At 39.9% G+C, this 71,325-nt stretch overlaps 6 protein-coding genes across 11 annotated transcripts; 4 read left to right on the top strand and 2 right to left on the bottom strand.

Annotated features, from left to right (window-relative positions):
• Positions 1–10,414: 10,414 nt before the first annotated feature.
• Positions 10,415–11,617, bottom strand: LOC131018268 (uncharacterized). The gene has a single exon (XM_057946990.1). The coding sequence runs from the start codon at positions 11,615–11,617 to the stop codon at positions 10,415–10,417; it is 1,203 nt and encodes a 400-aa protein (XP_057802973.1).
• Positions 11,618–27,818: 16,201 nt separating this feature from the next.
• LOC131018267 (uncharacterized) lies at positions 27,819–28,910 on the bottom strand. Its single transcript, XM_057946989.1, has one exon. It carries the CDS (start codon positions 28,908–28,910, stop codon positions 27,819–27,821), a length of 1,092 nt encoding a protein of 363 aa, XP_057802972.1.
• Positions 28,911–40,473: 11,563 nt separating this feature from the next.
• Positions 40,474–41,082, top strand: LOC131018265 (probable disease resistance protein RF9). The gene has a single exon (XM_057946988.1). It carries the CDS (start codon positions 40,474–40,476, stop codon positions 41,080–41,082), a length of 609 nt encoding a protein of 202 aa, XP_057802971.1.
• Positions 41,083–45,443: 4,361 nt separating this feature from the next.
• Positions 45,444–49,336, top strand: LOC131017402 (disease resistance RPP8-like protein 3). Of its 5 annotated transcripts, none has more exons than XM_057946143.1 (4): positions 45,444–45,590; positions 46,077–46,181; positions 46,373–47,170; positions 47,399–49,336. In XM_057946143.1, the coding sequence occupies exons 3-4, from the start codon at positions 46,426–46,428 to the stop codon at positions 49,123–49,125; spliced, it is 2,472 nt and encodes an 823-aa protein (XP_057802126.1). In that variant the 5' UTR covers positions 45,444–45,590; positions 46,077–46,181; positions 46,373–46,425; the 3' UTR covers positions 49,126–49,336. The 5 variants fall into 5 exon arrangements, with proteins under 5 accessions (XP_057802126.1, XP_057802128.1, XP_057802129.1 ...); XM_057946145.1 differs by having other exon boundaries at positions 46,348–47,170; XM_057946144.1 differs by having other exon boundaries at positions 45,455–45,590; positions 46,036–46,181.
• Positions 49,337–50,195: 859 nt separating this feature from the next.
• On the top strand, positions 50,196–53,196 carry LOC131018264 (2-oxoglutarate-dependent dioxygenase DAO-like). The gene is made up of 3 exons (XM_057946987.1): positions 50,196–50,382; positions 51,447–51,763; positions 52,954–53,196. Exons 1-3 carry the CDS (start codon positions 50,196–50,198, stop codon positions 53,194–53,196), a joined length of 747 nt encoding a protein of 248 aa, XP_057802970.1.
• Positions 53,197–59,629: 6,433 nt separating this feature from the next.
• LOC131017401 (disease resistance RPP8-like protein 3) lies at positions 59,630–63,380 on the top strand. 2 transcript variants are annotated; one of them, XM_057946142.1, is made up of 3 exons: positions 59,630–59,884; positions 60,647–61,424; positions 61,505–63,380. In XM_057946142.1, the coding sequence occupies exons 2-3, from the start codon at positions 60,665–60,667 to the stop codon at positions 63,229–63,231; spliced, it is 2,487 nt and encodes an 828-aa protein (XP_057802125.1). In that variant the 5' UTR covers positions 59,630–59,884; positions 60,647–60,664; the 3' UTR covers positions 63,232–63,380. The 2 variants fall into 2 exon arrangements, with proteins under 2 accessions (XP_057802125.1, XP_057802123.1); XM_057946140.1 differs by having other exon boundaries at positions 59,633–59,884; positions 60,643–61,424.
• The last annotated feature ends 7,945 nt before the right edge of the window (positions 63,381–71,325 follow it).

Raw genomic sequence — 71,325 nt, 5'->3', positions numbered from 1 at the left:
TATATATGAAAGTAAACCCACCTGATAGGAATTCTCTGTGGTACAGTAGCTCCTCGACAGATTTTTAATCTCACCCTTGACCTTATTACGAGAATATAAATGAGATATTTGCTCGAGCAAAATCCTCAAATAATGAGAATGCGTGATTAACTATGCATGAATCTCTTATGCATGAATTATAATTCTGAGATAATAATCGGAGAAGTTCTACTATTAAACCTTGCTATCGAATCAAATAAATAAACCATCTAGGTTTCATCTCATGAGGTCAAGTAATTAACTATAATTAATCCTCTCATCTTAAGGTGTTCTAATCCACTTGGTAATTAATTAGATCTCGCTCTTTTAATCGATTAGAAGAGAAATAACTACTTCGGCTTATTCGCTATATAACCTCATAAAATTAATCAGGCTTAATAAATAGGAACAAAAGTAATATTATAAGTTCAAATAATTAAAAGGCTCAACATAAGGCAGCCTAATAATTAATTAAGTAGAAGTGGGCATGAATAACTAAAGTGAAAGGTCCAATTGAAATAATTCATTGGCTTAAATAATTAAATAAATTTTGGCCCAAACGAATAAATAATTGATTAGCTGGGCTCAAATAAATGAATCAAGCAAGGCCCAGCTAAAAAAAATTACAACGACCCAAAGAATTTAAATCAAACTCAAAGAATTAAAACAAAGCCCAAAGAAATAAAATGGGTGAGACCCAAATCTGTTAATAATTCCCAGCCCAATAGAAATAATCATCCAGCCCTATTCTACTAAGGCTGCGTTTACTTTGATGCATAAATTTATTCATGGAAAAGGATGGATAACAAAAATTTATGCCTTAAAATGTGTCCTTTCCTTTCCAACATTTGACACAAAAGAGATGTTTACCATTTTTTCTTCTTTATTTTCACTTCAAGGATGAATAATATTATCCACTTAAAAATGGATGGATAATATTATCCATCCTTGTGTTCGCTATTTTATTTACACGCCGCAAGTGTACGGGTGCAATTGTATATAGTGGCAAACAAGGTCGAATTCACAGAGACTAATGGTTATCAATGCCTACTCTTAATTATTTTACTCTATCTGGATGAACGATGATTAAAGTTTTGATTTTGGAAAACAAATTTAAATTAAAAATAAAGAAACACTAAAAAGAAAACAAGCTGTGAAAAATGCGAAGTAACAGAAGAAAGAGAGTTTCCCAAGGCAAAGGTTTCAACAGATTCTCCTAACCAACACGTTTGATTCAATTAATGAGATAATTCCTAAGGCAATCTCAAAGTTAATTCATACCCACTCCCGTGGCATACAAATCGTTGATTACATGCAAGGCTACCGTCCCCGGATCACACTTCTAACACGTAACTCCTAAAAGTTCCTAGGATTAAAGCCTTCACAATTATTAATTCCCTTTAGAATTAAAATAAATGTGTTCTATGTTCTTAGTTCAGGTTATAATTATCATCTCCCGATCTCAAATTAAAACCTATGATAATGCTAAATTGGTGATCAAGCAATAAAGCAAGCAATTATAACAAGAACATAGAAAGGAATATAAATCTCAATTAATTAAATCAACAGTCAGAAATTCGAATCATGTTTACTCCCTAAACCCTGGGAAAAGGGATTTAGCCACACATAGACATATGACTAACAATCACAATCTCAATAAAACTAATAAACATAAAACTATGAAAAACCGTAGAGAAGTCGAGATTCTTCAGTCTTGCTCTTGCTCCGTGTCTCACAGCTCTCAGGAAAAGTCAGAATATGATAAAAGATGTCTGGGATAATCTAAAAGATGGTATTTATATGCCCTAGGTCGTCTAGCTCGAAAATACTCCAAAAATCGCGTTTTAGGTGAAAAAGCGGAAAAGTTGGGCTGACTCGGCGCCTCGCGCGGGCTGGTCGCGCGGCCGCATGGCTGGGCCGCGCGAGCTCGCGCGGTCTCCTCGCGCGGCCGCGCGCCTGGCCCGCGCGGTCTTCCAGCGGGTTCTGCATCCTCGCGCGGCCGTGGCATGCGGCCGCATGCCCGGACCGCGCGACTTCCCGGCGCCCATCCTCGCGCACGGCCGCGTGTCCTCCGACACACGGACTTCCCGGCGCCCGTTCTTGCTCATCCGATGCCCGATTCTTGCCCCATTCATGCCTATGGACTCGTCACTTCGCGTATTCCACTACGCTTCATCCAAAACTCCACAAAATGGGTCCAAAACCTGTAAAAACAACACGAGCACGGACGAGTAGTCTATTCCACACAAATTTAACAATTCAAACCAAAGACTCTCAAGAACTCAATGAAAACGCCCAAAAAACTATGAATAAACGCGACAAAGAAGATGAAAAATGCATGTAGAACAACCCCCCAAACTTAAACCATTGTCCGTCCTCGGACAAAAACAAAGATGAACCACAGATGAATCGACAAGAGCGCAGAGAAAAGTGGATAACCTTGTGGCTTCAGATTTATCAACAAAAACAATAGCATGCATTTGTGTCTCCTATCATCAAGAAATGACACTCATGACAAACTTCAAATTATGGTCTCAACGATTCGCAATCCTCACCAAAAAGATAAAGAAAATACGAACTCTCAACTCTCAAGTGTATCAATCAGAAAGGACGTGTATACGCTCAGTTCAAGCTAAACATGTACTCATCCATAAGCTTGTCAATCGTCTCACCTCTCCACCACTAAATGTGTGCTCCTATAACCAAGATCAAAAAGGTCTTTATTGAAGGTTGTAATGTAGGCTCTTTGGTAAGGTAGGATATGTTTGGCTAAGTGACTCAAAGATGCAAATCAAAGTAACATCATCACCAACCTTATATCATTCTTGCTCAATTCTATCCTCCACCTTTCACAAAACCAAAATTTTCAATATATAATTCACCACAACACAACAAATATCTCCCATGACAATATGACCTTCTAATGTATCCTATGTACCCATTTTTTCAATTTTCTCACTATTTTTTTTTCTTTTTTTTTTTTTTTTAGGACTTGTAGGATACTAGGATTTTTTCAATCAAAGACAAAGTTCATAAACCATGATCACACACCTCCACAAACCAACATTCCCATAGCAACAAACTCCAAGTTCCCACCCACGGCTAAACCAAATAAAATGGATAATAAAAGCTCAAAGGGGCGAAACTAGGATCATATAGAGTAAAAGGACAAGTATGGGATATATGGGCTAGCAAAGATGGCCTTCTATCATCTCACAGTTATTAAGCACACTATGTGACCTCGAGGGAGAAACCAAGACAAGTTCTAGCGAGAAACAAGCATGCTTGAACAATCACTCAAGAAACAGAAATAAGACTGTGGAAAATAGTGACAGTCAAGGCTCAAATCTCACAGCTTACAACATTGATTGCGAACACATAGAGACCATGCTTATCATTTATCAATCATGCTCAATCTCAACGATGTCAACACAAACACATGCAGTTTTACCATTTCAAAACAGAAATCATCATAGGCCAGTCATCCAACTAATCCATGCACATCTCATCTTTTCACCAAGGCATCAACACAGAGCGACAAACAAAAACAAGACTAACAACTTTTCAACAAAGCAACGACTCTAACCAAAGCAAACAAGACTCAAAACGACTAACACAAACTAAAAAGAAACAAAGCAATAAAGATAGAGTGCCCACACAGCCACATCCCCCCAAACTTATTCTCCACAAGGAAGAATAAGTTTGAAAAGGAAGTGTAGGGCACGGAGTCGAACTCACCGGGGCTCAAGGGGCCGGCGGGTCCTGAGGATCTTGCGGCGGTCCTGGGAAGGCTCACTGCCAATCATTCATCGACCTCATATACGCCGCATGTTGGCGCATATACTCCTCATGTTGCCGTAGGCGGGCAGCGCGCTCGGCTTCAAATTGGGCATCAAAGTAGCCCTGTTGCTGCCTCTGGAATGCAGCAAATTGATTGTCCACGTGGCCGTACATGTTGGTTTGCAGGTTTTGGAAACCTGCATCCATGTGGCCGTACATGTGTTGCTGCATCGTGGCAAAGCCGGCATCCATGTGGCCGTATAGCCGCTGCTCCATGGCAGGAAAATCGTATCCAACGGGCGGCGGCGGAGGTGCATGATGGTGGGGAAAGTAGGATGAAGTCCCCGCCTCAGACTCTTGGGGCACGTCGCCCCCTGCTTCATAAGCTGCTTCCTCCTCTGCAGCTTCATCTCTTGCCGCTGCCCGTCCTGCCTGTGTTGCCGGTGGGCGCTGGCGTATGAGGTTGAGGTGCTCCGGGGTGTTCAGCAGCCAGTTCGAATGATCTGCCACATCCAGCACAGTGGTCAAGTGCGGGTTGGGCAATGGAAAGTATAGCTTTGGCTTCAAGACCCAGTATAAGTTCCGGCCACCCGTGATGTGTCCCGCTGCTTTTAGCACTTTCAAATCCACCAAGATTTCTTCAGAAACCGCGGTCTCCGTGATCTCAAGTTCCAAGTCGAGAGCAAGGGCGGTGACAAATCCTCCAATGCCAATGAAGGCGGTCGGGGAAGTGAGCTGACTGTGAAATTGATCTAGCAACTGAGGGGCTAAATCAATCTTGTCACCTGTGAGCATACAGTTCAAATGTAGCAATTCGTCAGAACGTAGGTTGCCCACATTTTCCCGAGCGAAGTAATTGTAGGCCATCACCCGCTGTAGGTATCTGAATACCGGGTTTCTCAATGCTTTGGCCTTTGCACGGCCAGTGACGAAGTGCTTGGAGTCCTCAACAGTTAAATCAGCCATGGCGGCCCATAACGTCTGCGGTTGAAAACCGGCAACACCATATATCCTGCTCCGCGGACTTTCAAGAATGTTATTGAAATTGTTACAGGTCAGCTCATAGTCCGTGTTGAGCAAGCGGAATTGGCACTACGTGGGAATGGTCCGATCATATTTGATCTTCAAAGTTGACAGAAACTCGATCGTGAGAATCCGATAAGTGCGCCAGTTCCCTGTGAAAACCTGTCGGAGTCCCGCGCGATCGACCATAGCCCAAACATCATCCTGGATGCCCAACTTCTCCACAGTGGTTGGACAGATGTACTTCGTGGGCTTGACCGGGATGTGAATGAGCTTCTCCCAGTTCTTAAGTGAGGCATCATCTGGGAGTTCCACACCGAAGTGAGCCGGTGAGAACTCCGAAACCGACGGCGCCGCACGGCTGCTTCTGGATGACGACCCAGTAACCTTTCCCTTTCCCTTGGCGGCCCGGGTTACTTTCCCCTTGGGTGGCATGCTGAGAATACTGCAAAACTCAAACATGCTGCATTAGAAACGGTCCCCCAAACTTAAATTACACACACAAGAAGAATAAAATCAAGGCACATCAAGCCACCACCCAACACACCAAATCAATTCAAAGGCCAAACTCATGTGTTTCTTATGCATAAAATATGTAGCATGTGATTAAGAACATAAGCTAGAACAATATAGAGCATAGGACTAAGGCCAAAGAACATCATCCCCCAAATCATAGCATAGGAACCAAATCCACACCAAGAGCTCAAATTGACCAACAATTAAGTTTACCCATGATAAATAAGACATTCCTAAGCATGAATTCGTCCAAATATAAGCATAGAATCAAGAGAAATCAAGAGAAAACGAGAAATCCCCAATTAAAGCCCTAGTTTGGAACTAAGAAAATAAATCATGGATTTAAACAAAACAATCGGTCAAAAGCTAGTAAATCATGCCAAGAATTGAAAAACATAAGTAATTGGGGCAAGAAAAACATACCTTGGATGGATTGGATGGAAGAAAGTAAGAGAAAAATATGAATTGGGGTGTTAGTGTGTGAAAATTAGGTGTTGTGTGTGTAAAATTCGTGAAAAGAGGGAGATAAAGGGTTAAAAACCGGTTCTGGGCGGGTTTTAGCGCGGGTCGCTGTCGGATCCGGGTCGCGCGGGCGCGTCGCGCGGCCGCATGGCTGGACCGCGCGAGCTCGCGCGGCCGCGCCCCCGGACCGCGTGATCTCCCCAGAGTTCCTGTCCTCCTCGCGCGGGCTTGTCGCGCGGCCGCGCCCCCGGACCGCGCGAGCTCGCGCGGCCACCTCGCGCGGCCGCGCCCCTGGACCGCATGACACTTCCAGAAAGTCTGCCTTCCTCGCGCGGGCTGCTCGCGCGGCCGCATGCCTGGGCCGCGCGGTCTGGGCGTCCAACTCCTCGAAAAACATGTTTTTTTTTTTTTTTTTATAAACCTGCAAAAACGCAGCAAGCAACACAAACGAACAAAAACGAAAAGAAACTAACGTACTAAAACAAAAGAAAAACTCACAAACTTTGGGTTGCCTCCCAATAAGCGCTATTTTAACGTCGATAGCTCGACGCTTCATGACTCAACAATAACGAAGATCAATGACGTCCACCGTGTGGACTTGATCCGGGCTATAGTAAGCCTTCACTCGCTGCCCATTCACTCGAAACGGCTCATCTCCTTCTTTGCTCAACTCGATCGTTCCATTAGGAAAAACTTGGGAGATGGTGAACGGTCCCGACCACTTCGACTTCAATTTTCCCGGAAACAGACGAAGACGGGAATTGAATAGAAGGACTTGATCTCCTGCGGCAAACTCTCGCTTGAGGATCATCTTGTCATGAAACCTCTTCGTCCTCTCCTTATAAATGCTAGAGTTTTCAAATGCTTGATCACGAAACTCTTCCAAAGCACTCAAGTGAAGCATCCTCTCTTTTCCAGCCGAATGAAAGTCCAAATTCAACTTCTTCACCGCCCAAAAAGCTTTGTGGGCAAATTCCACCGGCAAGTGACACGACTTTCCAAACACCAATTGATATGGAGACATACCTAAAGGAGTTTTGTATGCCGTGCAATACGCCCAAAGAGCGTCATCTAGCAATATCGCCCAATCTTTGCGACCTCCATTCACAGTCTTTTCCAGAACTTGCTTAATCTCACGGTTGGCTAGCTCGGTTTGTCCATTCGCTTGAGGATGATACGCCGTAGTGACACGATGCTTTACTCCGTTCCTCTTCAATAAGCTCTCCAACCATCGATTGCAGAAATGTGATCCCCCATCACTTACTAAAGCTCGCGGCGCTCCATATCTTGACAAGATGTATTTCTGCAGAAATTTCATCACCACCTTTGAATCATTCTTGGCGGTGGGAATGGCCTCGACCCATCTCGACACATACTCAACGGCCAAAAGGATGTATTGGTTCCCATAGGATGAAGGGAATGGACCCATAAAGTCGATCCCCCACACGTCGAATAACTCAACCTCCACCACGCTAGTCAAAGGCATCTCATGCCTCTTAGAAATACCACCCATACGTTGGCAACGATCACAACGAGACACGAAAGCGTGGGCATCCTTAAAGATGGAGGGCCAATAGAAACCACTTTGTAGGACTTTGAAGGCGGTTCTATTGGCTCCAAAATGGCCTCCACTCGGTGATGAATGGCATTGAGTGAGGATCGGTCCCCACTCCTCTTCTGGCACACAACGGCGAATCACCATGTCAGCGCATCGTCGGTAGAGAAAAGGTTTCTCCCACATGTAGAACTTCACATCATGATAGAATTTCTTCTTCTTATAAGTGCTCAAATCCTTGGGTGGAGGATATTTGGCTGCCAGGAAATTCACATAGTCGGCATACCATGGCCTAGGCGAGCTCACTTGCAGAATCTGCTCATCCGGGAATGTCTCCTTGATTGGAACTTGAAGTTCCTCTCCTTCCACCGGATTCTCTAGGCGAGAGAGATGATCGGCAACCACATTCTCACAACCACGACGATCCCGAATCTCTATATCGAACTCTTGCAGCAGCAGGATCCACCGAATGAGTCGTGGCTTGGCATCCTTCTTATCAAAGAGGAAGCGGATGGCTGCGTGATCGGTGTATACAATTGATTTCGTCCCGATCAAGTATGCACGGAACTTATCAAAAGCGTACACAATTGCAAGCATCTCCTTCTCGGTGACTGTGTAGTTCGCCTGAGCTTTATCCAAAGTTCGGCTGGCATAATAAATGACACGAAAAATTTTGTCCCTCTTCTGACCCAACGCAGCTCCAATGGCAATATCACTAGCATCACACATCAACTCGAATGGCTGCGTCCAATCCGGAACAATCAAAACAGGAGCTGTGACCAAGGCTTTCTTCAAAGTCTCAAACGCAGCTGTGCAAGCATCATCAAAACAGAACTTGACATCTTTCTCCAACAGCTGACTCAACGGCTTAGCAACCTTTGAGAAGTCCTTGATGAAGCGGCGGTAGAATCCGGCATGACCCAAAAAACTGCGCACTGCTCTATCATTGGTTGGTGGCGGGAGCTTCTCTATGGTAACAATCTTGGCTCGATCAACCTCCAAACCTGCAGCTGAAACTTTGTGGCCAAGAACAATGCCTTCTCGCACCATAAAATGACACTTCTCCCAATTAAGCACCAAGTTAGTTTCCTCACAACGAGCAAGCACAACAGATAAATTCTCTAGACAATGATCAAAAGAACTACCAAACACAGAGAAATCATCCATGAAAACTTCCATCACACTCTCAATCAGATCATGGAAAATAGCCATCATGCATCTTTGGAACGTAGCAGGAGCATTACACAAACCAAAAGACATGCGACGATAAGCAAAAATCCCATATGGGCAAGTAAAAGCAGTCTTGTCTTGGTCTTCCGGGGCAATCATAATTTGATTGTACCCAGAATAACCATCAAGAAAACAGTAAAACTCATACCCAGCCAATCTATCAAGCATCTGATCAATAAAGGGGAGGGGAAAGTGGTCTTTCCTAGTAGCAGCATTCAACATGCGATAATCAATGCAGACTCTCCAACCATTAACCACACGTGTAGCAATCATCTCATCAGACTCACCCTTCACAACAGTCATCCCCCCTTTCTTAGACACCACTTGGGTAGGACTTACCCACTCACTATCAGATATAGCATATATAATCCCAGCATCAAGCAGTTTCAACACTTCTTTCCTAACGACTTCTTGCATAATAGGATTCAAGCGCCTTTGAGGTTGCGCTCTAGGCCTAGCATCATCATCAAGCAAAATCCTATGCATGCAGACACTTGGGCTAATCCCTTTCAAATCAGAGATCGACCAACCAATAGCAGATTTATGCTTTCTCAACACACGCAACAAAGAATCCAATTCACAAGAATTAAGATGAGCTGATACAATTACCGGATACGTCTCACCATCACCTAGGAAGGCGTATCTCAAGTGATCCGGCAACGGCTTCAACTCAAGCTTTGGGGCAGTCCCCTTTTCCTCCTCCATCTTTTTCTTATCCTCCTCGGTGCGCAGCTCCAAAAATCGTCCTCTCCTAGGTGCAATCTCTGCAACACTCTCCAATGCACTACAACACTCAAATAACTCATTAGAAAACAAATGCATATCAAGAGGAAAATCAAAATCAGTAGAGAAAAAGAAATGAGAGATGCAAGCCTCAAGAGGGTCACCGAGACCCTTCCATGAAGATGGTGTGTCGCAGGAATCAACTAGGCTCAGCAACTTGCACTCCTCCATGTCAATGTCTTCCTTCTCATCATAGAACTTCAAGGCTCGATATATGGAGAACGTGTGGCTCTCATCATTCACTCTCAAAGTGAGCTCCCCATTAGCCACGTCTATCAAGGCTCTTCCTGTGGCCAAGAACGGTCTCCCTAGGATCAACGGGATGGTCTTGTCCTTCTCAAAATCCAGCACCACAAAGTCAGCTGGGAATATGAACTCATTGACCTTCACCAACACGTCTTCCACTATCCCCCGTGGATACGTCACCGACCTATCTGCCATCTGCAACGCGATCGACGTCAGCTTCATCTCTCCAATAGCCAACCGCTGGAAAATAGATAAGGGCATGAGATTAATGCTTGCCCCCAAATCGCAAAGCGCCTTCCCAAACTGCTGGCCTCCAATGATGCAGGAAATGGTGAAGCTGCCTGGATCTTTAAGCTTGGCTGGGAACTTCTTCTGCAAGATCGCACTACACTCCTCATTGAGGTTCACCGTCTCGAACTCTCCCAACCGCTTCTTTCTCGAGATGATGTCCTTCAAGAATTTTGCATATTGTGGCATCTCCTGCAACGCCTCCACCAATGGAAGATTGATGTGCAACTTCTTGAAGATCTCCAAAAACTTGGAGAACTGCTGTTTCACCTTCTCTTTCTGATGTCGGTGAGGGAACGACAAAGTCACTATTGCTGGCGAAGTAGTCTTCTGCTTTTCATTCTTCTTTTTGCCAGAAACCTCAACGGTGACCTCCTCAGCTTCTTTCTCATCAACCGACGACACGATCTCGTCCTCAGGCATCTTGGGTCCCTCATAAGTAGTCCCACTCCTCAAATTGATTGCCTTGCAATGCTCCTTGGGATTAACAGTTGTATTGCTCGGAAACTGACCCTATTGGTGTAGATTTGTAAACGCATTGGCCAGTTGACCCAATTGGGTCTCGAACATCTTCATCTGGGTTCCCACAGCTGCAGCATTGGACTCCAACTTTTCCATCCTCTCGTCGGACTTGGCCACGAACTTCATTAGCAACTCCTCAAGATTTGGCTTCTTCTCTTCGTTTATCACTCCGTTGGTAACCGAGAAGCCTGGTGGAGGTTGAATTGCATTGTTGGGATTCCCATATGACAAATTCGGGTGTGAGCGGCCTCCTTGCTGATATTGTTGTCCTCTATTGTAGCCACTCTGCTGTCCACGCTGGAAATTCCCGAAGTTCCTCCCATGAATGAAGTGGGCGTCTTCTATGCCTGTCGGATCCTCCACAGCTGGTTCAGGATTTCTCATAGACATTGCTGAAATTTGTGAACTCAGCTCTGCCAGCTGAGTCGAGATCATCACCAGGGGATCTGAGCTAGATGCTGCAGCAACTTTCTTCAGCTGCACCCTCTCGGACGGCCATTGGTAGCTGGTAGCTGCCATACTTTCTATGATCTCCATCGCGTCCGCGCTTCCCTTCTTGAGTATGGAGCCTCCAGCTGCTGTGTCCATGAACATCCTCGTGCGCTCTCCGCAAGCATTGTAGAACATGACGACTAGAGTCCCTTCATCAAAGCCATGGGACGGGCACTTCCTCAATTTCTCTTGATATCGTTCCCATGTTTCTGCTAATGATTCACCTTCAAATTGCTGAAACTGAACGATGTCCATCTTCAGCTTCAAAGTGAGACCAGGAGGGTGAAACTTTCGCAGAAACAGGTGTGCCAACTCTTCCCATGCTGGATTGGCACCCAATTGCAGAGTATGGTACCATGACTTGGCCTTGTCCCGCAGTGAAAAGGGAAATAGACGAAGGCGAATAATGTCATCTGCTACGCCATTCATCTTTATAGTGCTGCATAACTCCAGAAACTGTCTCAGATGCACATTCGGATCCTCTATGGCACTACCTCCATATTGGTTCTGTTGTACCATGGTAATCAGCCCAGTCCTTAGCTCGAAATTATTTGCATTGACTCTGGGCGGCTCTTGGTACTGGTACAGTGGAGTAAATGCCTCATCAATAGGCGGCTGTTTCTGCTCAGCAGCATTTTTCTGAGCATCCAACACCGCCTGCAACTGCTCTCTCAAAGCACGGACTTCTTCCGCAGTAGCCATGTGATTCAACTTGGCTTTGGTCGTCTGGCTGTTGTTATGGCGGCACGTAGCTTCAATTTCCAGGTCAAAATCTAATAAAGGTAGACTTTTAGATCTTGTGTTCATAAACCACCTAAACAATCCACCAGTTTCAGATTAGAACCACAAGAAAGAAATAAATAACGTAAATAAATAACAGAAATAAAAATCCAGAGTAGTATCAAACAATTAACAGAATAGTACTGATAAAAATCAGTCCCCGGCAACGGCGCCAAAAACTTGTTCGCTATTTTATTTACACGCCGCAAGTGTACGAGTGCAATTGTTTATAGTGGCAAACAAGGTCGAATCCACAGAGACTAATGGTTATCAATGCCTACTCTTAATTATTTTACTCTATCTGGATGAACGATGATTAAAGTTTTGATTTTGGAAGACAAATTTAAATTAAAAATAAAGAAACACTAAAAAGAAAACAAGCTGTGAAAAATGTGAAGTAACAGAAGAAAGAGAGTTTCCCAAGGCAAAGGTTTCAACAGATTCTCCTAACCAACACGTTTGATTCAATTAATGAGATAATTCCTAAGGCAATCTCAAAGTTAATTCATACCCACTCCCGTGGCATACAAATCGTTGATTACATGCAAGGCTACCGTCCCCGGATCACACTTCTAACACGTAACTCCTAAAAGTTCCTAGGATTAAAGCCTTCACAATTATTAATTCCCTTTAGAATTAAAATAAATGTGTTCTATGTTCTTAGTTCAGGTTATAATTATCATCTCCCGATCTCAAATTAAAACCTATGATAATGCTAAATTGGTGATCAAGCAATAAAGCAAGCAATTATAACAAGAACATAGAAAGGAATATAAATCTCAATTAATTAAATCAACAGTCAGAAATTCGAATCATGTTTACTCCCTAAACCCTGGGAAAAGGGATTTAGCCACACATAGACATATGACTAACAATCACAATCTCAATAAAACTAATAAACATAAAACTATGAAAAACCGTAGAGAAGTCGAGATTCTTCAGTCTTGCTCTTGCTCCGTGTCTCACAGCTCTCAGGAAAAGTCAGAATATGATAAAAGATGTCTGGGATAATCTAAAAGATGGTATTTATATGCCCTAGGTCGTCTAGCTCGAAAATACTCCAAAAATCGCGTTTTAGGTGAAAAAGCGGAAAAGTTGGGCTGACTCGGCGCCTCGCGCGGGCTGGTCGCGCGGCCGCATGGCTGGGCCGCGCGAGCTCGCGCGGTCTCCTCGCGCGGCCGCGCGCCTGGCCCGCGCGGTCTTCCAGCGGGTTCTGCATCCTCGCGCGGCCGTGGCATGCGGCCGCATGCCTGGACCGCGCGACTTCCCGGCGCCCATCCTCGCGCACGGCCGCGTGTCCTCCGACACACGGACTTCCCGGCGCCCGTTCTTGCTCATCCGATGCCCGATTCTTGCCCCATTCATGCCTATGGACTCGTCACTTCGCGTATTCCACTACGCTTCATCCAAAACTCCACAAAATGGGTCCAAAACCTGTAAAAACAACACGAGCACGGACGAGTAGTCTATTCCACACAAATTTAACAATTCAAACCAAAGACTCTCAAGAACTCAATGAAAACGCCCAAAAAACTATGAATAAACGCGACAAAGAAGATGAAAAATGCATGTAGAACAACCCCCCAAACTTAAACCATTGTCCGTCCTCGGACAAAAACAAAGATGAACCACAGATGAATCGACAAGAGCGCAGAGAAAAGTGGATAACCTTGTGGCTTCAGATTTATCAACAAAAACAATAGCATGCATTTGTGTCTCCTATCATCAAGAAATGACACTCATGACAAACTTCAAATTATGGTCTCAACGATTCGCAATCCTCACCAAAAAAATAAAGAAAATACGAACTCTCAACTCTCAAGTGTATCAATCAGAAAGGACGTGTATACGCTCAGTTCAAGCTAAACATGTACTCATCCATAAGCTTGTCAATCGTCTCACCTCTCCACCACTAAATGTGTGCTCCTATAACCAAGATCAAAAAGGTCTTTATTGAAGGTTGTAATGTAGGCTCTTTGGTAAGGTAGGATATGTTTGGCTAAGTGACTCAAAGATGCAAATCAAAGTAACATCATCACCAACCTTATATCATTCTTGCTCAATTCTATCCTCCACCTTTCACAAAACCAAAATTTTCAATATATAATTCACCACAACACAACAAATATCTCCCATGACAATATGACCTTCTAATGTATCCTATGTACCCATTTTTTCAATTTTCTCACTATTTTTTTTTTTTTTTTTTTTTTAGGACTTGTAGGATACTAGGATTTTTTCAATCAAAGACAAAGTTCATAAACCATGATCACACACCTCCACAAACCAACATTCCCATAGCAACAAACTCCAAGTTCCCACCCACGGCTAAACCAAATAAAATGGATAATAAAAGCTCAAAGGGGCGAAACTAGGATCATATAGAGTAAAAGGACAAGTATGGGATATATGGGCTAGCAAAGATGGCCTTCTATCATCTCACAGTTATTAAGCACACTATGTGACCTCGAGGGAGAAACCAAGACAAGTTCTAGCGAGAAACAAGCATGCTTGAACAATCACTCAAGAAACAGAAATAAGACTGTGGAAAATAGTGACAGTCAAGGCTCAAATCTCACAGCTTACAACATTGATTCCAATGGCGATTGCCACTCTATGGCATTGCACCCCATGTCATATTACCCACCATAGGAAGGTGTTGGTTGGAAGGCTTCTTGGATGAATGGTTGCCTACAATTTCTTTTTGCTTCTAAAACTCGCAACTTAAGTTGCATCATCGCCAATTGTAGTTCGAGTTGCTCAACCAACTCATTCCTTCCATCATCCATTTAATATTTTTGGTGTTGTGTAATAATTTTCTTTTTCATCACCCTACCAACCAACAAAAACAACGAGTCAAAACAAACATCTTAAGATAGAAAACAAAAATAAATCAAGTAAAATGTCTAAAGTAGTTAAACACAATGATTCAAAATATCACAAGTAATCAAACTAAACTAATCCCCGGCAACGGCGCCAAAAACTTGTTCGCTAATATTTTCACCACGCCGCAAGTATACGGTGTAGTTGCAATATAAGGGAAGCAAGGTCGTATCCCACAAGGATTAGTAGTTCAATCTAGTGATTATCCTAATTCATTATGCTAGAGCTATTTAGACTAAACAAGGAGGTGAGTGGTTTGATTAACTAACAAATTCAAAGACAAAATAAGAACAATCAAACAAAGTGGATTAATTAAGTGATGAAGGTGGTTTAGGGATTAGGCATCGATGGATTAGCAATGGACTTCAAATTAGCTCAATATTAGTCTTGATATTCCTATTTATCTAGAGTGATCTCCCCACTAGTTCTAGCCCCCTCCCGGACGACTAAAACGGTAGATTACGGGTCATAGTTGCCGTCCCCGGTCAACTTCTAACCTATAACTCCCAAAAGCACAAAGGATCGGTAAACTCTCACCCAACTCTCAACCTCCCGGTTTATTGAGTCAATATGTTTCAAGCTCCTAATCTATTATGATTATCCTCTCCCGATTCAAATCACAAATGAGAAATGCATAGAAAGTGGCCAACAATCCATACAAGAAAGAATACTAGGGCTTGCAAAGATAATGACAAGGAAGTAATCAAGACATATATTAAGCATAATAATCAATCTATTACATCATCCATGAGCCTAATCCCCAAACTAATGGGGGATTTTATCCAAACATGTTCACAAACAACAAACCAAAATCAAAGAAATACATAAATGAAAGAGAGAGTAAGAAGTGACAAATCCTATTAATGAGCTTTCTCCAATCTTCTCTCCTCTTCAATGCATTCAATCTTGGTAAAAAGATATGGTAATGGAGGCTAGGGTTTGGTGTGGAGGAATTGGGGAAGATGGAAAATGGGTGTGTTTGAGGTTGGGGAAGATGAATAATGTGAGGAAAAGGGGGAGAAAGGGGTTTAAGGGGTGAAAAACCCGACTGGGGCCCACTTGGGGAGGCTCCGCCCTTTTCCCGCGGTCCTGGCCCGCGCCCGCGGCCGGCAAACGTGGGGGAGAGTCAGGGGACCCGCGGTCCCGCCCCGCGGCCGCGGGTGGTGACCGCGGGTGTCTACTGGAGTCGGGGCAGCTGACCCGCGGTCCCACCCCGCGGCCGCGGGTGGTGACCGCGGGGTACTGGGCGTATTGCGCAGGCCGCTCGTTTTGCTCCGTTCTCCCTCGTCCGGACTCGGATTTGATCGCCGTTTGCGCTCACGGATTCCTCTCGAGACGTACTTCAATCTTATATCTTCAAAATCCTCCAATTAATCATTGATGGTTCCTGAAATTACTCCAAAACTACACCAAGATATCAAATCTTCATAAAACTAAATATTCGGGCACAAACAAGCATTCACAAGCAAAACATGAAGGGAAATGACAACAAAACATGTGGAATTGAGGTACGAAAACCATGTTTGTCAAACACATAGAGACCATGCTTATCATTTATCAATCATGCTCAATCTCAACGATGTCAACACAAACACATGCAGTTTTACCATTTCAAAACAGAAATCATCATAGGCCAGTCATCCAACTAATCCATGCACATCTCATCTTTTCACCAAGGCATCAACACAGAGCGACAAACAAAAACAAGACTAACAACTTTTCAACAAAGCAACGACTCTAACCAAAGCAAACAAGACTCAAAACGACTAACACAAACTAAAATGAAACAAAGCAATAAAGATAGAGTGCCCACACAGCCACATCCCCCCAAACTTATTCTCCACAAGGAAGAATAAGTTTGAAAAGGAAGTGTAGGGCACGGAGTCGAACTCACCGGGGCTCAAGGGGCCGGCGGGTCCTGAGGATCTTGCGGCGGTCCTGGGAAGGCTCGCTGCCAATCATTCATCGACCTCATATACGCCGCATGTTGGCGCATATACTCCTCATGTTGCCGTAGGCGGGCAGCGCGCTCGGCTTCAAATTGGGCATCAAAGTAGCCCTGTTGCTGCCTCTGGAATGCAGCAAATTGATTGTCCACGTGGCCGTACATGTTGGTTTGCAGGTTTTGGAAACCTGCATCCATGTGGCCGTACATGTGTTGCTGCATCGTGGCAAAGCCGGCATCCATGTGGCCGTATAGCCGCTGCTCCATGGCAGGAAAATCGTATCCAACGGGCGGCGGCGGAGGTGCATGATGGTGGGGAAAGTAGGATGAAGTCCCCGCCTCAGACTCTTGGGGCACGTCGCCCCCTGCTTCATAAGTTGCTTCCTCCTCTGCAGCTTCATCTCTTGCCGCTGCCCGTCCTGCCTGTGTTGCCGGTGGGCGCTGGCGTATGAGGTTGAGGTGCTCCGGGGTGTTCAGCAGCCAGTTCGAATGATCTGCCACATCCAGCACAGTGGTCAAGTGCGGGTTGGGCAATGGAAAGTATAGCTTTGGCTTCAAGACCCAGTATAAGTTCCGGCCACCCGTGATGTGTCCCGCTGCTTTTAGCACTTTCAAATCCACCAAGATTTCTTCAGAAACCGCGGTCTCCGTGATCTCAAGTTCCAAGTCGAGAGCAAGGGCGGTGACAAATCCTCCAATGCCAATGGAGGCGGTCGGGGAAGTGACCTGACTGTGAAATTGATCTAGCAACTGAGGGGCTAAATCAATCTTGTCACCTGTGAGCATACAGTTCAAATGTAGCAATTCGTCAGAACGTAGGTTGCCCACATTTTCCCGAGCGAAGTAATTGTAGGCCATCACCCGCTGTAGGTATCTGAATACCGAGTTTCTCAATGCTTTGGCCTTTGCACGGCCAGTGACGAAGTGCTTGGAGTCCTCAAGAGTTAAATCAGCCATGGCGGCCCATAACGTCTGCGATTGAAAACCGGCAACACCATATATCCCGCTCCGCGGACTTTCAAGAATGTTATTGAAATTGTTACAGGTCAGCTCATAGTCCGTGTTGAGCAAGCGGAATTGGCACTACGTGGGAATGGTCCGATCATATTTGATCTTCAAAGTTGACAGAAACTCGATCGTGAGAATCCGATAAGTGCGCCAGTTCCCTGTGAAAACCTGTCGGAGTCCCGCGCGATCGACCATAGCCCAAACATCATCCTGGATGCCCAACTTCTCCACAGTGGTTGGACAGATGTACTTCGTGGGCTTGACCGGGATGTGAATGAGCTTCTCCCAGTTCTTAAGTGAGGCATCATCTGGGAGTTCCACACCGAAGTGAGCCGGTGAGAACTCCGAAACCGACGGCGCCGCACGGCTGCTTCTGGATGACGACCCAGTAACCTTTCCCTTTCCCTTGGCGGCCCGGGTTACTTTCCCCTTGGGTGGCATGCTGAGAATACTGCAAAACTCAAACATGCTGCATTAGAAACGGTCCCCCAAACTTAAATTACACACACAAGAAGAATAAAATCAAGGCACATCAAGCCACCACCCAACACACCAAATCAATTCAAAGGCCAAACTCATGTGTTTCTTATGCATAAAATATGTAGCATGTGATTAAGAACATAAGCTAGAACAATATAGAGCATAGGAGTAAGGCCAAAGAACATCATCCCCCAAATCATAGCATAGGAACCAAATCCACACCAAGAGCTCAAATTGACCAACAATTAAGTTTACCCATGATAAATAAGACATTCCTAAGCATGAATTCGTCCAAATATAAGCATAGAATCAAGAGAAATCAAGAGAAAACGAGAAATCCCCAATTAAAGCCCTAGTTTGGAACTAAGAAAATAAATCATGGATTTAAACAAAACAATCGGTCAAAAGCTAGTAAATCATGCCAAGAATTGAAAAACATAAGTAATTGGGGCAAGAAAAACATACCTTGGATGGATTGGATGGAAGAAAGTAAGAGAAAAATATGAATTGGGGTGTTAGTGTGTGAAAATTAGGTGTTGTGTGTGTAAAATTCGTGAAAAGAGGGAGATAAAGGGTTAAAAACCGGTTCTGGGCGGGTTTTAGCGCGGGTCGCTGTCGGATCCGGGTCGCGCGGGCGCGTCGCGCGGCCGCATGGCTGGACCGCGCGAGCTCGCACGGCCGCGCCCCCGGACCGCGTGATCTCCCCAGAGTTCCTGTCCTCCTCGCGCGGGCTTGTCGCGCGGCCGCGCCCCCGGACCGCGCGAGCTCGCGCGGCCACCTCGCGCGGCCGCGCCCCTGGACCGCATGACACTTCCAGAAAGTCTGCCTTCCTCGCGCGGGCTGCTCGCGCGGCCGCATGCCTGGGCCGCGCGGTCTGGGCGCCCAACTCCTCGAAAAACATGTTTTTTTTTTTATATAAACCTGCAAAAACGCAGCAAGCAACACAAACGAACAAAAACGAAAAGAAACTAACGTACTAAAACAAAAGAAAAACTCACAAACTTTGGGTTGCCTCCCAATAAGCGCTATTTTAACGTCGATAGCTCGACGCTTCATGACTCAACAATAACGAAGATCAATGACGTCCACCGTGTGGACTTGATCCGGGCTATAGTAAGCCTTCACTCGCTGCCCATTCACTCGAAACGGCTCATCTCCTTCTTTGCTCAACTCGATCGTTCCATTAGGAAAAACTTGGGAGATGGTGAACGGTCCCGACCACTTCGACTTCAATTTTCCCGGAAACAGACGAAGACGGGAATTGAATAGAAGGACTTGATCTCCTGCGGCAAACTCTCGCTTGAGGATCATCTTGTCATGAAACCTCTTCGTCCTCTCCTTATAAATGCTAGAGTTTTCAAATGCTTGATCACGAAACTCTTCCAAAGCACTCAAGTGAAGCATCCTCTCTTTTCCAGCCGAATGAAAGTCCAAATTCAACTTCTTCACCGCCCAAAAAGCTTTGTGGGCAAATTCCACCGGCAAGTGACACGACTTTCCAAACACCAATTGATATGGAGACATACCTAAAGGAGTTTTGTATGCCGTGCAATACGCCCAAAGAGCGTCATCTAGCAATATCGCCCAATCTTTGCGACCTCCATTCACAGTCTTTTCCAGAACTTGCTTAATCTCACGGTTGGCTAGCTCGGTTTGTCCATTCGCTTGAGGATGATACGCCGTAGTGACACGATGCTTTACTCCGTTCCTCTTCAATAAGCTCTCCAACCATCGATTGCAGAAATGTGATCCCCCATCACTTACTAAAGCTCGCGGCGCTCCATATCTTGACAAGATGTATTTCTGCAGAAATTTCATCACCACCTTTGAATCATTCTTGGCGGTGGGAATGGCCTCGACCCATCTCGACACATACTCAACGGCCAAAAGGATGTATTGGTTCCCATAGGATGAAGGGAACGGACCCATAAAGTCGATCCCCCACACGTCGAATAACTCAACCTCCACCACGCTAGTCAAAGGCATCTCATGCCTCTTAGAAATACCACCCATACGTTGGCAACGATCACAACGAGACACGAAAGCGTGGGCATCCTTAAAGATGGAGGGCCAATAGAAACCACTTTGTAGGACTTTGAAGGCGGTTCTATTGGCTCCAAAATGGCCTCCACTCGGTGATGAATGGCATTGAGTGAGGATCGGTCCCCACTCCTCTTCTGGCACACAACGGCGAATCACCATGTCAGCGCATCGTCGGTAGAGAAAAGGTTTCTCCCACATGTAGAACTTCACATCATGATAGAATTTCTTCTTCTTATAAGTGCTCAAATCCTTGGGTGGAGGATATTTGGCTGCCAGGAAATTCACATAGTCGGCATACCATGGCCTAGGCGAGCTCACTTGCAGAATCTGCTCATCCGGGAATGTCTCCTTGATTGGAACTTGAAGTTCCTCTCCTTCCACCGGATTCTCTAGGCGAGAGAGATGATCGGCAACCACATTCTCACAACCACGACGATCCCAAATCTCTATATCGAACTCTTGCAGCAGCAGGATCCACCGAATGAGTCGTGGCTTGGCATCCTTCTTATCAAAGAGGAAGCGGATGGCTGCGTGATCGGTGTATACAATTGATTTCGTCCCGATCAAGTATGCACGGAACTTATCAAAAGCGTACACAATTGCAAGCATCTCCTTCTCGGTGACTGTGTAGTTCGCCTGAGCTTTATCCAAAGTTCGGCTGGCATAATAAATGACACGAAAAATTTTGTCCCTCTTCTGACCCAACGCAGCTCCAATGGCAATATCACTAGCATCACACATCAACTCGAATGGCTGCGTCCAATCCGGAACAATCAAAACAGGAGCTGTGACCAAGGCTTTCTTCAAAGTCTCAAACGCAGCTGTGCAAGCATCATCAAAACAGAACTTGACATCTTTCTCCAACAGCTGACTCAACGGCTTAGCAACCTTTGAGAAGTCCTTGATGAAGCGGCGGTAGAATCCGGCATGACCCAAAAAACTGCGCACTGCTCTATCATTGGTTGGTGGCGGGAGCTTCTCTATGGCAACAATCTTGGCTCGATCAACCTCCAAACCTGCAGCTGAAACTTTGTGGCCAAGAACAATGCCTTCTCGCACCATAAAATGACACTTCTCCCAATTAAGCACCAAGTTAGTTTTCTCACAACGAGCAAGCACAACAGATAAATTCTCTAGACAATGATCAAAAGAACTACCAAACACAGAGAAATCATCCATGAAAACTTCCATCACACTCTCAATCAGATCATGGAAAATAGCCATCATGCATCTTTGGAACGTAGCAGGAGCATTACACAAACCAAAAGACATGCGACGATAAGCAAAAATCCCATATGGACAAGTAAAAACAGTCTTGTCTTGGTCTTCCGGGGCAATCATAATTTGATTGTACCCAGAATAACCATCAAGAAAACAGTAAAACTCATACCCAGCCAATCTATCAAGCATCTGATCAATAAAGGGGAGGGGAAAGTGGTCTTTCCTAGTAGCAGCATTCAACATGCGATAATCAATGCAGACTCTCCAACCATTAACCACACGTGTAGCAATCATCTCATCAGACTCACCCTTCACAACAGTCATCCCCCCTTTCTTAGACACCACTTGGGTAGGACTTACCCACTCACTATCAGATATAGCATATATAATCCCAGCATCAAGCAGTTTCAACACTTCTTTCCTAACGACTTCTTGCATAATAGGATTCAAGCGCCTTTGAGGTTGCGCTCTAGGCCTAGCATCATCATCAAGCAAAATCCTATGGATGCAGACACTTGGGCTAATCCCTTTCAAATCAGAGATCGACCAACCAATAGCAGATTTATGCTTTCTCAACACACGCAACAAAGAATCCAATTCACAAGAATTAAGATGAGCTGATACAATTACCGGATACGTCTCACCATCACCTAGGAAGGCGTATCTCAAGTGATCCAGCAACGGCTTCAACTCAAGCTTTGGGGCAGTCCCCTTTTCCTCCTCCATCTTTTTCTTCTCCTCCTCGGTGCGCAGCTCCAGAAATCGTCCTCTCCTAGGTGCAATCTCTGCAACACTCTCCAATGCACTACAACACTCAAATAACTCATTAGAAAACAAATGCATATCAAGAGGAAAATCAAAATCAGTAGAGAAAAAGAAATGAGAGATGCAAGCCTCAAGAGGGTCGCCGAGACCCTTCCATGAAGATGGTGTGTCGCAGGAATCAACTAGGCTCAGCAACTTGCACTCCTCCATGTCAATGTCTTCCTTCTCATCATAGAACTTCAAGGCTCGATATATGGAGAACGTGTGGCTCTCATCATTCACTCTCAAAGTGAGCTCCCCATTAGCCACGTCTATCAAGGCTCTTCCTGTGGCCAAGAACGGTCTCCCTAGGATCAACGGGATGGTCTTGTCCTCCTCAAAATCCAGCACCACAAAATCAGTGTTCGCTATTATTTTCACCACGCCGCAAGTATACGGTGTAGTTGCAACATAGGGAAGCAAGGTCGTATCCCACAAGGATTGGTGAATTCAAACTTCTAAATATTATTAATAAGTTGTTTTCAATCTATTTAGACAACCAAAGTTCAAGAGGTGTTGATAACTAAAACAAAACTAAATAAAGCAAGAAATGTAAATAACAATAACATAAACTTAGTGAATAAATTGGGGAATGACTTGAATGAAAGTTATCCTAGGGACTAGATTTCGATAGATCGTAATGAACTTCAATCTAAATCAATTTAAATCTTGATATGGCCTACTTATCTAGGGCGATCTCCCCACTAGTTTTAGCCCCCTCCCGGACGACTAAAACAGTAGATTACGGGTCATAATTGCCGTCCCCGGTCAATTTCTAACCTATAACTCCCAAGAGCACAAAGGATCAACAAGCCCTCACCCAACTCTCAACCTCCCGGTTTATTGAGATGATATGTATCAAACTCCTAATCTATTGTAATTATCCTCTCCCGATTCAAATCACAAATTAGAAATGCACAAAAGGTGGCCAACCAATCATACAAGAGATAAATCTAGGACTTGAAAAGATAACAATAAGCACAATCAAGATATATATTGAACAAAGAAATCAATCCATTACAAATCCATCTAATCTAATCCCTAAGATAAGAGATTTTAGCCAAGCATATTCATAATAAAAGCAAATCTCAAGTCATAAGAAAACATAAATAAAGATATAGAGAGATAGAGATTCATAGACAAATCCTATAATCTTGATCTTCAATCATGTAGTCTTGATGAGCTCCTTTCCAAGTCTTCCCCTTCTTTATTTGATTTTGGTGTTGTTTTTGTGTGTGGAAGAGAGAAAAAATGGTAGAGAATGGAGGCTAGGGTTTGGGATTGGAGAGTTGGGGAAGATGAAGTGGGTGTGTTTGGTGAATGATGTTAGAAAAGAAGGGAAAAATGGAGTTTTGGGGCTAAAATCGCGTCTGGGCCCACTTGGGGGAAGCCCCGCCCTTTTCCCGCGGTCACGGCCCGCGTCCGCGGCCTTCAAACGTGGGGGATGCTCAGGGGACCCGCGGTCCCGCCCCGCGGCCGCGGGTGGTGACCGCGGGTGACTCCTGGAGTCGGGAACAGCTGACCCGCGGTCCCACCCCGCGGCTGCGGGTGGTGACCGCGGGGTACTGGGCGTTTTGCACAGTCCGCTCGTTTTGCTCCGTTCTCCCTCGTCCGGACTCGGATTTGGTCGCCGTTTGCGCTCACGGATTCCTCTCGAGACGTACTTCAATCTCATATCTTCAAAATCCTCCAATTAATCCTTGATGTTTCCTGAAATTACTCCAAAACTACACCAAGACATCAAATCTTCATAAAACTCAACATTATGGTACAAACACGCATTGGCAAACAAAACATGAAGGAAAATGACAACAAATCATGTGGAATTGAGGTACGAAAACCATATTTGTCAAACCCCCAAACTTAAAGCGTTGTTTGTCCCCAAACAACAAAGAGAAGAGAAATAAAAGATAACAAACATGTGAGAATGAATTGGTGTCATTTCAAGGGCTTCAACAATTTCAAAATCTTTCAAAAATGTATCACAAGTAGAAATGCATTCCAAGAAATCACAAGTGATGAAGAGTTCAATATTATGGCCTCCAAGCTTGAATCCTCACAAATGTGGATGTTTCAATGATGCACTCAACTCTCAAGTGTTTAGATTGGGCGTGTTTGCACTCAAATTGAAACAATGTATGCAATCTACCATAAGCTTGCCATTTATCCTAACTCTCTATACTTCAATGTGTTATAAATAATGATCAACAAGGGCTTTTCTTTAGGTTGCAATGAGGGCTCTTTGGTGAGGTGAGGTGTTTATAGGCAAAGTGACTCATATCCCACAATCTAACAATCACAATGAACAAGTCAAATTCACCATTTCTCTTTTTTTAATCAATCAAAAACCAATATCCCCACATTTCTTCTTTTCACCCTTAGTGATACTTATCATGATATGATTCAAAAGACAAATCACTCCCCTTTATGCTCTTTTATTCACATTCATTTTCATTTTTTTTTTCTTTTTTTTTTTCTTTTTCTTTTTAAGCTCATAGGGGACTAGTGATTTTCACTCAATCAAAGCTTGATAAGCAATTTCAATCATTTCCCAAACATTTTCATCAAAGTAACCACTAACAATCTAAGTTCTACCCATCATTGGTTAATTCAAAGAAATGCTACAAGGCACAAAGAGGGTAAACTAGGATCATATGAGAATTTGGACACAATTTAAGTCAAGTGGCTAACAAGGATGGCCTTAAATCACTTCAATATTAACAACACATCTACTTTTATTTTCAAGAGAGGACTCATGGCAAGTTCTAGAGATCAACAAACATGCCCAAATGATTTACACTCAAAAAATAAAATGAGATTGTGAATGTATGACAATCAATGGCTCAAATCTTACAAGCTCATTTTCAAGTTCTTGGAGGCAAAACATTTAGCTCATTAATCAAAAGTTCAAACTTTTCATGCAAAAATTCACATGTGAAACACAACAATTTCTCCAAAAACAATTATTATCATAAGCCCATCACACACTTCATCCAACTCATGTTTTTTTCAACAATCAAGCTCAAACACAAAAGACAAGGAAAAGCTAAACCGAGACACAATCTCATTATTCGAAAACTAAACTAACTAAATAAATAAACAACGGATAAACGAGATAAGTAACCCATCTTCACCCTCCCCCCAAACTTATTTCACACAAAGGAGAAGGATAAAATGGTTACTTGTCTCGTACTCACAAGCGAGGTGGAGGCTTAGGCGGTGGCCACTTCTCATCAAATTTGAATGCTCCATCTGTTGCCACCCAAAAATATGGTGGCTTTGCAATTCTTGAGACATCTTGGGCGTCATGGTAATCTCGTTCACCATCTAGAGTACCACCACACTCAAACAATTCCTTATTAGACAAATCAAAGTGAAAATCAAAAGATGAAGATAAATAAAAGTGAAAGAAGCAAGCATTCATAGAATCGCCCATGTCGAGGTAAGGATCGACAAAATTTTTGACTTTGCATTCTTTAAAGCTTGTGAAATCTTCATCTTTTTGGAATTGTAGAGGTTGCGTTGGAAAAGTTGGGCTCTCAACTTCAAGGGGTTTGGAGAATTGATCCTCATCTTCTTTATACTCTTCTTCAACTTCTTGAGGCTCTTCACTTAGCATCGGCATTGGTTCCTCATACAAGGTTCCATTCCGTAGGCTAATGGCCATGCACAAATCATCAATTCGCTTTTGATTTTCCATAGTGGTAGCCAAAGACCTCCTTTGCTCATCTAGCATAACCTCCGATTTTGCTAGACTTTTTTCTATCCAAGCTTGTGTAGTTATGAAGCATTGTAGGAGATCGTCTTTCGAATTCGATTTCTCCTCTTGATAGTATCGATTTCCCCCTTGGAAGCCTTCTTGAGTGGAATAAGAATTTTCATAATTCCAACTATTAAAATGGTCCTCATACTCCAATGGTGATTGCCACTCCATGGCATTGCACCCCATGTTATAAAAGTTACCATATGAAGGTGTTGGTTGGAACACTCCTTGGAGAGATGGTTGCCTATAATTTCTTTTGGCTTCTAAAACACATAACTTAAGTTGCATCATCGCCAATTGTAGTTGGAGTTCCTCAACCAACTCATTCCTTCCATCATCCATTTAATTTCTTTTTGGTGCCACTTCTTCGGTTGTGCGGCAATTTTCTCTAGCAAAAGTAAATAAATATATAAATAAATTAATATATAAAAAAAAATATCTAAATTAGACAAAAACAACTTTACATAATATCAAAAGTAAAAACTCAACCAATCCCCGGCAACGGCGCCAAAAACTTGTTCGCTATTATTTTCACCACGCCGCAAGTATACGGTGTAGTTGCAACATAGGGAAGCAAGGTCGTATCCCACAAGGATTGGTGAATTCAAACTTCTAAATATTATTAATAAGTTGTTTTCAATCTATTTAGACAACCAAAGTTCAAGAGGTGTTGATAACTAAAACAAAACTAAATAAAGCAAGAAAAGTAAATAACAATAACATAAACTTAGTGAATAAATTGGGGAATGACTTGAATGAAAGTTATCCTAGGGACTAGATTTCGATAGATCGTAATGAACTTCAATCTAAATCAATTTAAATCTTGATATGGCCTACTTATCTAGGGCGATCTCCCCACTAGTTTTAGCCCCCTCCCGGACGACTAAAACAGTAGATTACGGGTCATAATTGCCGTCCCCGGTCAATTTCTAACCTATAACTCCCAAGAGCACAAAGGATCAACAAGCCCTCACCCAACTCTCAACCTCCCGGTTTATTGAGATGATATGTATCAAACTCCTAATCTATTGTAATTATCCTCTCCCGATTCAAATCACAAATTAGAAATGCACAAAAGGTGGCCAACCAATCATACAAGAGATAAATCTAGGACTTGAAAAGATAACAATAAGAACAATCAAGATATATATTGAACAAAGAAATCAATCCATTACAAATCCATCTAATCTAATCCCTAAGATAAGAGATTTTAGCCAAGCATATTCATAATAAAAGCAAATCTCAAGTCATAAGAAAACATAAATAAAGATATAGAGAGATAGAGATTCATAGACAAATCCTATAATCTTGATCTTCAATCATGTAGTCTTGATGAGCTCCTTTCCAAGTCTTCCCCTTCTTTATTTGATTTTGGTGTTGTTTTTGTGTGTGGAAGAGAGAAAAAATGGTAGAGAATGGAGGCTAGGGTTTGGGATTGGAGAGTTGGGGAAGATGAAGTGGGTGTGTTTGGTGAATGATGTTAGAAAAGAAGGGAAAAATGGAGTTTTGGGGCTAAAATCGCGTCTGGGCCCACTTGGGGGAAGCCCCGCCCTTTTCCCGCGGTCACGGCCCGCGTCCGCGGCCTTCAAACGTGGGGGATGCTCAGGGGACCCGCGGTCCCGCCCCGCGGCCGCGGGTGGTGACCGCGGGTGACTCCTGGAGTCGGGAACAGCTGACCCGCGGTCCCACCCCGCGGCCACTTTGCACAGTCCGCTCGTTTTGCTCCGTTCTCCCTCGTCCGGACTCGGATTTGGTCGCCGTTTGAGCTCACGGATTCCTCTCGAGACGTACTTCAATCTCATATCTTCAAAATCCTCCAATTAATCCTTGATGTTTCCTGAAATTACTCCAAAACTACACCAAGACATCAAATCTTCATAAAACTCAACATTATGGTACAAACACGCATTGGCAAACAAAACATGAAGGAAAATGACAACAAATCATGTGGAATTGAGGTACGAAAACCATATTTGTCAGTCAGCTGGGAATATGAACTCATTGACCTTCACCAACACGTCTTCCACTATCCCCCGTGGATACGTCACCGACCTATCTGCCATCTGCAACGCGATCGACGTCGGCTTCATCTCTCCAATAGCCAACCGCTGGAAAATAGATAAGGGCATGAGATTAATGCTTGCCCCCAAATCGCAAAGCGCCTTCCCAAACTGCTGGCCTCCAATGATGCAGGAAATGGTGAAGCTGCCTGGATCTTTAAGCTTGGCTGGGAGCTTCTTCTGCAAGATCGCACTACACTCCTCATTGAGGTTCACCGTCTCGAACTCTCCCAACCGCTTCTTTCTCGAGATGATGTCCTTCAAGAATTTTGCATATTGTGGCATCTCCTGCAACGCCTCCACCAATGGAAGATTGATGTGCAACTTCTTGAAGATCTCCAAAAACTTGGAGAACTGCTGTTTCACCTTCTCTTTCTGATGTCGGTGAGGGAACGGCAAAGTCACTATTGCTGGCGAAGTAGTCTTCTGCTTTTCATTCTTCTTTTTGCCAGAAACCTCAACGGTAACCTCCTCAGCTTCTTTCTCATCAACCGGCGACACGATCTCGTCCTCAGGCATCTTGGGTCCCTCATAAGTAGTCCCACTCCTCAAATTGATTGCCTTGCAATGCTCCTTGGGATTAACAGTTGTATTGCTCGGAAACTGACCCTGTTGGTGTAGATTTGTAAACGCATTGGCCAGTTGACCCAATTGGGTCTCGAACATCTTCATCTGGGTTCCCACAGCTGCAGCATTGGACTCCAACTTTTCCATCCTCTCGTCGGACTTGGCCACGAACTTCATTAGCAACTCCTCAAGATTTGGCTTCTTCTCTTCGTTTATCACTCCGTTGGTAACCGAGAAGCCTGGTGGAGGTTGAATTGCATTGTTGGGATTCCCATATGACAAATTCGGGTGTGAGCGGCCTCCTTGCTGATATTGTTGTCCTCTATTGTAGCCACTCTGCTGTCCACGCTGGAAATTCCCGAAGTTCCTCCCATGAATGAAGTGGGCGTCTTCTATGCCTGTCGGATCCTCCACAGCTGGTTCAGGATTTCCCATAGACATTGCTGAAATTTGTTAACTCAGCTCTGCCAGCTGAGTCGAGATCATCACCAGGGGATCTGAGCTAGATGCTGCAGCAACTTTCTTCAGCTGCACCCTCTCGGACGGCCATTGGTAGCTGGTAGCTGCCATACTTTCTATGATCTCCATCGCGTCCGCGCTTCCCTTCTTGAGTATGGAGCCTCCAGCTGCTGTGTCCATGAACATCCTCGTGCGCTCTCCGCAAGCATTGTAGAACATGACGACTAGAGTCCCTTCATCAAAGCCGTGGGACGGGCACTTCCTCAATTTCTCTTGATATCGTTCCCATGTTTCTGCTAATGATTCACCTTCAAATTGCTGAAACTGAACGATGTCCATCTTCAGCTTCAAAGTGAGACCAGGAGGGTGAAACTTTCGCAGAAACAGGTGTGCCAACTCTTCCCATGCTGGATTGGCACCCAATTGCAGAGTATGGTACCATGACTTGGCCTTGTCCCGCAGTGAAAAGGGAAATAGACGAAGGCGAATAATGTCATCTGCTACGCCATTCATCTTTATAGTGCTGCATAACTCCAGAAACTGTCTCAGATGCACATTCGGATCCTCTATGGCACTACCTCCATATTGGTTCTGTTGTACCATGGTAATCAGCCCAGTCCTTAGCTCGAAATTATTTGCATTGACTCTGGGCGGCTCTTGGTACTGGTACAGTGGAGTAAATGCCTCATCAATAGGCGGCTGTTTCTGCTCAGCAGCATTTTTCTGAGCATCCAACACCGCCTGCAACTGCTCTCTCAAAGCACGGACTTCTTCCGCAGTAGCCATGTGATTCAACTTGGCTTTGGTCGTCTGGCTGTTGTTATGGCGGCACGTAGCTTCAATTTCCGGGTCAAAATCTAGTAAAGGTAGACTTTTAGATCTTGTGTTCATAAACCACCTAAACAATCCACCAGTTTCATATTAGAACCACAAGAAAGAAATAAATAACGTAAATAAATAACAGAAATAAAAATCCAGAGTAGTATCAAACAATTAACAGAATAGTACTGATAAAAATCAGTCCCCGGCAACGGCGCCAAAAACTTGTTCGCTATTTTATTTACACGCCGCAAGTGTACGGGTGCAATTGTATATAGTGGCAAACAAGGTCGAATCCACAGAGACTAATGGTTATCAATGCCTACTCTTAATTATTTTACTCTATCTGGATGAACGATGATTAAAGTTTTGATTTTGGAAAACAAATTTAAATTAAAAATAAAGAAACACTAAAAAGAAAACAAGCTGTGAAAAATGCGAAGTAACAGAAGAAAGAGAGTTTCCCAAGGCAAAGGTTTCAACAGATTCTCCTAACCAACACGTTTGATTCAATTAATGAGATAATTCCTAAGGCAATCTCAAAGTTAATTCATACCCACTCCCGTGGCATACAAATCGTTGATTACATGCAAGGCTACCGTCCCCGGATCACACTTCTAACACGTAACTCCTAAAAGTTCCTAGGATTAAAGCCTTCACAATTATTAATTCCCTTTAGAATTAAAATAAATGTGTTCTATGTTCTTAGTTCAGGTTATAATTATCATCTCCCGATCTCAAATTAAAACCTATGATAATGCTAAATTGGTGATCAAGCAATAAAGCAAGCAATTATAACAAGAACATAGAAAGGAATATAAATCTCAATTAATTAAATCAACAGTCAGAAATTCGAATCATGTTTACTCCCTAAACCCTGGGAAAAGGGATTTAGCCACACATAGACATATGACTAACAATCACAATCTCAATAAAACTAATAAACATAAAACTATGAAAAACCGTAGAGAAGTCGAGATTCTTCAGTCTTGCTCTTGCTCCGTGTCTCACAGCTCTCAGGAAAAGTCAGAATATGATAAAAGATGTCTGGGATAATCTAAAAGATGGTATTTATATGCCCTAGGTCGTCTAGCTCGAAAATACTCCAAAAATCGCGTTTTAGGTGAAAAAGCGGAAAAGTTGGGCTGACTCGGCGCCTTGCGCGGGCTGGTCGCGCGGCCGCATGGCTGGGCCGCGCGAGCTTGCGCGGTCTCCTCGCGCGGCCGCGCGCCTGGCCCGCGCGGTCTTCCAGCGGGTTCTGCATCCTCGCGCGGCCGTGGCATGCGGCCGCATGCCCGGACCGCGCGACTTCCCGGCGCCCGTCCTCGCGCACGGCCGCGTGTCCTCCGACACACGGACTTCCCGGCGCCCGTTCTTGCTCATCCGATGCCCGATTCTTGCCCCGTTCATGCCTATGGACTCGTCACTTCGCGTATTCCACTACGCTTCATCCAAAACTCCACAAAATGGGTCCAAAACCTGTAAAAACAACACGAGCACGGACGAGTAGTCTATTCCACACAAATTTAACAATTCAAACCAAAGACTCTCAAGAACTCAATGAAAACGCCCAAAAAACTATGAATAAACGCGACAAAGAAGATGAAAAATGCATGTAGAATACCTTGAAGTGAAAATAAGGAAGAAAAAATGATGAACATCTTTTGTGTGTCAAATGTTGAAAAAGAAAGAAGACATATCAAGGCATAAATTTTTTTTAACCTTCATTTTTCATGAATAAATTTATCCATCAAAGTAAAGTTAGAATATGAAATCATGAAATCGGCCCAAAATATAAAAAGAAGGTGGCCCAAATGAATAATAATGAACAAAGAGGCCCAAAGAATTAAAATAGAAGAAGCCCAAGTCTCCCTCCTCACTCTACAACCGGTTCTCTCTCTCAACTTTTTCCCACAATCGACAGTCTCTCTCAAATTCCTCTCACAATCTGCTCGGCCTCCCTCAAATCCGATCGGACGTCTCGCCGCCCTTGCCCCAGCCGCGCCGGCTTCCGCCGCGCCCTATTCCGACGCTCAATTCCTCGGTTCCCAAACATATCTCCCCCTGTTTTCAAAACACCAACGAAGAAGCCCTAGCTTTCCCTTAAATCGAATCCGCCGCGTCCTGCAAATCCGGCGATTTACAGTCGCCGTTCGTTCTCTTCCATCTCAAGTCGTCTCTGCTAACTTTGTGAAGAAGTCACAAAAGAAAAGCCTCGATTTCTACTTCTAAAATCAAATCGTCACCGCCGCCTGGAGGTCGCTTGCAAATCCGTCATACTTCCTCTGTTGGTAACTCCTCCCCTTCCTTGGTTGTCGCCGGAGGCCCCTCCTTGATTCGAGGCTATCGCCACCTGGTCCGACACTGCTGCGTCCTCTTTACTTCGAGGCTCGCTGCGCCGCGCTGTTACTGCTGTTATTGGTTTCCAACGAGGCAGCCAGAGCTCGCCGTTGCCATGGTCGTCTGACTCGGCTGGAGAGGGCAGTCGGTCTTCTCATTGCAAAGGCTAAGTTCCCTTGCCCCTTTTTCAAGCAACGCAAAATCTATTTTTACTACTTTGAGTCCGTCCTTAGTTGTATCGGAGAGATCAAAAAGTACTTGCTTAAACTGGGAGATGATGGAGCGGAGACGGAGACGGTGTCGAACATGAGATCATCAGATAATGTTGATGACAAATATGTGGTGGGCTTGGATGAAGATGTGGAAATGCTGCTTCGCACAAGGATTATTGGTAGGGAAGGATACAACAGTTGGACTACTCTTATCAAAGGGATGACTGGTATTGGAAAGACAACTCTTGTGAGAGAGATATACAACCATGCAGCCGTCATTAAGCAATTCGAGCGCCGTGCTTGGGTATCTAATTCTACTTACTTCACTATGAAAGAAGATCCTCATAATCTCCATACATCTTCCTTATTAGAGAATATGGACAATCGAAGCCTCCGAGATATGCTTTCCCAACACCTGCAAGGAACGTGATATTTTATAGTTCTCGATGACATGCCCAGACAAGTGCACTTGAAGTCTTTCTTGGAAGCTCTTCCACAAGAATGTATGTATGATCAATCTTTCTGTTTATGATCTAGTCGTGTTGCGCTAACTATTCCTTTTTGTATTATTCTTATGTAAGCAGTCAATGGAAGTAGATTGCTGTTCACAAGTCACATGAAGCATCAACTTTAAGGAAAGAAAAGTTGATACAGATTTGGGTTGCAGGAGGAGCTGGTTCACAACCTGACTGTCGACAATCTTAAGATGGTTTAATCAATGAATCTGTTATTTCAGTCAAGGACAAGAGCACACATTATAGCTTGAATCCTCTACTACATATGTTATCCATCCAAAAGGCAGAGGAGAAACTATAGATCCTAAGGAACACTGGAAATAATCGACCTTTTGAGAGTGCTCGTCATCATCGTGTTATCATTTGCAGCAGAGACAAGTTCAACTACTCCACGGATCAAGATAAACATCTTGTTTCTCTCTTCTTCCATGGAGGTGGCTACTTCGACACTAGTCCATCTTACTGGAACAGTTTTGAAGAGCTTAAGATTCTTGACTTGGAAGATTTTGGGTTGAAGATTTTACCAGAAAGTATTGGCAGGTGAAACTAATATACTTGGCACATTGGTGAAACTAATATACCAGAAAGTATTGGCACATTGATTATTTTTATGTGGTCAAATTTCATAAAAGAGGACTTCCACATGTTCATTGCAGTGGTTGCCAAGCAAAATAAAGGTGAATATTCTACATGAAACAACGATATTAATAGTTGAATTACGTCATCAACAATATAGGATAGTATGCAAATACATTATTATTATTATTATTATTATCATTATTACTACTACTACTACTACTACTAGTGTATTACCCGTCGAAATTCGACGGGAAATTATTTTAACTTATTATATAAATTATTTTTAAATTTATTTAATTTAAGGTAATATAGTTGAAATTATATTAATTTAAATCATATTCCTCAATTAAATGTTAACATTTTGTTAGCATAATAAATATTCTTTTTATGTAGATTTTTATTTAATAATATTTTGAAAAATGTATCGATATTGAAAATTTTATTTCATCTGAGCATCATCTCGTCTGAACCTTATAGGATCATATCATAATCTAAATTTCGGAAGACGGCAACTAATGTTTGAACATCAGACTTATAAGTATCATCTCGTCTAGACCTTAAAATACAAAAAATGAACTTTTATGCGTCAAGTTTTTTTAACATCACTATCTGAAGCTTTAAAAATGAAAGTTGACTTGTGAGATTGTATGATTTGGAGCTTCTAACATCATAACTAACTTGTAAACATCATTTTGTATGGAACTTGAAAAAATCTTGACAAACTTTTATGCATTATTAGTTCTAAATATTATAATTGGGTTCCAATAATCATCTCGTTTGGAGTTTAAAAAAACAAATTTAACTTGTAAGTATCATCTCATTTAAACTTTGAATGACCACAATTAAGTTACAAGAATTATCTTGTGTGTAGCTTTAAAGATCATTATCATCTTTAGCTTGTAAGATCATAACTAACTTCTAAACATCATCTTGTATGCAGCTTGAAAAATCTTGACATTTTTTTGTGCATTATTTCATGTGGAGCTTGAAATATCATAATAGAGTTTCGAGCATCATTTCGTTTGAAATTTGAAAGAATAAAATGGACTCGTGGACATTAATTATCTTCAAATCTTGAGTTTCGAGCATCATTCCGTTTGAAAAATTGAAAGAATAAAATTGACTCGTGAACTTTATCTCGTTTGAAGTTTGAAAGACCATAACTAAGTTTTGAAAATCATCTCGTGTGTAGCTTAAGAAAGTTGACACGAGATTCAAATTGTATTAATTTATTTAGTAATTTAATTGATAGATTTTCATAAAAAATCTATGTTGAATCCAAATTTTATTTTTAAAATTTTATACAAAATATATTATTTTATAATCAAATTAAATTGAAGAAATAATTTACTTAATCAAACCAATTTATTTTTTCAAATTAAATCAAATATATTATTATTATTATTATTATTATTATTATTATTATTATTATTATTATTATTATTATAGTAGTAGTAATAGTAGTAGTAATGGACGAACAGAAACAAATAAAGTTTGCAGAAATGAAAAATATATTTTTCTTCCCTATAAAAATAAAATGTATGGATTTATTTTATAAAAAATAAAAATAAAATTTTAATTATTTTGATAGACATAAAATAAGATTTTGTTTTAAAGTAATCAGTTTATAGAATTTGTGCCTTATTATGCAAACATGTAAATCAATGACCGGACCCGTTTATAATTTACATATACGTGCATGTCTCAATTCAAACTTAATTTAAAATTAATTTTATTGAAAATTAAGAATATAAATATATATATATATATATATATCTTATTTGAACTTTGAATGTAAATATTATATATATATAATATTTATATATATATATAAAATAAAATTTATATATATATATATATATCAATTTTATTATATATATATATATATATATATATATATTCATACAATATAATATATTGCAACATATACATATAATATGTACGCTATTGAGAAATATAAAATTAATAACAAATATACATCTAATCACTAACATTCAATTAAAATAATTTATCGTATATAGATTATAATTTTTTCTTATCAGACATGTAAATCTAATTTTTATCTAGAAAAAATAAATAATAAAATTTATTAATTTAGATTATATGTAATGTTAATATTATTATATATATACATTTATTATAAATTATATTTATTATGATTAATGAATCTTTATATAGAATGTAATAGTTAATTAATTAATAAATGATGAAGATTATAATTCTATTATATAATAGATTACTTTTCACACAAAATAGTCCCACAAACACCTACACTCAAACCAAGTGGTGGTGTAACAATCAAGCGAAGAATATTGAACACATAAAGTCAATAATTCGATGAGACTTTGAGGTAACTTTTGTATGTACTTGTACAATTCTATCTATGACTTTTGGTTCTATTACACCGTGTCGGTGACATTTTTTTTGGGTTAAGGTGCAGATAGGCCCCTCAAGTGGAGGCCCTTAGAGCGTTTCAGTCCCCTTACTAATTGTGTGTGCAAATTGGCCCCCGAACTAAAAAAAACGGTGCAGATCGGCCCCTCTGACTTAACACCGTTATGGGCCGTTAGTCAAGGGGGCGATCTGCACCGTTTTTTCGGAGTTCAGGGGCTAATTTGCACCTTTTAACTTTTTAATTAATTCATCTCTCTCGCTCAAAATTTGATCGTCGTTGTCGCTGATTCAAGCTCCGGCGAGGCCGGCGGAGGGCGCCGCCCCTTTCTTTCTCTCTTGGGCCCTAAACCTCGGAGCTCGCTCGACTGCACACGCTTAGCGTCAAGGACGAGCCCTAATTCTCCCATTCCGTCGGAAATCGCCGCCGCAATATTCGGTGAACCCGCCGCCTGGCTTTTCTTGATGAGGAGTCGCCTCTTTCTCTCAAATCCGGCGAAATCCGGTGATAAAGGCTGACGATGCCCGTCGCCATCTACACTATCGGCGTGCTGTTGAAGAAGGACGCCTTCAAATCAGAGACCATGGCCAACATGATCTCGATCTCGATTGGGGTCACGATCACTGCCTACGGCGAGGCGAAGTTCGATTCATTGGGGGTGATTCTGCAATTGGGGGCGGTGACGTTCGAGGGAGAATTCGAGTTTCCATTTCGATTATGTGATTTTCGGGAGCAATGACGCCGATTTGGAATTCCCGATTTAGGGCTTGGAAACTTGATTTCGTGATTTTCCTCATCTGATGGCGATTGACGCAGGAAAAGTTGGTCAGAGAAGATGAGATGTGATTTTTTTTTTAAGGGAAAAGGTGCAGATTAGCCCCCGAAGTAGTAGCCCCTATAGCGTATAACCCCTCTTACTCACTGTGTGTGCAACTAAACCCCTGAACTCCGAGAAAAGGGTGCAAATTCCCCCCTCTGACCTAACGTCGTTAAGTGTCCGTTAACGTTTGGGTTTAATTGCACCCTCTACTTCAGGGGTGGATCGGCATCAACTTAACCGCCCCCGTACTCATCGATTCTGACTTGCACCTTGTCAGCTCGCATGCGCCCAATTTCTTGGTTGTCGACTAACCACCGCTTACATGCAGCAACGCCATGACAAACATGGTTTTCGTACCTCAATTCCACATGATTTGTTGTCATTTTCCTTCATGTTTTGTTTGCCAATGCGTGTTTGTACCATAATGTTGAGTTTTATGAAGATTTGATGTCTTGGTATAGTTTTGGAGTAATTTCAGGAAATATCAAGGATTAATTGGAGGATTTTGAAGATATGATATTGAAGTACGTCTCGAGAGGAATCCGTGAGCGCAAACGGCGACCAAATCCGAGTCCGGACGAGGGAGAACGGAGCAAAACGAGCAGACTGTGCAAAACACCCAGTACCCCGCGGTCACCACCCGCGGCCGCGGGGTAAGACCGCGGGTCAGCTGTTCCCGACTCAGGAGACACCCACGGTCACCACCCGCGGCCGCGGGGCGGGACCGCGGGTCCCCTGAGCATCCCCCACGTTTGAAGGCCGCGGACGCGGGCTGTGACCGCGGGAAAAGGGCGGGGCTTCCCCCAAGTGGGCCCCAGACGCGATTTTAGTCCCAAAACTCCATTTTTTCCTTCTTTTCTAACATCATTCACCACACACACCCATTTCATCTTCCCCAACTCTCCAATCTCAAACCCTAGCCTCCATTCTCTACCATTTTTTCTCTCTTCCACACACAAAAACAACACCAAAATCAAATAAAGAAGGGAAAGACTTGGAAAGGAGCTCATCAAGACTACATGATTGAAGATCAAGATTATAGGATTTGTCTATGAATCTCTATCTCTCTATATCTTTATTTATGTTTTCTTATGACTTGAGATTTGCTTTTATTATGAATATGCTTGGCTAAAATCTCTTAGATTAGATGGATTTGTAATGGATTGATTTCTTTGTTCAATATATATCTTGATTGTGCTTATTGTTATCTTTTCAAGTCCTAGATTTATCTCTTGTATGATTGGTTGGCCACCTTTTGTGCATTTCTAATTTGTGATTTGAATCGGGAGAGGATAATTACAATAGATTAGGAGTTTGATACATATCATCTCAATAAACCGGGAGGTTGAGAGGTGGGTGAGGGCTTGTTGATCTTTTGTGCTCTTGGGAGTTATAGGTTAGAAATTGACCGGGGACGGCAATTATGACCCGTAATCTACTGTTTTAGTCGTCCGGGAGGGGGCTAAAACTAGTGGGGAGATCGCCCTAGATAAGTAGGCCATATCAAGATTTATATTGATTTATATTGAAGTTCATTACGATCCATCGAAATCTAGTCCCTAGGATAAGAGATTTTAGCCAAGCATATTCATAATAAAAGCAAATCTCAAGTCATAAGAAAACATAAATAAAGATATAGAGAGATAGAGATTCATAGACAAATCCTATAATCTTGATCTTCAATCATGTAGTCTTGATGAGCTCCTTTCCAAGTCTTTCCCTTCTTTATTTGATTTTGGTGTTGTTTTTGTGTGTGGAAGAGAGAAAAAATGGTAGAGAATGGAGGCTAGGGTTTGAGATTGGAGAGTTGGGGAAGATGAAATGGGTGTGTGTGGTGAATGATGTTAGAAAAGAAGGAAAAAATGGAGTTTTGGGACTAAAATCGCGTCTGGGGCCCACTTGGGGGAAGCCCCGCCCTTTTCCCGCGGTCACAGCCCGCGTCCGCGGCCTTCAAACGTGGGGGATGCTCAGGGGACCCGCGGTCCCGCCCCGCGGCCGCGGGTGGTGACCGTGGGTGTCTCCTGAGTCGGGAACAGCTGACCCGCGGTCTTACCCCGCGGCCGCGGGTGGTGACCGCGGGGTACTGGGTGTTTTGCACAGTCTGCTCGTTTTGCTCCGTTCTCCCTCGTCCGGACTCGGATTTGGTCGCCGTTTGCGCTCACGGATTCCTCTCGAGACGTACTTCAATATCATATCTTCAAAATCCTCCAATTAATCCTTGATATTTCCTGAAATTACTCCAAAACTATACCAAGACATCAAATCTTCATAAAACTCAACATTATGGTACAAACACGCATTGGCAAACAAAACATGAAGGAAAAATGACAACAAATCATGTGGAATTGAGGTACGAAAACCATGTTTGTCACGCCACCAGCTTCTTCACCGCCCCGCACAACAGCATCTCCTCCAACACCTTAACCTTTTAGGCTTATCTTATGATATTAATTGTGTATATATTTATCTATATAATATATATTTAAATTTTATTTATTTATTTTTGAATAATTATTAAAACTCTAGATAATAATTCTGATTTTATTTTTGGTTAATTTAATATTTGTAAATTTATTTTAAAAGAGAAAAAAGAATGGATCAGGGTCAGGACTCGAGACCCTGTGAATCTAATGGATCTGGACATGAATCTCGTTTTTTTGGACCTAATGGATTTGGACCAGATCCTGACCTAAGTAAAAAAATACGGATATGGATTTGGACCAAGCAGGTTTCGATCCAGATCCACAATTGGAGTTGGTGATGCTGCTGCATGTCGGCGGTAAGTAGTCGATGATCAAGAGATTGAGCACGTGCGAGTTGACAAAGTGTAAGTTTGAGCTGATGAGTACGGGGGGCGGTTAAGTTGATGCCGGAGGTGGGTTGCTAAAATTATTAAAAAAAAAAATTAAAAAAAAAGGTGCAGATCCACCCCTGAAGTAGAGGGTGCAATTAAACCCAAACGTTAACGGACACTTAACGGCGTTAGGTCAGAGGGGGGAATTTGGACCCTTTTCTCGGAGTTCAGGGGTTTAGTTGCACACACAGTGAGTAAGAGGGGTTATACGCTATAGGGGCTACTACTTCGGGGGCCAATCTGCACCTTTTCCCCTTTTTTAATGAACGGTGTGCAGATTAGCCCCCGAACTCCAAAAAGGGAAAAGGTGCAGATTAGCCCCTGAACTCCAAAAAAACGGTGCAGATCGCCCCCTCTGACTAACGGCCCATAACGGTGTTAAGTCAGAGGGGGCGATCTGCACCATTTTTTTGAGTTCGAGGGCCAATTTGCACACACAGTTAGTAAGAGGACTGAAACGCTCTAAGGGCCTCCACTTGAGGGGCCTATCTGCACCATAACCTTTTTTTTTTAACCTTTTGAGGTTGTCTTTTGTGTGTACATTGTATATGCTTCAATGTAGCTTCTGGTTGAATGCACTGTGTATATATGATGCATAATGTCTTAAAAATATTTAAGTAGTTTGTATATAAAATATACTTGTGGATTGTTGCAATTTGTATGAGTTAATGACTTGTAGAAATTCTCCTACAAGTCATAATATAATATGGCTGCACTTGGAAATGGTTTTACAAGCATCGTTATTTAATCCCATAATTCACGGAGCAATTAGAAACACCACGTCCTACGCGGTGTGAAATTTCTAGTAATTACATAAAAGAGCTGCCATGCACAGTCGTTGGGGTGCTTGAAAAAGCTTGAGGTTCTTGACATAGCTCAAAACTTTATGGTGGAGGTGCCGGATACTATATGGGAATTGCGTAGCCTTCGCCATCTCATCTCTGATCTGATTTTCTGTATACCTTAACCTACGTCTCGGTTGATAATTTGGCATATGTGCAAGAGAGGTCAAACATGCCGTCTTATCTTAGGAAATTGGGGATAGAAGGATTGGATGGAAACTCAGATGTAAGCAAGCTCTTTATGGAATTGGTTCACTTGAGGTTTATTGATCATCTGATCTTAAGAGGGTTTCATTTCAGAACAATGCCTTGTTTGGATGGGCTTTATAATCTACAAATCGATATTCTCAAGTTGGATGGACTCCTTGCCAGCTTACCAAATTTCCCTTACAAAATTGAATCATTGACGTTGGTTAACAGCAGTCTTGATGAAGACCCCATGCCATTACTAGGGGAGCTAGGCTGTCTAACCCACCTCAAATTGAGGAATGCATTTACCGGTCGAGAAATGGTGATCTTGCATGACGGCTTTCCTGATCTCAATGTCCTGTGCATCGAAGAGATGTGGAATCTGAAAAACGTGCAAATTGAAAAAGGTGGAATGAGTTCGCTTGAGAAACTAGAAATCAAGAATTGTCCAAGTCTGGAGAGCCTCCCTGAAGAGATTGGGTCTATGGCTCTTCTCAAGGAGTTAAAGATGGTGACAACCAAAAGCATTGCAACCAAGATCAGAAATTCAGATTTAATCTCCAAGATATGGAAGGTGAATATCAACCCTTGAGCTAGCGCAGTTGTCTGCATTATTGTTGTGTACGTTTTGTTTGTTGGATTTATTTTGAATAGTTTCTTCCTTTTTTCCCCCTTTGTTGGTTGTGTGTTTGTAAATGACATTTAATTGCGACAATTGTTGTTTCTTCATATCTTGCTTGGGTGCGACATTTAGTATCCTCTCGATGTTGGGATTTATTGGTTTCTTGAATATCATGGTGATCATTCTGTTGTTAAGGTCAGTCTTCAAAGTTTGTGGAGAGCAAAGTTTTTTTAGGATAGTAACTTTGGTCGTTTTGCAATTATACAATAATTTATTTAAAATTTTTGACATTTATAGGACAAATTGGGCCTGATCGGACTAAATCACACACGTTATTTAATTTTTGCGGGTCGATGCCTACGTGGTTGACAAGTAAGCAGACTCAACTTATAAAAAAATTAATAAAAATTTATACCCTTGTTTTACAAAATTTAAATTGCCTAATATGTCCCTATTTTTAATTTATTTTAAGGACAATAATATATTATTATTATTATTATTATTATTATTATTATTATTATTATTATTATTATTATTATTATTATTATTATTATTATTATTATTATTATTATCTTTCTTTTAGCGATTATCATAATCATGAACATACAAGAATTCCACTCCCATCACAATTCTATCAATTTCGATAAGATAAGATATTATCTATTTACCACATATAAATTTATTATTTGAATTAATCCTAAAGTTATCAATTTTCTATACAAATTTAATATATAAACTCAATAAATGTAAAAAAATATAAAGTTCGGATTGAAGTATATATGTACAAATAAAATCACGAATTATTTTCGAACTTGAGCATAAGAGATAGTAGACTTTGATGATATTTGTGCAAAGTTTACTCGTATATACATGGTAAAAACAAACACATTTAAAAAGTTATATAAACGCATTGAAAAAATACATGTTAGGCAAAATCAAATAGTGGTTTGACAAATAAAATCACGAATTATTTTCAATTGCAATTTTAACGTGATTTTTGAAATGTAGCGAATTAAATCACCACATTTTCAATTTTCGCAATTCCGTCCCTCCAATTTTTTCAGTCGCCAGAGTGTTAAATTGATGCTTACGTGGATTAGTAAAGACGACATCGGTTTTGTGAATCTTAAATGACATCGTTTTGTAGATTTTTGTAATACCCCACTCTTTTCTTACAAAATTTAAAATTATTTTGAACTTAGATGTTAAGATGATTCACACCGAATAAAAAGAAAATAAATTTATTTTAATTCCTATCACGTAATACTTTATATGCACATAAAAATGAGTTGTCACATGTATTTATATAAAAAATCCCTATCACGTAATACTTTATATCTAACCACCATATTGGATTAGCTTACACACTACTTTCGTATTACACCTTGTATTTTGTTGTTATATGTAACGTAAGCGCCACAAAATTTTAATTGGTAATGCAATGCGAATTGTTTAATAAACAAGTTGCATCTTACGTTAAGAAACATGACGAGTTGCATTTTTTTTTAATATATTGCTCAGTTTTCCACTCCATTGGATTAGTGCATAATAATGTGGATCTAGAAACTAACAAAACGAATTAAAAATTATGCCTGTGATAAGGATGCATTGATCTACGATTGACATGTGAGGTGGTATTGGATACAATCCGATGTACCGTACAATCTAATTAATTTGCACTCAGATTCTGATCCGAACCCGCATCCTGACCCAAATCGTATAAATGTCATTGCGTATAAATGACATTATAACATTGTAAATAACACAATTCATAAATATAAATGACACTTCCTGTAATTGACACTATAATATTTCAAAGACACTATAAGATCGAAAATGACATTATATAACATGTTAAAATGTTACAGTGTCATTTATATAACCGAATAAAATCAATTATAAGCAATGTAATTTATATAACTGAATAGTGTCATTTACACGATTACACTTGTTTAAGAAAATATAAAGTTACTGTTCAACCGATTATTATATGTATTGTTGATACTCTATGCTAAGTTTCTTGTACCAGCCACTTGCATCCTCCGTTTCTCAAGGAATTAATTAAATTCCCTTTATTTAAATATCCATAGCATAGTTAAAATAATGAGCCGCCCCAAGTTAACCCTTAATTCGGCTGTAATAGTGGTGGGTTGTTAACCCTTCCATCTCTACTAAATATTTAACTACTTTTTGATAAATACATTTAGAAAATGATTACGCGCGCGGAGACAGCTAGCTAAGTTGAAATTATGATACATTACTTCAAGCTAAAATATATAGTCCATATTTTCATAGAGCTAAAATATAGATTACTATTGGGAAATAGTATTAGGTGGGAAATAGTATTAGGTGGAACATCATTATCGCTTGATAATAAAAACGAGCAGCAAGAAAAAATGCCCAACACTGATTCTAATTATAGTAAAATATGTTTATTCTCTTTTCTAATTAAAATTGACACATCAGTAGTTGACATGTTATCTTTGCCCACGATGAATAGGTGATCGGTTCTACGCTTGACAATCATAAATACTCCTAAGGTGGTGGAGTAAAACCATATTCACATTAAAGTCCATTTATTTATCATAAATACTCCTAAGGTGGTGGAGTAAAACCATATTCACATTAAAGTCCATTTATTTACTAAGCTGGTGTGATAAGTTTTGAGTTGAGGAAACTGTACTATTTAGCCCCTAAAGCATAGGGCCGTAAACGAGCCAAGCTACTCGTGAGCTATTCGACGTTCGACTCGATAAAAGCTCGTTCGGTAATTTAATGAACAACTCGTTTAGCTAAACAAGCCAAGCTTGAGCATGACGATGCTCGGCTCGTTAGCTCGTGAACAAGCTCGTGAAGTGATTTATCTTAAAAACATAAGATTATTCATTAAATGTCTTACTATATTTTATACTATATGTAGTAATATTTGAATTAAGTATCTAATTAACATCATTTATTTACAAGAAAATAGTAAATATATTATATTTTTGTGAATAAAATAACTTATATATTTGAAAATTAACTTATGTATTAGGAAAATAACTAAAATTTTAAATAAAAATTTAAATTTAAAAAGCTCGATTAGGCTCGGCATTGTATTCGACTCGATTAAAGCTCGATCGATAATTAATCAAACAGCTCGATTAGCTAAACGAGCCAAGCTTGAACAAGACACTATTCGGCTTGGCTCGACTCGATTACACCCCTACTAAAGCATAGGTTGTTTTACCATACTTCATTATCAATCAACAAATTATACAGAAAAAAAAGATCGAAGGGTAGTTTTGGAAATTAAAATATAGTCTACATATGTTAGAAATAATGACTTGTGGCTAGAGCTAGCCCCCCCGAAAATGAAAGTTTATTCTCTTTTTAGGGTAAAAATTATATGGTCCTCACTAACTAAACATTTTAAGTACATTTTTTTCACTTAAAATGAAAAACGAACTTATTTTAATGGGACATTCCAAAATGAAAAACGAACATATTCTAGTGGAACAGAGGGAATATGAAAATTCATCTAAATGAATTTATAGTCATGTGCAAAACTAAAATTATGTAAAAATTTGTATATTTAAATACTACTTCCCTATTTTAATAGTTGTTACTTTTTCCGCTCCATTAATAATGGCTTATTTAAAAAAAGAAAGGCATTTCTTTCACAAAAAGTTTTGGACTCCTATCACTTTTATCCTTTCTTAATAATCGTGATTAAAAGTAGGAAGTTATACTTAATGGGACGGAGTATTCAAAATCCCTAGTCATGTGCAAAATAAAAATTATGTAAAAATTTGTATATTTAAATATTACTTCCCTATTTTAATAGTTGTTACTTTTTCCGCTCCATTAATAATGGCTTATTTAAAAAAAGAAAGGCATTTCTTTCACAAAAAGTTTTGGACTCCCTATCACTTTTATCCTTTCTTAATACAATAAATCTTTGCAGCCACATCGTGGCTACCCACACACTAATATAATAAGGATAATCTTGATTTATTTAATTTATTTTTTTAAATAAAAATAGGATTTAGTTATTTTATTATATTCTCTACATTGTACTTATTTTTAAAATTTTTTTTTGCATTTTTTATTTTTTATTTATTTTTTAATAAAAATAAAAAAATTACCAAAAAATTGCAAAAAAATAACTATAATGTAGAGAATATGATAAAATAATTAAGTCTTATTTTTATTTTAAAAAATAAGTTAAATAAATTAAATTATTTTCTACTTAAGTAAATTATGGGTAGCTACAATGTGGCTGTTTAGCATTACTCTTCTTAATAATCGTGATTAAAAGTAGGAAGCCATACTTATGGGACGGAGTATTCAAAATCCCTAATTCTACTCAAACGAAAGTCACTATTCAGAGCACTAAATTTAATCACAATAAAGACCACCACCCGCCGCGTTGCCCAACCGCTGCTCGCTCGATGCCATCACCTCCTTCTGCCCTTGGTCCGTCGCCGGCAGCCGAGGTATGTTATCCGAACTCTGGTTTACTGAATCCAATACCTGTGTTCTTTATCTTGTCGATACAAAGATAGAATGCTTGCTTATTTGCTATCGTCAAAATGGAATCAAAATTAGTTGTATCAGTGAACGTATCATTAGATTAGAAGAAGATTATGAGTCTATGACAGTCTGATTGCGCGATTACTGAAGCGAGGCCGATTGCACAATTGCAAGCTACACCCTTTGTTTCTATGAATTCTTTTGACAAAGAAATAGACTTGAGCTGAATTGTGCAGTTTAAAAAGCAAATACTAAGAAAATAGGATATATATATATATATATATATATATATATATATATATATATATATATATATATATATAAGGTATTGAGTTCGATCATATCAAGGTATGGAATAGCAACTGGCTTACATATGCTTGTCTCCCCTTCATGGATTTTATTTTGTAGTTTAAAATCCCTTAATTCCAACTTTGTTTTGGGCTTGAAAGATATATATCACACTCGATCTACCGTTCCAATAACACACGCCGGCAAATTAAGTTGAGAAAAATGGAGGATTGAATAGGAAAGATAAGAAGAAGAATCACAAAAAGGTAATTTCCTTCTCCTTAGATTCGAATCATTTGTAAATTCACATGATTATGATGTTCTTATATAGAGTCAGATATTTGAAATCTTTCGATTAAGTAAATTCTATTCAGTCCAAAATCATATTTTTCTATAGTAATAATTCATAGATTTGTTGGATTCTGTACTTAGGCATCCCCTCATTGTTGTTTTCTAGCTACGGATGTAGTTTGGTCCAATTAAGCAAGAAAGCTAAAAGGAAGCAAAGACATGGCGGAGGCCCTCCTCTTATCGGTGATAGAGAAGCTGGACATTAATTATCGAAATGACGAAACAAATGAAATTGGAAGTGTAATTGAAGAGATGAGAGAGATTGTGGATATTGTGAGGGATAAGAAAATGGAAGAGGGGAGAAGCCTAAATTTTTTGGTATGTGACCTTGTCGACATGGCTGAGGATGCCCTCGACCTTTACAGAAAACGGGAAACCCATCAAAAGTACTATGATTCCATCCATGGTTGGATCGGAGAGATCAAAAAGCGCATGTTGAAACTGGGAGATGATGGGATGGAGGCGGAGTCCAATATGAGATCATCAGAAAATGTTGATGACAAATATGTGGTGGGGTTGGAGGAAGATGTGCAAATGCTGCTTCGCACAAAGATTATTGGTGTTAAAGGAGACTTGGAGACTGTTCTTATCAAAGGAATGTGTGGTACTGGAAAGACAACTCTTGCCAGAGAGATATACAACCATGCAACCGTCATTGAGCGATTCAAGCACCGTGCTTGGGTATGCGTTTCTACTAACTCAACTCTTAAAGAGCTGCTTATCAAACTAATACAACAGGTAGTTCCTGAGAATCTCCATACATCTTCCTTATTGGAGAATATGGACAACCGAAGCCTCCGAGATATGATTCGCCAACACCTGCAAGGAAAGCGACATTTTATAGTTCTCGACAACGTGCCCAAACAAATGCACGTGAGGTCTTTCTTGAAAGCTCTTCCAGGATGTATGTATCCTCACCTTTCGTCTGCTTATAATCTAGTCGTGCAGCTTTAACTTAGATTTTAACTTAGCGCAGGTTCTAAATTTGAAGTTTTCATAATTAAATTTTGAAGTCTTAAAATAAATTCCAAACTTTATTAGTGTCCAATGATTTTTTTTGGAAAAAAATACATGACTAGTACTGAATCATGTAACCTTCTGACTGTTCATTTTTGTATTGTTCTTATGTAAGCAATCGATGGAAGTATATTGCTACTCACAAGTCACACGAGGCAGATCAACATACATGTAGACGATCAAGATGTTCATCATATGAAACCTTTGGATTCTAATAAGAGCTGGCAATTGTTTCTGAAAACAATAAACCATGGCAATAAATTGACGGGTGAGCACAAATTCCCAATGTCCTTGGTGCAAGAAGGAAAACAAATGTTGAGAAAATGTGACGGTCTGCCATTAGCCATAAAAGAGGTGGGAAAACAGTTAGCGGAAAAGAAAGTCTCCAGGGGGAGTGAATGGGAACAACTTCTTGAATCAGTTGATTTTGGTCCAATATTGAAGTTATTGGAACCATTTTATCATAAATTGGATCCCAAACTGGAGTCATGTTTCTTGTGTATGGCCTTCTTTAAGGAAAATACAACTTTGAGGAAAGAAAAGTTAACACAGATTTGGGTTGCAGGAGGACTAGTGGATTTGGAAGATGAATGTAAACCATATTTAAATGGTTTAATCAATGACTCTTTTATTGATGTCAAGGACAAGAGCACGGAGTATCACATGAATGTTGTTCTACACATGCTATCCATCCAAAAGGCAGAGGAGAAACTTGGTTTTGAGATTCTAAGGAACAATAGAAATAATCTACCCTCTCAGAGTCCTCGTCAGCATCGTGTTATCATTTGTAGCAGAGACAGGTTCAATTACTCCACAGATCAAGATAAACATCTTGTTTCTCTCTTCTTCCATGGAGGTGGCTACTTCGATGCTAATTGGGAGAGCTTTGAACTACTTAAGATACTTGATTGGGAAGATTTTGGGCTGAAGAATTTACCAGAAAGTAGTATTGACACAATGATGGGATTAAGATACTTGGGATTGAGAAATAATTACATACAAAAGCTCCCACGCTCATTGGGGAAGTTGAAAGAGCTTGGGGTTCTTGATATAGCTCTCAACTTTATGGTGGAGCTGCCTGACATTATATGGAAAATGGGTAGCCTTCGTCACCTCTACATGTCTGATGTGATTTGCCGAGAGCCTCTGAAGATTGACACGCTGGAGAATCTGGAGACCTTATCCTACATCTCATTTGATAATTGGATGTATGAGGCCTCCGGCTTGGATAAAATGACCCGTCTCTACAAACTGGGCATTGAAGAAATTGATGAATACTCAGACGTAAGCAAGCTCTTTGCATCATTAGCTAAGTTGAAGAAACTTGACCATTTAATCTTAAGAGGGTATCGTTTCAGAAGCATGCCTTGTTTGGATGACCTCGGTATTCTACGATATCTGAATACACTCAAATTGGATGGACTCCTCGCCAGCTTACCAAATTATCTCCCTCCATATATTCAATCACTGACGTTGGTTAATAGTTGTCTTGATGAAGACCCCATGCCACAACTAGGGAAGTTACAGATGCTATATTACCTCAAATTGCGGAATGCATACACTGGTCAACAAATGGTGATCTTGCACAATGGCTTTCCCACGCTCAAAGTCTTGTGCATCGAAGAGTTGTGGAATCTGAGAAATGTACGTGGAAAAGGTAAAATTCGTTTGCTCAATAAATTACAAATCCATGATTGTCCACATGTGGATGCCCTCTCGAAAGTGATTGAGTCGATTATATATATTAAGGAGTTAAAGATGGTGACAACCAAAAGCATTGCAAAAAAGATTAGGAATTCAGCCTTCATCTCCAAAATAGGGATCGTGAATATCAATCCATGAGCTACAGCAGTTGTATGCATTACTGTTATGTACATTTTGCTAGTTGGCGTTGATTTGGATATATAGTTTCTAGCTACATTTTCTCTCTTGGTGGTTGTGTGTATGTAGATGACATTTAGTTGCGACAATTGTGGTTTCTTCATATCTTGGTTGGGTGCGACTTTATCACTTTATATTTAGATTGCTATAGTATCCTCTGTTTCTCCCTTGATGTTGGATTTCATGCTTATCATTGCTATAGTATTTTTCCACGATAGGAATTTTATACGATATCACTTAACATGTGACTAACTTCATTGCAAGTGTTAATACTTTTTGACATTAACAATTTTCTAACACTCACCGTGTATAGCAATTTTTCACTAGAACACTCATCATGAATTTCATTGTAAGTATTAGCATTTTACTTCGGTAGAATTTTGGCACAATAGCACATGAGTGTTGGCATTTTTCCACAGTAGCATTCACTATGGAGTTCGTCGTGAGTGTTGACATTTTTTAATGGCAGCAATTTTCTACTGTAGCACTCACCAGAGTATTAGCATTTGGCCACGATAACACTTATAGTAGGGTTCACAAACTTCATTCACAATAATAGTAAGACCCAAATTCCACTTACAACAATATTCACTACTAGCTATCAACTACTATCCACCACTTCTTAAAACTCGTGTCGTCCACAAAGTGAAAACGATATCGTGGATGAAGGGAGTATAATATTACTCCCTCCGTCCCAACGAAAGCGGTCCCAAAAAAAGAAATGCACCATTTTGGTTGGGACGGGCTCAAAAAGGAATACGTACCGCTTTCGTTGGGACGGAGGGAGTATTAGTTAAGGATATAGTGGGTAACTAATTCCAATTAATCGACGTGCATAATAGCAGTTCATCGAGAGGTGTGCATGCATATAATACTAAAACGAGGGGCTATAAAAAAAAGGTATATAAGTAGTTGCATTGTCTTTCTTCATTCTCAAAGTCAAAGAGACCAACACACAAATCTCAAGAGAAAAAAAGAAAAGAAAAGGAAAAGCAATTTCATGGCGAAGAAGTCGTCGGTTATTGATCGACATGGAAGATGCCAATGTAGCTGGGAAAATAGTGAAGGCCTTCAAAGAATGGGGATGCTTCAGGTTGGTCAACCACGGCGTCGCACCGGAGCTGATGGCGGAGATGATGGAGGTGGCGCGTGCTCTCACGGCGGATCTCCCCATGGAGATGAAGATGAGGACTACCGACCCTCTTTACCCTCCCAGAGGTTACACCAAGCCCACATCGGGTTAGCCCCTTTACGAGGGCCTCAATCTATACGACGTCGCTTTGCCCGGAACAATCGACCGTTTCTGCTCTCAGATCGACGCCTCTCCCAATCACAAGTCAGATCATCTCTCATTTCTATATTCATATTCGGTGGTATATTTATAATTCAGAGCTTTCATGCGAACATACGCCATTTTTTTTCAAGTTTGTAAAATTGAGTAATTTAATCTTAAAAATTAGCATCCGCGGGCCACATTTAAGTTCAATCGGGCTATTTTTGCACTTATGATGTGCCCAAATGTGGCCCAAATATATCAAATTTTAAAATAAAATTGTTCAATTCTGAAAGCTCGAAAAAAAATTGACCTATTTTTGTAAAGGGGTTATTACCGGAAAACACCTAAACTTTGTCAATTTTCTGATTTATATCATGACCTTTATTTTTTGTCAGAAAATACATGAATTTAAGATTGATTCTAAATCGTCCCATGACATGCAATTTCGCCCAAATCCAATTTGATGTCGTAGTGAGAAATAGCAAGTCGTGGGACTATTCAAACTGGATTTGGACAAAATTGACATATTCCGCCCTATTATTGGTCTGCAGCTTTGGTTAACCCCCTAATTAGTTGATTATTCAAATTAGATTTGGGCAAAATTGCCCGCTAGGAGATTATTTACAATCAATATTAAATTCATGTATTTTCTGGCAAAAATAAAGGTCATGATATAAACCAGAAAATTGGCAAACTTTGGGTATTTTTTTGGCAATTACCCCTTTTGTAAACCTCCATGAGATAGTGGCAAATTTCTTTTTTTAACTCTTAGACAATAATAAAATTACAAATATACCATTGAATTCACACGTTTTACAAATATTGATTCGTGAGAGGAGTCTAGCGGTAGAGTGGTTAATGTCTAACTCAAAGGTCTTGGTTTGCAGTCCACTATAGCGCGATCTTTATATTTCGTTATTTAATTTTTTATTAATTTATAAAAAGAATGAAATAAAATTATGAAACTATCTGACACAAGATTCTCTCTTTTCCACATATTCCATAGAGGTGTTGGAAAAGTACACGTTGAGACTTCACGAGCTGACACAGTTTCTGGGGAGAAAGCTGATGGAGGGGTTGGGTATGGAAGGGGATTTATTCAAAAACTACGCATGCTTGTTAAAAATCAACAAATACAGTCATGGGCCTGAAACTGTGGGATTGACAAGCGGGAATATTCATACAGATCCTGGGTTTATCACCTTATTGCAGGATGATGATGCCGTCAATGGCCTTGAGGTCATGGACAAGATTACCGGAGAATTTATTCCGCTCGATCACATCCCAGGATCTCTAGTTATTAATCTCGGAGATGCTGCTGAGGTAATTCCCTTTTTTTTATACTTTTTGTCATATCGTTTCACGAGTTAAAATAAATCACTTGATAGTTATATTCAGCTCTAAATCCGTATCTTGCTGAAGCTATGTGTGTTCCACATCAATTTGATAAATTATCATGTTTTTAGTACTCACTTCGTCCACAAAAATAATCCTGAAATAGTGAAATGGGACTAAACGGGTTTTAATGTGTTTGGTAGCCATGCTTAGAAATGGTGTGATTAATAAAACTAAGATAAATAATATAGAAAATATGAGATTAGTTATCTTTCAAGTCTGGATGAATAATATGAGGGTGGAGGATGTATTACTTATTAAGGTGAAATAGTAGAATAAGACCGAGCCATTTAACTATCACGGCCCGACTTGTTAAATAATATGGGCTACCAAACGCCCATATAAGCCAAGATTATTTAATAATCTTGGCTTATATAGTGTATTGTGAGTAGAGGAAGGATCTCACTTAAAAAATAATGTTAATAATGATAATTAATAGTATTGTAATAGAGAAAAGGGCAGCATGTGATAGAAAATTTTCATAAATAGAAATAGACTAATTTTTGTGGAGGTTCCAAAATGACAAAAATAGATTATTTTTTTGTAGACAGATGGAGTATATAAGTTTTGACAACCCTTTCAATTTTTAAGAGATGATAGACTCAGTTTTAATATACAGCTTCTATCCCACGAAACTTGAACAATTATTTTTTGCACGGATTTTAAGAAAAGTGCTCAAGCTTCACGAGACAATCCGACAAGAAATACTGCTCAAACTTTGTGGAACGGAGGGAGTATCTGTAATTGGATTTGAATCATAAAACTTTTGTTTTGAGATAGATTTGAATCTTAAAATGATGGAAATATTTGACATATATAAGATTTCACTTCATTTGTCTTTATCTATATTGTTCTTTAATTAGTTCCTTAGTTTTGAATTGACATTTAAGGAGCTAGCATGTTTTTAATGGAATATTTTTATTTTTATTATTCTGAATTCAATCCTTTCAATGAGATATGAATCATGCAAAGTTAGCACCAATTATAAAATTATAAAAATATTGGTACATTCCAAAACTTCAATCCATATTAATAAACAATGAATTAACATATAACCTTTTCATCTGTTTAGACTAATCATGAACGCCCCCTTACGTTTATAATTTGATATGTCTAAGGTTTGGAGCAACGGAAGGTTTTACATACCAAAACATCGAGTGCAGTGTCGTGTGCCGACAGTTCGTAGATCCATAGGTTATTTTGGATTGGCTCCGAGAGATGGGAAACTGGAAACGCCACCGGAGATGGTGGATTCCGACCACCCATGCCGCTATGCCCCATTCGACTTCGAAGAGTACAGAGAATCAACACGTTTGGGTAATGGAGAAGTTCTTCAGCTTTTTCTCTCCAAGAGTTCGTGAAAATTATAATATATATATATATATATATATATATATATATATATATATATATATAGGGGGCCGCTCCAATGAGACCCCCTAATTTTAGTGAGATCTAGGGCACGATCTGGCGCGTTTATTTTATCAATCCTATGGCTGATATTGTATCCGGAGGGTGATTTTTTTTCGCAGGGTTCGAATCCTGGAGGGAGCAGAATATTTTAAATTTTGTTATTTATCAGTATATACTGCATTGTTCATCAGTATATACGGCTCTGTTCATCAATATATATGTCTTATTCATTACGAATTTTTTTATTTTTATTTTTCATCAGTATATACATCTTGTTCATTAGATATACGTTTTGTTCATTAGTATTATATGTCTTATTCATTGTACTCATGTTACACGAAAAATAGGGGGTCTCACTGGAGCGCGCCCCTATATATATATATATATATATATATATATATATATATATATATATAGGAAGAGGTTCTAATAAAAACCTCTGTTAAAATGAGAACTAGGAACCTAATCTTGACCTTTTAAGTATTAGATCTAATGGTTAAGATTTAGTCAACAAAAGAAACTGTGCATCTATTATATTTTACTGTGCAATTAAAAAATATGCAATTTATGCAATTGAAACCAACAATGCAAAATACTCAAGCAAATCGAAATTGTGCATCTATGCTATTGAAACTGTGCATCTATGCAATCGAAATTGTGCATATGTAGTTTAATCTCAGCCCTCTATTTTATTTAAATCAATGACTTTAAATTGGTTCCTAGTTTTCATCTTAAGAGGGGTTTTTATATTAACCCTACCCTATATATATATATATATATATAGGGTATGGTTCAAGAGAGAACTACATTATTTGTGAGAACGGGAGAACCATCAAATCTAATGCATTCACTGTAAAAATTAATGCATTCGCTGTTAAAATTAATGCACTAATTTTTTTTTTAAAAAAATGCTCCATTCAGGATTCGAACCCAGGTTCTATATTCATCCAACAAGATGATGCATCCACCATAGATCTTGATGATCGAATGGCTGAAAATGGTTCTCCGTTCTTTTTTTATTTATAGTTCTTTCTTAAACCTCTCCCTATATATATATATATAGGGTTGAGTTCAATAGAGAATTATCTTTTTATTCATTATGAACAAATCTATTCATTTTACGAACAGATCAACATAAGTAATGAACAGTCGTATTTAGTAAAAATAGAGAAAAACTCGCCACCAGCAGGATTCGAACCCTTGGCAAATTGTTGTTCATGTGGTACATTAATTTGTTCATTAAAATTATAGATATGTTCGTTTTTATTTTACGAATTCTCTATTCTCCACAATATTTAACTACTCTATTGAACCCTTCTCTCTCTCTCTCTCTCTCTCTCTATCTATATATATATATATATAGGGTCAGCTTCAATGGAGACCACTTCCTATATAGAGAATAGAGACCAAATCAGAATCATTGATCTCACCAAAATCAATGAATCAGATTAATCCGAATTCTTTAAGTTTAAGAAATCCTGTAAATTCCTCATTTTCCAATTCTGGGAACCAACGAACATTATTATGAACTTACGAACATACTAATGTTCGTCGATGTGTTCGTATAAAAAATAAATGAACATACTAATGTTCGTTGATATGTTCGTATAAAAATAAATGAACATACAAATAAACATACTTATGTTCGTAACTTCATAATAATGTTCGTTGGTTCCCAGAATTGGAAAATGAGGAATTTACGAAATTTCCTAAACTTGAAGAATTCAAATGAATCTGATTCATTGATTTTGGTGAGATCAATGTCTCTGATTTGGTCTTCATTCTCTATATAGGAAAGTGGTCTCCATTGAAGCTGACCCTATATATATAGAGAGAGAGAGAGAAGAGTCCCTATATATATATATAGAGAGAGAGAAGAGTTCAATGGAGACCACTTCCCTATATAGAGAATAGAGACCAAATCAGATCCACTGATCTCACCAAAATCAATGAATCAGATTAATCCGAATTCTTCAAGTTTAGGAAATCTTATAAATTCCTCATTTTCCAATTCTGGGAACCAACGAACATTATTATGAACTTACGAACCATGACAATAAATTGACGGGTGAGCACAAATTCCCAATGGACTGGGAGCACATGGGAAAGCAAATGTTGAGAAAATGTGGTGGTCTGCCATTAGCTATAAAAGAGGTGGGAAAGCAGTTAGCAGAAAGGAAAGTCTCAGGAGGGAGTAAATGGGAACAACTTCTTGAATCGGTTGATTTTGGTTGAACATTGAAGTTATTGGAACCATTTTTATCATAAATTGGATCCTAAATTGGACTCATGTTTCTTGTGTATGGCCTTCTTTAAGGAAAATACAACTTTGAGGAAAGAAAAGTTGACACATATTTGGGTTTTAGGAGGAACAGTATGGGATTCAGATTGTCAACCATATTTAGATGGTTTGATTAATGAATCTGTTATTGAAGTCAAGAACAATAGCACGAAGTATTGCATGAATGTTGTGCTACACATGCTAGCAATCCAAAAAGCTGAGGAGAAACTAGATTTTGAGATCCTAAGGAACAATGGAAATAATCGACCCTCCCAGAGTCCTCGTCATCGTGTTATCATTTGTAGCAGAGACAAGTTCAATTACTCTACAGATCAAGATAAACATCTTGTTTCTCTCTTCTTCCATGGAGGTGGCTACTTGGACATTTTATCCATCTTATTGGAAGAGCTTTGAACTACTTAAGATACTTGACTTGGAAGATTTTGGGTTGAAGATTTTACCGGAAAGTATTGGCACATTGATGAATTACGATACTTGGGATTGAGAAACAATTACATGCATGAGCTCCTAGACTCATTGGGGTGCTTGGAAAAGCTTGAGGTTCTCGACATAGCTCAAAACTTTATGGTGGAGGTCCCACATATTATATGTGAATTGTGTAGCTTTCGTCACTTCTACTTGTCTGAAGTGATTTGCAGGAGGCCTTTGAAGATTGACACGCTATATATATATATATATATATATATATATATATATATATATATATAGGGTTAGGTTTTATTGAGAAGCCCAAATATGTTGAGAAGTTGAGAAGCAATCCAATAGATGAACATGTCAATTAGTTTTTATGAACGCGGGTTTGATCTGGGGTTCGATCCTTGGCGGTGGCGTATTTTTTAACCAATTAAATAGATTCGTATGTTCGTCAGTTATATTTGGTATGTTCAAAGAATTTATTGATATGGGGTCTAATTGCCATGTTCATCAAAATGTACTGACATATTCATCTATTAGATTGCTTCTTAACTTCTCAACACATTTGAGCTTCTCAATTGAACCACTCCCTATATATATATATATATATATATATATATATATATATATATATATAGGGGAAGGCTAAAATAAGAACGCTTCTTAAAATATAAATTAGGAACCATTTTCAGCCCTTAGATCATCAAGATCTACGGTTGATTCATCACCTTGTTGGATAAATTCATGGTCCTGAGTTCGAATCCCAAAGGTAGCAAAAAAATATTTTTCGCAATTCATGCCTTTATACAGTTATTCATGCGTGTTATACATAAAATTCATGCATTTTTGTTGGTTCGTAATTCTTAAAATAAGGGTGGTTTATTGAATAACCACCCCCTATATATATATATATATATATATATATATATATATATATATATATATATATTTGCAAAAATAGGCCACTATTTTTCGGACTTGCAAAAATAGGCCAATTATTTTAGTTTTTGGTATTTCTAGGCCACATGTCTACCTAATCAGGCTATTTTGGGCCACATTTTGACCCCAAAAAGTGGCCTATAAATGCTGAATTGAGCTCAAATGTGGCCTAAAAATGACAAAAACTAAAATAATTGGCATATTTTTGCAAGTTCGTAAAATAGTGGCCTATTTTTGCAAAGCGCCCTAAGATAATGGCCTTCAATAATTTTAAACTCTGAAAAATTGGGCATAGAAGAATTGGATGGAAACTCAGATGTACGCATGTTCTTTGTGTCATTGGCCGATTTCGAGTATCTTGAACACCTAATCTTAAGAGGGCATCGTTTCAAAAGCATGCCTTGTTTGGATGAGCTTCATTTTCTATGAAGTGTTTCTACAATCAAATTGGATGGACTCCTTGCCAGGTTACCAAATAAGCTCCCTCCAAAACTTAAATCATTGACGTTGGTTAATAGCTGTCTTGATGAAGACCCCATGCCACTACTAGGGAAGTTATCCCTAAGGTATCTCAAATTGCGAAATGCATACACTGGTCAACGAATGGTGATCTTGCACAGCACCTTCTTTCGTCTCGAAATCCTGTGCATCGAAGAGTTATGGAATCTGAGAAATGTACAAGTTGGAGAGAGTGCAATGCGTTTTCTCAAGAAATTAGAAATCCATGATTGCCCATATCCGGATACCCTCCCAGAAGCGATTGTGTTGCTTGAATATCTAAAGCTGTTAAAGATGGTGACAAGCAAAAACATTGCTGCAAAAATCAAGAATTCAGGCTTAATCTCCGAAACAGGGATCGTGAATATTATCAATCCATGAGGTAGGGTAGGGTAGTTGTCTGCATTATTTATTGTTACGTATGTTTTGCTTGTTGGCGTTAATTTGGATAGTTTCTAGCTACATTTTCTCCCTCGATGCTGGGATATATTGTTGGCTGCTCAAGTTATAGCTGCAGATTTTGACAATATTATTCTCGTCCCTCAGATTTCTAATATTTAATTTGCTAAGTATTTCTATAAGTTTACAGCTGCGAATAGTGCTTATCTTGATTTTTTTTTATATATAAATTACACAAGTAAATAAAGAAATTCAAAGACCGAGACCGAGGACTTGAACCCAAGACATTAGTCCTGGACATTAATTAACCTCCTACCGCTAGGCCTACACACGCACACTGTTTATCTCGATTTTCATGTTGAACCTTGTGTTGTTACTATAAATTGTGATAACAATATTGCTGTGTTGGTTGAGTCGATTTCTCGACTGAATTATTCTGCACTTCTTGCGTGTAATTTTTTTTAAAAAGAAAGGAAAAAAGAAAAAGAACTTGTGTTGTTGCATGGTGAGGACATTTTCGTAATTAAATAGTATAAAATTTTACTTTAATATTAAATAAAAAATAATTAGAATTAATTAATTTTAGTTAGGGTTTACGTATAAATTAGAATGTTAACAAATCAAAAATAGCTAAATTCTTTTTATTTTTGAATAATTTTTTTTAAATAAATCATTTTTTTATTATTTTGATTAGTTCATGACTGACCAAAATAGGATCAAATAACACTACTCATTCAATTAATAGTAAGGTATGAAATAAAGGGCAGCTTCCAATAAGCTCAAGGGTGATTCGATTCATAGCCCACTCTTTACTCAGTATAGCCCCAATCTAAAATAATAATAATAATAATAACAATAACAATAATAATAAATTTACTAATTTATCCTATAGTCTATAGCCCTCAAATTAAATACAGTATAGCTAGCCCATAACCTCTACAACTTTTAATGTGTCGTATCGTTTTCCGTTCAAGTTCCCACCACATAACTTCACAAATTCGATTGTCATCACAAACACATTTTTATGTCTGTTAATTATACACAACTGGTGCATATTTCACTACTGAAGTTTTCGAAAGGCTTACGTCGAAAAGAAAATTCAAGAAGAGGCTTCCATGTTCTGATTTTCAAAATCGATTTTGATTGTATATGCTTCTTAGGAGTACTCGTAAGATTTCTATGTTTCCAACTTTGCTTCGACACAGTTGAGACAAGGGGAGGATTGAATAGTAACGTAAGGAACAATCACAAAGGTAATTTCCAAATGCATTTTTGATTTTTATATATATACACTTTTATGTTTAACAATATGCTTTGTTAAGGGATCTACAATACTAGCTAAAAGCTAACGGATGGGACAGAGGATCTCATCTCTAACAACCATCATAGTATAAACAATTAAGTGATCATTTCACATGCATTTCCTAATCAAGTTGCTAAGTTGGACAAATTTTCATGCGTCATATATTGCTTGCGAATCTTCAGTACTATATTTAACAAGTAAAAGAAATATTACTCCCTCTGTCCACTAATTCATGAGCTAAGAGGCAAACACGAATTTTAAGAAAAAATTAATGTATATTTATTAGTTGAGTGGAGAAAAGGACCACAAAGTGTATTGTTTATTAGTTGAATGGAGAAAAAGTGTATTGCTATTGAGATCCACCAATTAAAATATGAATAAAAACTTACTAAAAATAAATAGGCCTTGAGTTGGTGGACGAACCAAAAAGAAAAGAAAGCCTTAAATTAGTGGACGGAGGGAGTAATATGTTTTGGTGATAGGATCGATATTGGATCAACTATTTGGATTTCTCTTAAACTTATCTCATGTCTGCAACAGTAAGTCAACACCTTGTTTCTTGAGAAAAGCAAGAGACAAGTGTGCGGGAAATAATGAATTTATAATAATATATATCATGCTGTCTAAGCCACCAAATCTTAATCTATTATATATTCCATTTTAATTGTAACAAAAGACTTTTGGAATCTATATCAAAAAACGAAAGCAAAAGCTAAGGATCGAAAAGGGAGGATTGATTCGGAATGTAGATCAAGACGAGTAGAAGAAGATTCACAAACAGGTATTTTTTCTTTCTTTAATTCATTTTTTTTTAATCTTTCACTGCAGGAAATTTTTTTATACCCAGAATCATTTGGATGCCCGATTAAATTGCTTTTCTTGTAGAATTTTTTTTATTCTAGCTAGTCTTGTTTGCTAATAGCTGTTAACTTGGGTAATGGATCACTTCAATTTTTCTTTCGCAATATGAACAAGAATAAGCAACAATAACTTTTCATGTTCAACTTTTCAATGTTTTCAATTGATCTGGAGTATCATGTTTCACTGAATCGCGGAAAATCTAACTAAAGACTTTTACAAAACTCGTTAAATTGCTCGCAAATTGGACGTTTCCTAAAGAGATAATATATAGATTTAGTATTTAGTTTTATGATTATATTAGATTTTGATATTATAATTTTTTTAGATGAGTTATTATAATTTTGATTTAGGAAATTAATGTTTTGATGTTCCAATTTACTGTGTGCACTAGTACGCTCTCTCATGTGATGCACGGGCTAGAACATATTTTAAAATTAAAAATATATATATATATATATATATATATATATATAAATTATTCTAGTCGTCCATAAAATATTTTCCTGCGAAAAGCGGACACGAAAAAATTAATTATATAGAGTCAGACTTTAATAGCTGTTATCTTGCAATGGTATCCTCTATTTTACTATTTATTGTGCACGATCATGTTCTATTCTTAATTTCTTATATTTTTAATTACTTTTTCTTTAATTACTGACTATTAAATTCCCTATTAAGGCAGTTTGGTGGAAGCAGAAACATGTCGGAGGCCCTCCTCTTATCGGTGATACAGAAGCTCGACATTATTTATCGATATGATAGATATGCGGTGGGCTTGGGGAACGTGAGAAAAGTAATTAAAAAGATGAGAGAGATTATGGATATTGTGAGGGATAAGAAATTGGAAGATGGAAGAACCCTAAATTTTTTGGTATGTGACCTTGTACAAATGGCTGATAATGCCATCGACATTTTCAAACAACACGAATCCTTCTCAGAATGGAGGTATAAGTCCATCAATAGTTGGATCAAAGAGATGAAAAAGAAAATGCTTAAACTGGGAGATGATGGGGCAGAGATGAGACCATCAGATAATGTTGATGACAAATACGTGGTGGGGTTGGAGGAAGATGTGGAAATGCTGCTTCGCCTATGGATTATTGGTGGGGAAGAATACATGAAGACTGTTGTTATCAAAGGGATGATTGGGATTGGAAAGACAACTCTTGCGAGAGAGATATACAACCATGCAGCCGTCATTAAGCGATTCGAGCGCCGTGCTTGGGTATCTAATTCTACTTACTTCACTCTTAAAGAGCTACTTATCCAACTAATACAACAGGTAGCGGTAGAAGATCCTCAGAATCTCCATACATCTTCCTCATTGGAGAATATGGACAACCGAAGCCTCCAAGATATGCTTTGCCAACACCTGCAAGGAATGCGATATTTTATAGTTCTCGACGACTTGCCCAAACAAATGCACTTGACGTCGTTCTTGAATGCTCTTCCAGGAAAAGGTATGTATGATCATCTTCCTGCTTATGATCTAGTCGTGTTGCGCTGATAATTTAATTTTGTATTCTTCTTATGTAAGCAGACTATGGAAGTAGACTGCTGCTCACAAGTCACATGAAGCATCCCGACATATGGCATGACGAAGTTCATCAGATGAAACCTTTGGATTCGAATAAGAGCTGGCAATTGTTTTTGGAAACAATAAACCATGGCAATAAGTTGACGGGTGAGCACAAATTCCCAATGGACTTGAAGCATATGGGAAAACAACTGTTGAAGAAATGCGGTGGTCTGCCATTAGCTATAAAAGAGGTGGGGAAGCAGTTAGTGGAGCAGAAAGTCTCAGGAGTGAGTGAATGGGAACAACTTCTTGAATCATTTGATTTTGGTTCAACATTGAAGTTATTGGAACCATTTTATCATAAATTGGATCCCAAATTGGAGCCGTGTTTGTTGTGTATGGCTTTCTTTAAGGAAAATACAACTTTGAGGGCAGAAAAGTTGACGGCGATTTGGGTTGCAGGAGGAGTAGTGGATACAGAATATAAATGTAAAGCATTTTTAGATGGTTTAGTTAAGGAATCTGTTATTGATGTCAAGGACAAGAGCACGGAGTATGGCATGAATCCTCTGCTACACATGTTATCCATCCAAAAAGCAGAGGAAAAAATTGGTTTTGAGGTCCTAAGGAAAAATGGAAATAATCGAGCCTTTGAGAGTCCTCGTCATCATCGTGTTATCATTTGTTGCAGAGACAAGTTCAACTACTCCACGGATCAGGATAAACATCTTGTTTCTCTCTTCTTCCATGGAGGTGGCTACTTCGACACTAGTTCTTCTTATTGGAAGAGCTTCGAGCTACTTAAGATACTTGACTTGGAAGACTTTGGGTTGAAGATTCTACCAGAAACTATCGGCACATTGATGGAATTAAGATACTTGGGATTGAGAAATAATTACCTAAAAGAGCTGTCACAGTTGTTAAGGTGCTTGAAAAAGCTTGAGGTTCTTGACATATCTCAAAACTTTATGGTGGAGGTGCCGGATATTATATGGGAAATGCCTAGCCTTCGTCACATCTACATGTCTGAAGTGATTTGCCGAGAGCCTTTGAAGATAGATGCGCTAAGGAATCTGGAGACCTTAACCTACGTCTCGGTTGATAATTGGACATATGAGCTCTCTGCCTTGAAAGAGTTGAGGTATCTCAAGAAATTAGGGATAGAAGGATTGGATGGAAACTCAGATGTAAGCAAGCTCTTTGTGTCATTGGCTGAGTTGAAGAAGCTTGACCACCTAATCTTAAGAGGGTATCGTTTCAGAAGCATGCCTTGTTTGGATGAGCTTCGTGTTCTACACAAGCTCGAAACACTCAAATTGGATGGACTCCTTGCCAGGCTTCCAAGGAGTTTCCCTCCAAATATTGAATCATTGACGTTGGTTAATAGTTGTCTTGATGAAGACCCCATGCCACGACTCGCGGAGAATGACTCCAGGCTGAAGCACCTCAAATTGCGGAATGCATACACTGGTCAACAAATGGTGATCTTGCCATACCGCTTCCGTTCTCTTGAAGTCCTGTGCATCCAAGAGTTGTGGAATCTGAGAAATATACAATGTGAAGGTTCATTGAACTGTTTCGACAAAATAGAAATCCATGATTGTCCAAATCTGGATACCCTGCCAGAAGCGATTGGATCGTTTCCATTTATGAAGGAGATAAAGATGGTGACAACCAAAAACATTGCAGCAAAGATCAGGAACTTAGACTTCATCTCCAAAATAGATATCGTGAATATTAATTCATGAGCTAGCTCCGTTGTATGCGTTATTGTTTCGTATGTTTTGCTTGTTGGCGTTAGTTTGGATGATTTCTAGCTAGATGTTCTTCCTTGGTGGTTGTGTGTTTGTAGATGACATTTATTTGCTTTGACAATTGTGGTCTCTTCATTTCTTCACTTTCTATTTGGTGTTTCTAGCTAGATTTTACTGTCTCAACTGCCCCCCCTCTCGCTCTCTCTCTAACTTTTTTTCGTTGCGTAGAAGAATCAAATGAGACTCAGACAAAAATGGAAACGCCAAATCCATGACCATGTGTTGTGCGGGTTCAAATCGACATTACTTTCAAAGAAGCAATTGCATTTGCATAGTCAAGATTATGAATAATTGTGCGGTGATGGCGGTGGCGTTTTCAATATTACGTTTGGTGACTAATTTGAGGTTTGATTCTTGTTAATTCCCTTTTATATTTTGATCGAAAAGATATGATGACTAATTTGATGGATTATTTTCACACAATTGTGGATTATTAAAGTTGGTTGTCTGATTTTATAATACAATCTAATATCTCTAAACATATACCCCTCCGTCCCACGAATCTTGACACGTTTGGTTTCAGCACGAGAATTAAGGAGTTGTTGATTAGTGTTTCAAGTATGTAGTTAATAAAGTATAAAAGTGATAAAGTAGGAGAGAGGATGTAAATTATTACCTTATTTGGAAATGTGTCAAGATTCGTGGGACGGCCCAAAAAGGAAAACGTGTCAAGATTCGTGGGACGGAGAGAGTATCAATGACATACTGTGTACTTGTGTTTGAGAAACTCATTAAAAACTTTAATTCACTCAAGTACAAGGTACCCCATAAAAAGGAATGATGCTGGGAAGTGGGAATCACTCATTCTGTTGACTTCATGTTATAAATTGACAATATATTAATGCACCATCCTCACTGGATTTCACCAAACATGGCTATTTTTACTGGATACCACATCTATATGTATACTGGAAATTTCACACCTCGTAGGACGCGGTGTTTATATAATTGCTCCGTGAATTATGGGATTAATAACGATGCTAGTCAAATATTTTCAAGTGCAGCCATATTATACTAACTTGTAGGAGAATTTCTACAAGACATAAACTCATAAAAATTGCAGCAATCTACAAATACATTTTATACAAACTACTTAATATTTTTAAGACATTATGCATCATATATGCACAGTGTATTCAACCGGAAGCTACATTGAGGCATATACAATGTACATACAAAAGACAACCTCAAAATGTTAATAAAATGTCACTGACATAGTTTAATAGAACCAAAAGTCAAAGATAGAATTGTACAAGTACATACAAAAGTTACCTCAAAGTCTCATCGAATTATTCACTTTATGAGTCCAATATTCTTCGCTTAATTCTTACACCACCCTTTGGTTTGAGTGTTGGTGTTTGTGGGACTATGTTATCTGAAAAGTAGTAGTAGTAGTAGTAGTAGCACTAGCACCAGCAATAACAATAACAATAACAATAAGTTAATGACAAACAATAATGTATTTGCATACTATATATCCTATATCGTTGATGACGTCATTCAACTATTGACATCGTTGTTTCATGTGGAATATTCACCTTTATTATACTCACCTTTATTTTGCCGGCAACCACTGCAATGAATATGTGGAAGTCCTCTTTTATGAAATTTGACCACATAAAAATAAGCAACAATCACCCAAAACAACGGTCTTTTACAATTTCCTTTTTCAAGTACTCAATTTTGTGGAAGTCCTCTTTTATGAAATTTGACCACATACAAATAAGCAGCAACTACCCAAAACAACGAGTCTTTTACAATTTCCTTTTTCAAGTATTCAATTTTTTCTCTGAAAACTCTTGCATACTAATCAACTCTATTATGAGTGTTTTCAACAAGAAATGATCAACTTTGAATTTTCACTTACTTTGGTTTACAAGTCATTGTGAGAAAAATACCTCGAAGTCCATATTTAGCAACAAGCGCCACCGCATTCATGTAACGGATCATGCGGCCCACCTATGAGATGAGAAGACCCACCGGTGTCAACAACAAGAACACACATCTTTCTTTTTATCACGGTCTTATTTGAAAATTACAAACCATAGTCAATAAAAATATTAATAGCAACACCACTTACTAACAATCTCACATAATGATAAATTGAATTGTGCATACCTAGACACACAACAAATATAATTATGCACATGTCATGCTTCTCGACCGAGTAGTCGGAGCAGGTGAACACTCACGGCCGAAAATATTTGGCATAGCCATAATAGTTGCAGATTAATGAGGTAAACTAAAACATAAACATTTTGAAGTTGTCACATATATGGTCGTGTACGACATTTGAACGAAGATTTAAAATTAAATTCATAGCAAAACAAATACAACCAACAAAGAATTGAGAAATACATGGCAGGGGTGATAACACAGCTCGCAACATGCATTGTAGAAGAATTAAAATTACCATGCACTATACTCTAAAGCAAAGACATAGAACCAATAAACTAAAGGTAAGTGTGCAACCGATTCAAATGAGCCCCAAAAAAAGAAAAAAACAAAGAAAGCCAGTAACCTTTTTTGAAAGCACACACATCTTCTTTTTGTCATAACAAGGTATCTAAAAAACGTGACCAAAGTCACGTTTGAGAATTTAGTAATTGATTTATATGTGATAAATAGATAAAATTGAACTTGTTTAGAATTGTGATTGGAGTTGAATTCTTTTATGTTCATGATTATAATAATAATCAACTAAATAAAAATATTAGAATAATAATAATAATATGATATTACACTATTGTCCTTCAAATAAATAAATAAATAGGGACATATTAGGCAAATGAAATTTTGTAAAACAAGGCTCTTCTATAATAGGTATAGATTATTATTATTACGGGTCCATTTTTTTTATGTATACTACTAGCATTAAAAAATTTAGGAGGCCAAAAAAATCATATACCTAAATATTTTTGGATAATAGCGACAGAGTGTAACTGCATGACTTTAAAAAGACACACTTAGAATTTGATGAGGGAGAAAGTGCAGATGATAGAGGTAAGATGATTGAATAGAAATACTCTTGAATAATATAAAGAACTCCTCTCACGAGGCCACTACAGCGAGGTGCTGTCCCTAATTCCCTTAATCTCTGGATACCCTCCAGACAAAACTAATCTAACTTAAATAAGAAAACCCTAAAGGCCCATGCTGGAACACAGCCCATGCACTTAAGCCCAAACTGACTTTAATTCAACTAAAAGCCTGTGCTGGAACACAGCCCAAACACTTAAGCCCAAACTGACTTTAAATAATTAAAAGGAAAATACTGAATAACTCAAAACTAATAATTAACCACATTATGCGCTCCACGCGTATAAACTCTCCACGCAGGTTTCGGACTCTCACTATCAATTGCCTCCTCCGTCGAAACAGCCTTGTCCTCAAGGCTGAAAGTAGGAAATTGACCGCGCACATCAGACACATCCATCCACGTCGTCTCCTCATTGCCAAAGCCACACCATTTCACCAACACTTGATCAACCGAAACGCCATCCCGAAGCACAGAACAACGCTGCAGCACTGCCTCTGGCTCATAGGGTGGATCAACGGATAATAAATCATCTGGCAAGGAGGAAATAACCTGCACATCACCCACAACCTTCTTCAATAACGACACATGAAAAACCGGATGCACACGAGAATCTGGAGGAAGCTTGAGACGGTATGCCACAGCACCAATGCGAGCCTCAATCTCAAATGGCCCATAGAATCGTGGTGCCAACTTCCGATTCCGAGCCGCAAATAAAGTGGACTGCCGGTAGGGCCTGAACTTAAGAAACACCAAGTCTCCCACATCAAACTCCACATCCCGACGGTGCTTGTTGGCTTCTCGAACCATACGCTGCTGAGCTCTTTCCAAATGAAATTGCAAATGTGATAAAATCTGATCCCGAGAACATAGAGACTCAGCCAAAGCTTGTACACGTATCTCCCCTGGCAAAAAACTCACGATACGGGGCGGTGGCTTGCCATAAACAACTTCGAAAGGGGTGGTGCCTGCCGCCGTGTGGAACCCAGTGTTATAGCAAAATTCAGCCCAAGAGAGCCACTTACTCCAGAATTTTGGTTGCTCTGAAGAAAAACAACGCAGATAGGTTTCAAGACAACGATTCAAGACTTCCGTTTGTCCATCGGTCTCAGGATGATATGTTGAGCTCATGTGCAAAGTGGTGCCAGAGCTTCGGAATAACTCCCTCCAGAAAGAGCTGAGGAAAATAGGATCTCGATCTGAAACGATCGAGCGAGGAATACCGTGGAGACGTACCACCTCCTTAACAAAAATCTCTGCAACTGACTTTGCAGTGAATGGATGACGTAAGGATATAAAATGGCCATATTTAGAGAATCGATCCACCACCACGAGCACACAGTCAACGCCCCCAGATCGAGGTAGCCCACTAATGAAATCCAAACTTATATCCTCCCATACAGCCGAAGGGATAGGCAGAGATTGTAACAGACCAGCTGATGATTTTGTTTCGGATTTGTTACGTTGACATACCTCACAACTCGCCACAAACTTAGTGACGCACTGCATCATGCCGGGCCAGAACACATTAGAAGCTAGACGACGATAGGTGCGATATGCTCCCGAATGACCAGCGGTGGGAGTGGAGTGGAATTCTCGGAGGAGTTTCGAAATCCAAGCTGAGGTCGCTGGAATTACAAGGCGTCCCTTATAAAACAGCGTCCCGTGCGCCAGAGTATAATGTTTAGGTGCTGACTCGCCGTCCTGCAATGCTGCAATAATAACGCCTAGACTCGGGTCTTTCTTGATCTCATCCTGTAACTTCACCCAATCCAGCCAATTAGGAAGAGTTATAGCAGATAATTTCCCTTCTTTGCCATTATCCCCTTCCTCATCACGACGGGACAATGCATCCGCTGCTCGGTTCAGCCCACCTTCCTTGTACACAATTGCGAAGTCGTAGTCAAGCAACTTCGCTGCCCAATTTTGTTAAGCCGGTGTGGTGAGAGCTTGAGACAGAAGATGGCGCAAGGATCTTTGGTCCGTCCTCACCATAAAATGACGACCAAGTAGATACGGTCGTCAATATTGCACTGCTAAGACCAAAGCCATCAACTCTTTCTCATATGCAGATTTTGACAAAGATAGCCCCTTTAATCCCTTACTAAAGTAAGCAATCGGTCGACTGTTCTACATAAGTACTACCCCGATTCCTCATCCCGACGCGTCACACTCCACAACAAACTCCTTTGAGAAATCAGGCGTATTGAGGACATGGGCTAATGTGAGTGCTTGTTTAAGCTTAGTAAATGCTATAGCCGCTTCAGGGTTCCAACACCAGCGAGTTTGAGTTTCCTTTTTAAGTAATTCCGTCAGTGGAGTGGCAATCTTGCCGTAGTTTGAAATAAACCGGCGGTAATACCCTGTTAAGCCCAAAAATCCACGTAACCCCGAGCCGTAGTGGGCGTTGGCCACTGAAGTACAACCGAAATCTTTGCGGGATCCATCTGAACTCCTGTACTCGACACTACATGCCCCAGATATTCCACCTCCTGTCTTCCTAACACGCATTTCTTAGGATTAATCACCAACTCATGAGATTTTAAAATATGAAATACCACATCAAGATGTTGTAGGTGATCTGTCCAGGTACGAGGATGTCATCAAAGAAAACCAAAACAAATTTTCGGAGATGTGGTCGGAGTATGTCGTTCATCAATCCTTGAAAAGTGGCTGGTGCGTTGGTGAGACCGAACGGCATCACCAAGAATTCATAATGACCCGAATGTGTCCGAAAGGCTATCTTGGGAATATCCTCACTAGCTACCCGATCTGGTGGTACCCGGCTCGGAGATCCAATTTCGAAAACCATTGTGCCCCGTATAACTCATCCAATAACTCTTGAATAACAGGAATCGGATACTTATCAGCTACTGTGAGTTTATTAAGTTCTTGATAGTCCACACAGAAACGCCACGATCCATCTTTCTTTCGAACTAACAACATCGGGCTAGAATACGGGCTGGTACTAGGCTGTATAATCCCTACAGCAAACATCTCTGCGACAAGGCGCTCCATCTCATCTTTTTGAGCGTTATTATATCGGTACGGGCGTACCGATACGGGTTGTGTGCCAGGCTGCAACTCAATATGGTGGTTTTGTGCCCGTGACGGTGGCAGTCCGGTCGGCGGCCTGGAGACTGTTGGAAAAGATGAAATGATAGCGGACAGATCTACCCGTTTTGCATCTGAGAGACCCTCTGATATTCCGAATTGGTCTAATAATGATCCCCCCGACATTGACCACAACCACCAACACATGTCCCATTTTTCCAAAGACTGCAGTTGTCGCCGTTCACAGACTCAACGAGATAATGAAGGATCCCCCACTAGTTTCTGTTGTCGTCCATGCAAGGTGAATTGCATCGACATTTTAGCCCAGTTAGCCTTAACCTCGCCTAAGGTGGCGAGCTAAGAAAGTCCCAATATGATATCCACGCGGCTCAAGGGAAATACATAACACGATATAGGATATAGTTCAGAATTCAAAACAAGGAGAAAATCCTTACATATCCCGCTAGTATTTACTCATGAGCCGTCGCCCAGAACAACAGAAAATGCAGTTGCCTTTTGCACTGGCCAATTCAACTCCTCTACTGTTCTCTCCGAAATGAAGCAATGGGTGGCTCCACTATCGACCATCACCACTAATCGGCGACCCTCGACTTTCCCACCAATTTCATTGTTTGCGGCCCGTCTAAACCAAAAGTGGTAAGTACAGATAGTTGCATATCGGTCGATTCATCCGCCTCTACCTTCGGTGTTGGGTTCTCGAGTACAGGGGAGTCATCTAGAGGTTCGTCTGATTCCTCTCCAATCAAGACATTCAAAGTTTTGGGCGGACCGCGATGCGTTGGGCTATATCTCTGCCCACACCGAAAGTATGTGCCAGCTGCACGGTGTTTCTGGTAATCAGTCTCCGACATCTGGCAAAAATTTCGCAGGTTTTTCGGAGTAAAGGAAGTCGATGAACCAATCAACGAATCACTTGTCGGCGCATATGGTCTGGCTATAGTGCTCAAGGGCGGGCACGAGCTGTATACTGGCTGGGAGAAGTTACTCGAAGTAGAAATAGGACGCGAAGAAGTTGGAGCAAACGGTGTAGCATGATCCAATTTTCGAGCAATTTGTATAGCCGCTGAATAATCCTTAATGATTGTATCCTATATCTGTGCGCGCAATTCTCTCTTCAACCCGCTTAGGAAAAATCCCATATAATGGATATCTGAGAAGTCTCGATTTTTGAAGGCTGCTATGTAATCCTCCAATGAGCCCATTTTCTTGACCGAGGCTAAGGATTCGTATATATTCAAAATTGATTCGTCGCCAAAACAGATCAACAATTCCTCTATAAATGTTGGCCAATCAATTTGAGGAATTCTCCTCCTCAACAACTGATACCATGACATCGCTGGGCCCGCCATCGCGATCATGGCAAGTTTCAACTTCTGATTTTCGGGAGTCTCATGAACCAGAAAATATTGCTCCACTCGTGCCAGCCATACTCGAGCGTCGGGGCCATCAAAACTGGGCAAATCCATCTTCTGCGCTGGTGTCGCTGACGGTGGTGTGTTTTGTATCAAGTCATGGCTCATGTCGCCGGAGTCACCCTTGAAAGACCCATCGATGGATAGCTTTGCCAATATGGCGTCCATCTTGGTAAGCAGCACTTTCTGATCTGATGCCGCTGCATCTTGTTTTGCTTCCAATATGTGAAACGCGCCGCTCAACTCTTCAACCACCTTCTCTATCTGATCCAGACGAGATTCTGCGCTGCGGGTTGTCACCACCATCTTTCGATTCCACGCTCACCGCACCAAATTGATAGAAGTAAGATGATTGAATAGAAATACTCTTGAATAATATAAAGAAATCCTCTCTCGAGGCCACTACAGCGAGGTGCTGTCCCTAATTCCCTTAATCTCTGGATACCCTCCAGACAAAACTAATCTAACTTAAATAAGAAAACCCTAAAGGCCCATGCTGGAACA

The sequence above is a fragment of the Salvia miltiorrhiza genome, chromosome 3, assembly GCF_028751815.1.
Source record: "Salvia miltiorrhiza cultivar Shanhuang (shh) chromosome 3, IMPLAD_Smil_shh, whole genome shotgun sequence".
Taxonomy (NCBI): Eukaryota; Viridiplantae; Streptophyta; class Magnoliopsida; order Lamiales; family Lamiaceae; genus Salvia; species Salvia miltiorrhiza.
This window is presented reverse-complemented; position numbering and strand designations above follow the sequence as displayed.

What these genes read in the sequence shown, in the direction of transcription:
- LOC131018268 (XM_057946990.1), bottom strand. Translation starts at nt 11,617, where the DNA reads ATGGCTACTGCGGAAGAAGTCCGTGCTTTGAGAGAGCAGTTGCAGGCG.
- LOC131018267 (XM_057946989.1), bottom strand. Translation starts at nt 28,910, where the DNA reads ATGTCTATGGGAAATCCTGAACCAGCTGTGGAGGATCCGACAGGCATA.
- LOC131018265 (XM_057946988.1), top strand. Translation starts at nt 40,474, where the DNA reads ATGCCGTCTTATCTTAGGAAATTGGGGATAGAAGGATTGGATGGAAAC.
- LOC131017402 (XM_057946146.1), top strand. Translation starts at nt 46,426, where the DNA reads ATGGCGGAGGCCCTCCTCTTATCGGTGATAGAGAAGCTGGACATTAAT. An exon ending in CTTGAAAGCTCTTCCAGGAT is followed by an intron (nt 47,171 to 47,398) that starts GTATGTATCCTC and finishes TTCTTATGTAAG; the next exon opens with CAATCGATGGAAGTATATTG.
- LOC131018264 (XM_057946987.1), top strand. Translation starts at nt 50,196, where the DNA reads ATGGAAGATGCCAATGTAGCTGGGAAAATAGTGAAGGCCTTCAAAGAA. An exon ending in CCCTCTTTACCCTCCCAGAG is followed by an intron (nt 50,383 to 51,446) that starts GTTACACCAAGC and finishes CATATTCCATAG; the next exon opens with AGGTGTTGGAAAAGTACACG. An exon ending in ATCTCGGAGATGCTGCTGAG is followed by an intron (nt 51,764 to 52,953) that starts GTAATTCCCTTT and finishes GATATGTCTAAG; the next exon opens with GTTTGGAGCAACGGAAGGTT.
- LOC131017401 (XM_057946142.1), top strand. Translation starts at nt 60,665, where the DNA reads ATGTCGGAGGCCCTCCTCTTATCGGTGATACAGAAGCTCGACATTATT. An exon ending in GAATGCTCTTCCAGGAAAAG is followed by an intron (nt 61,425 to 61,504) that starts GTATGTATGATC and finishes TTATGTAAGCAG; the next exon opens with ACTATGGAAGTAGACTGCTG.